Below are 71354 nucleotides of genomic sequence, written 5' to 3' on the forward strand. Positions count from 1 at the left end.
TGTTTCGAGGCTTCGAATCAATCCGACACCCGTCTCAACGGTGACACCTAGTGGTCACTTTGCAGGTGTTGATCTAAAACAACCTTGACAAGCCATTAAAAAATGTGTTGTTATTTTATTATTGTATTTTTCTAATATGTGAAGCTTGTAACCTATAGGCTCATCACTGTGCATAATGTTATTTTGGTCCTGCAAAATGAATATTAATAAAAGAAATCAAGCCACAATGTCTCACTTTTTTAGAGATTTTTATTCAAAAATATTCATTTCTCTGCTGTGGAAGGACTTAGCTTACTTCTTTTTTTACAGATAATTTCTCCAGCCTTTGAAAAAATCCTCTCACAAGGGACACTTGTTGCTGGCATGCAAAGATATTTTTAGCTAGGACATACAAATGAGGAAAGATTACTGCTCTCTCTTTCCAGTAAGTTAGTGGATCATGAGTCCTGGGCAAAAACGCATCGTTGATTTATTTTTTCACTTCCACTGTGGCATCAGCTGTAGCATTGTGTGTCTCATATGTAGACCTATAAAATGTATATTCACACAATATTATATTATATTATATTATATTGACAATGAAGCTATTTTTAACATGATTGGCAGTTGTGATTGGGACATTAGGTTGTAGGGCATAGGGCTATGGATTTTCTAAACAGTGTCCCAAAAGTTTGTAATTATATTTCAATTATAATTTCAAACAATGCATACCTTACTTAGATGGCCCAGCAGTGTCAGTAGCAGGCATAGGAACAGGGGGAATGCTACCATCCTCTGCACCCTGCAAAATGGCAGGATGAGTGCTCCTCAAATGGCACATCATGGATGATGTATTGTTGCAGTAGGCTAGCTGCCAATCACAATAAACACATCTCACTTTATTTGGGGTTTCTAAACGGAAATGCTCCCACACCACAGATCATATGTACGGAATCTATTCTGGGGAGCCTCCATTTTATCTATCTATCCAAATATATCTATCTATGTTCCTATAATCTATCTATGTATGATATGTATCTATCTATAATATATCTATGTATTTATATATGTATCTATAATCTATCTATGTATCTAGATATGTACCTAGATATGTATCTATCTATTAATCTAGCTGTCTATATATATTTATATCTATCTATTAATGTGTCACTATATGTATAGGCTACTCTGTCTGTCTCTAGTCTAGCCTATCAGTCAATGTGTTGTGTAAATGTAACGTTAAGCCTAAATAGCCTATAACTAATCAAATCGCACTATATGTCACTATATCATAAAAAATCCGCTATCTCAAAATCAAACTCCTCTCACAAAAACCCACGAGGTCAATATGCGTTGATTTCACTTTTATACGGATGTGCGATTGTGTGGTCTGTTTCTGACCGTGTCAATCAAACGCTGATTCGGCGGACCACACCTAGTGAAACACTTCGAGGCTTCGTTTGGCCATAGTTACATGACATGGCTGTTTTGAATCAGGCTTCGGATCAGTGTTTCGAAACATCTGCGCTTCGGGATCTCGCAAAACTTCGGAACGACTGTTACTTTCGCGTCAGCCATCCCTATCTAAAAGTGGACTGGAACGCAGCACAGATCAGATTACTTGATTTCAGACCGACACAGTAAACATCAGTGGACTTAGATAGCCTAATCAGAAGATTATAAATCATGGAAACGGGTGTCGTGACAAAGAGTTTTGCCCTGCTTTGCTTTTTCTTTCTTTGTGGGACTTTGTCTTCAGTTCAAACGGGTAACGTTAAATGATTACATTTCGCTGCGTTTGTTGGAGAAAGTGAAAGTAGCGCTAACATTTTTAGCATACGGTCTTGAAATTTGATTAGGCTACTAATTTATGTTACATAGTACATGGAATTTAAAAGTGTATCTATACTTAGCCTATATAATTAAATATATAGGCTACTTGTTTTGTCAAGTAAAAAAAGCTTACTTTCCATAATTTGACATCGATCAACATGACCTAGCGGCCTAGTTATAATATTACTGTTCATATGATCGATACCAGGATTAGCCGCCTCAGATTACTTTTTCAACAGAATACAATCTGGATATACCAAAAAGTAACCTGAAATAGTGAAACTATTTCAGATCCAAGTAGGCACACATTTTTATTAAATTTGGCCTTCAGCTAATTATAGGTCGTTTTTTTTTTTTAATTACAATAGATTTAGTCTGTTTAGTTTTTGCTGTAACTGAAATGTTTTGAGACTGTTCTGTGTGTGCCTAACTCACCTCATATTTGATCTGTTCTCTCCTTCACTAACCAATTTGATCACATACACTTGTTTCATACAGTCTGTTTTATTCATTTGGTTTACAGACAAACACTCCCTGTACTACATTTACACAGCCTTGTCCAAACCTGTCGATACGCCAGGCATCTATGAATTCACAGCTATGGGTCTTCTAGATGACAGACAGATTGACTATTACAATAGCAAGGAAAAGAGAAAGATTTCCAGACAGCACTGGATGAAAGAGAAAATGCAGGAGGATTACTGGGAAAAAGGCACCCAGTCAAGAAAGAGCAAAGAACAGTGGTTTAATGTGAATGTCAAAATTCTGATGGACCGTATGAACGACACTGCTTCAGGTGAGAAATACTGATACATATTTACCTCCATAATTATTACATTATATTGTTATTATTATCTGAAAAACATTGTTTTCTGTCCCTTTCAGATGTTCATGTTCTTCAGTGGAGACATGGCTGTGAAATTGATCAAGAGGGAAAGGAAATTAAGTTTTCCAAAGGTATCGATGAGTACAGTTATGATGGCGATAACTTCCTGTCTTTTGATGATAAGGAGTCTCAGTGGGTTGCCCCAGTTGTTGCAGCTCTTCCAACCAAGAGGAAATGGGATAATGTGCCCATCCTGAACCAGTACACCAAGGGCTACCTGGAGAAAGAGTGTGTGGACTGGCTCAACAAGTTCAGAGAATATGGAGACGAGGAGCTCAGAAAGGGCTGTGAGTAAATGTAGAGTATTTGTATTTGTTGATTATCTGCAGCTGTCATAGAGATAGAACTGATTGATGATCTGTGTCCGCAGCTCCTCCAGATGTTCATGTGTTTGCGAAAAAGTCTACCAGTGACAAAACTAAGCTGAAACTCACCTGTATGGCCACTGGTTTCTACCCCAAAGATGTGATGTTGACCATAAGAAAATATCGCACATCCCTGCCTGATGATGAGATTGAATCCACAGGAATCAGACCAAACAATAATGGAACCTTCCAGTTGAGGAAGAGTGTGGACATCAAGGAGGATGAAAAAGCAGAATATGACTGTTTTGTGTCCCACAAAACTTTCAAAGAACCAATTATTGTCAAATGGGGTAGGTAAAGTGAAAGTATTTAATCATTAGAGTAGGGCTCTTTCCTCCGAGGAAACACTGGTGGAAGTGCCTACTTGAAACAACTTGAAAGCATGATGTGTAAGTTTTTAGTTACCAATCAGCTAAGTGAAATTAGAGTTACATCTCCATGTTTGTAACCATCATGACACCTGCAGTGTTTACCGAGAATGGATGGAGACTCGAGGTCTATGAAAGAGAAATTATGCCACATAGAAAGTGAAAACAAACACTTGTGATCCATAATTGTGTCTCTCATATAGGATAAGTGTACAAATGTCTCATGAATAATTACCAGTCCACCATAATAAGAGAAAATATCACAACCACTATGAAGATTTTAAACCTGAAAGTCAAAAATAGTGCCTAGATAAGGATTCTATTACAATTAAAATTACAGACGAAAATGTTAACATCCATTAATGTGCTACACAAAAACCTTTTAAAATCTCAGAAAATGTAGTTTAGCGTTTTATGACACCTTAGTAACTTTGTCCATTTATTATTATTTTTATATATTTTTTTTGCAGATGGAAAATGCATTGACTGCAATGAAGGCACTGCCCTGGTTATTGGAATTGCGATTGGAGCTGTAGCTGTAGTTGCAGTAGCTTTTGTCGCAGCGCTCTGCTTTTACCTTTTCAAGACTAAAATAATTGGTGAGTATTACAACATAAATACAGATTCTGGGCACAATCTTTTTAATAATTTTCTCTGATGAACTTTCTTCAACTGACAGGACCAAAATCATGAAATAGTCCATGGAAATCTATATTAATTATTTGTGCTGACCAGACTTCACTTGTTTATCTCTGCCTCTGACAGCAATGCATGTAGATAGTAACTGTATTTATCAATCAGAGGACTTTAAATGGAGCAGCAAGAGAGGTGGTTTATGTTAATGGAACAGAGAACAATCTTCTCCCAGGTAAGCTGCTTCAGAGAGGACTGAAGTGGAGTAAATCAGTATTTCCCTTTGTATTATGGGGTGTTCACACATACAACAATTTTATCACTAGAGGTCCTGTAGTGGATGCTTCTACTGCTGGATTCCCCAATGTTTTTGATGGGCTGCGCATTGGCCAAAACATCTGACACATATTGAACAGATTACCATTTAAAATAGTGTTTTCTGGAACTCTGTTACATTGTGTTTTCTGTAACACTGTTAATTTAAGTAGCTAAAATATCTGTTGTCAGTAGAAGCATCTATACTGTAGGAAGATGCATAGCTTATTAATGAGCTTTCTGTGTTTATATCTTCTTTTGTATTCCTCTTTGGATTTCACAGGCTGGATGATCATGTTTTCTAAAGTAATGTGCTTTAAGTGTTGTGTAGCAACTCATAATGTAATAACAAAGCAACAATGATAATGGCACATAATGGAATAAGAGGTTTGTAAAGTAATAATTTTTAGTTTTGTAATGTAATAATTTTTAGTTATTGGAGCTCAAATTAATAATGATTTTTAAATTGTGGGAAATTTATTACATTATGAACTCACCAAATTGTATATTGTAATAGTTTCTATAACAAAACAATTGTATTCTTTTTAAGGCACAACAAACATGGATGCATTTTTATTTTAGTTTTTGAATATTAAATGCACTAGATTTAAATATTCCTGTATTTATTATTATTATTTAAGGGGTTTAACAAAAAATATTACATGACCCATTTAAGATGGGGTAGCCAACCCAGCTCCTAGAGAGGTATCAGGCAGAGTTTAGCTCCAACCCCAATCAATAATGCCCATGCCATAACACTGCATCCACCATGTTTCACGGATGATAGGATATTCTATAATGATTCTTCTCCATACACATCTTTTCCTATCATTCCTTTCATAAATCCTCTGTATTTACTGGGTATGTGCATTTTTCTAAAATATTGTATTTGAATATTTGGGCTCATAATTTCGTTTTTATGTTTGATTATTTGTTTATTTAAAGCAAAAAATGTAAATTCTGTCATCATTTACTCACCCCAATGTTGTTCCAAACCTATATGAGTTTCTTTTTTTCTGCTGAACTAATAAGATATTTTGAAGAATGTTGGTAACCAGACAGTTGAATGGTAGCCATTGACTTATATAGTATTTTTTATTTTTCCTACTATGGAAGTCAGTGGCTGCCGTCAACTGTCTGGTTACCAACATTCTTCAAAATATCTTTTTAGTTCAACAGAAGTAAGAATTTCATAAAGGCTTGGAACAACATGAGGGTGAGTAAATGGCAGAGTTTTCATTATATCATTATATATAATTTCATTATTTTATATCTTGAGGTTTGAGTTTGAAAATATTAAACAAAAAATATACAAATCCAAAGCATTTAAGCTCAAGCAGAGCGAGATACATCAAGATTTGCTTAAAATGTCACAAATTGCAAGCAAATTGTTCTCATGGCTAACACAACTTCTGTCTTATTGCAGGAAGCAAAGGAGCTGTCTAAAGGAAGGCATTGTCCAAAGCAGTAATAACCTGGCATATGTATGCAAGAATTATGCCCAAGGATTTAATCTGTCACATTTTTTTTATGATATTGATTATGGTTTCTTTTTGTGCCACAGGAAACAGGAAAATGAATAACTCGGGATCTCAATCTATGCTCACTCCCTTTTTTTCCTCTCACTTTGGTCATCAGATCAACTATATGCATTGGTTTCCTGAATTTTAGGGAAAAGCAAAAAGTTTTTCATGGCAAGAATTTCGATCTGTGATTCACGCTCACGACGGGATGCCAAAACGTTTGAAGGTTAAATCTCCTCATTCTGAACAACTTTGCCTCAAGAACCACTGCTGTCAATCAAACCTCGTAGGCTGTTTGTCCGATTTGCTCGAAAGTTAAAACTTGACATGCATCATCTTGGGACCCTCGTGGCAAAAAGTGATCAAATTAATTTTGATCGAATTAACTTTTTTTTTTTTTTTTTTTTTTTTTACAGTTATCTGGCATGGCCCGTTGTGAGTAATGTAACATCAAAACAACAATCGTCAAAGATTACGAGATACAAGAGAATTTGTGCATATTGTAAGTAGAAACTTCACAAAACTGTGTACATGTTACAGAATTGAAATATCTTGGATTGGTCATAGATCCTCAACTTAAATTTGCTAAACATAAGAAAATCTCAAAAACACTACAAAGCAATCTTAACTGTTTTAAACTCATCAGAAATGACATACCAAACCAGGCAGCCCTGCTGTACATGCATGCTGTGGTGTTTTTTCGCATATTTCATACTGCATGACAGTTTGGGCGCAAGCAGCTCCGTCTGCAACAAAACACATTGGTTCACTTTACAGTCGATCAATAAAAATGATGGATAAAAAGCCAATCCGTTACCATCATTGTTGCATCCTCGAGACATATAATATTAAGCTTTAAAAGCTTATGAAGCTAAATACATTTTTAAGTGTATTTGTAATTTGGCACCCGAGCCACTTAGTAAATTTATTTATAAACAGAACAGCGAAAAAGTTACCAGAAGCAGCACTAATCATAACTGTACAATACTGCAGGACAAGCTTCGCACAGACAGCCTTTTCTGTTAAGAGCGGTAGGCTCTGGAATTCGTTATCTGACCTGAAAAAGTTCACCTGCAGGATTAAGTTGTGGCTAAAGGCAAACTAAAACGGTAACCATTTCTAATTGTGTGAGTGTGAGTGTGAGTGTGTTTTATAATGTAGGCTACTTAGAAATGTACAACCAGGGACAGGAGTTGAAAATTACCATTAGCTATAAACTCTCAGGATGAGAGTCGAGGTCTAAGAGTATGGCAAGCCGTTTTAACTTTTATTAATTTCCAGGATATGAATCCTTGATATCAACAATTCATTTTTCACTAGTTAAACCGATAGTTATTGATATCAGGAATTACATTTCCACTAGTAACAATGCTACTTCTTGATATCCACAATTACATTTTCACTAGTTAAAATGATAATTCTAGATATCAACAATTGAATTTCAACTAGTAAAAACTATAATTCTTGATATCTGTAATTGTATTTTCACTATAGTGAATGGCTGCCATTCAAAATCAATTGTTGATATCAAGAATGTAATTTGATTCCATATCATGGAAATGAATAAAAGTTAAAACGACTTGCCATACTATGAGAGCAGCGCTGGCCTTCACTGGTGTGTGTTCATACAGGACTGTGTGTGTTTATACAGTGTAAGCTGATACTGTACTGACTGACTGATAAGGAGCAGAACCTGCCTGTAGTTTATAAAGCGATTGATCAGTGTGTGATGTTCTTATACTTGTAATTTGTCAGTATTGTAGTTGTTTCTTACAGTATAACCACATCTTGATCCACATGTTGAGTCTCAAATAAAAGCAACTAATGAAACTTTGTGCTGTTTAATCGATGTCCCACAGTGATTATATTCACTAGTTCTCATGAAACGTTATTAAAAGGCTTCAGATGCAGTCGACAGTTAACTTGCTCTCGACTGTATTTGACAGATCAATATGGCGATCGGCTGATACAGATCTCAGTCATATCACTGATCTAGAAGAGCACAACATGTCAAAGCTGTGCAGAGATCAGTCAGTCGGTCCGTCAGTTTCCACCATATTTTTATTCTCCCTAAAGGTATGAATATGAGGACATTCACAACAAAATACCACCGAGACTCTGGCACCCTTATGAAAAGAAAATATATTTCCCATATATGAATGATCAATATATTATATGGTTTAACAGAATATTTGAAAATATACAGAATAATATATTGAATAATACATAATGAAATGCTGCTTTTCATATATTGAAAACTACAGTATGTGACAATATATTTATTAATAGGCCCTATACCATAATGTATGTCATTTTATATTCAGTAATACTGAACTAGTAATCTGTTGTAACTCATTCCATGAATGTGTGTGTGTGTGTGTGTGTGTGTGTGTGTGTGTGTGTGTGTGAACATACGTTCACATTTATATGAGAACATGTATGTGCAATATATGTACACAATAATTAATCATATTTTATATTTAATAATATATAACCATGGTCAGTGCATATATTGCAGTATATTGAAAAATATAAGCACTAGTTTCCCATATATGGAAATGTATTTTTGCTCTGTAAGGGCAGGGACACTGGTGGACTTTGTCTAGTTGTTTCTCTCAACGTATACTTTTATTAGATAAATAAAGAGATTAATTTAGATGGTTTTATTCAGATGCAAGTGTGCCGATGTTATTTCAGATCCTCCTTTGAGCAGCTGCAGTTTCAGTTCAGTCACTGTGACTCTGACTGACGGAGGTTTTTGTACGACTCTTTATCACTGTGTGAACACATAGTCACTGTTGACTTCATGTACACTCATACAGTAATAATGTCCAGCATCTTCAGTCTGGACTCCACTGATGGTCAGACTGAAATCTGTTCCACCTCCTGCTCCATTCCCACTGAATCGACTGAAACTCTCATCATAGAGTTCATTTACCCCATAAATGATGAGTTTAGGAGCTCCTCCGTGTTTCTGCTGATACCAAGCTAAACTCCAGCTAAATATCCCAGCATCAGTTTTACAGTCTATAGTGGCGATTTGTCCTTCAGAAACATTCACAACTTCAGGCTGAGTCACAGTGATTCCTCTGGACGCTGTTGACAACAACATTATATGAGTTTCATCAAATGACATGAACATTAAAGACTCAGAAATGACAAGCTTTGACTTCTGTTACCTGGAATAAAAGCGGTCAGAATCCAGATGAAGCTGCTGAAGAGATTCATGGTGTGTGTTGGGTTTGTACCGTGGTAAACAGCAGTGTGTTATAAAGTGTGTGAGTCTGAAGGCTATAAACACTCGGAGAGCTGAAACACGTGCCGATGCAAAGTGACTCTCTGAGCAAAAACCAGCTGGAGGAAAACACACATGAAAATGAACACATGCAGAAGAAACTGATCCAGTTTTGTGGCCTTTAATGTGTTTTATTCTCATGATCCAGTGGAGTGTGTTTTCACTTCTGTAGAAGTTTAGAAATCATTTCTTCTTTATTCTGCACGAGTCTCTGGTTCAGAGTTCAGACTTTCTGATCAATCAAATGACAGTTTCATCACTAAAAGAAACAAGTATTTCACTGTGAACTCCATGAGAGGACAAAGGTCATTCCAGAGGTCACAGGTCATTAACACTTATTAAAATGCTTTGGGAAACACATGATCATTTAGAAACTCCCAGTTAAGATGTGTAAAGATCAGTAGAGTCTTTCTGATTATAATATTTATTTAGATTTAATAGTTTTCATGCATTAAGAGACATTTAGAGACGATGAGACGTTCAATAATCCTGATGTTGAGAAGATCTGCTGTTGAGTCTCATATCAGTGTGTGTGTGTGTGTGTGTGTGTGTGTGTGTGTGTGTGTGTGTGTGTGTGTGTGTGTGTGTGTGTGTGTGTGTCGTTCGTCTCTTTCTCTGCTGGAGTGTGTGCTATTTATCTAATGCTATTTAACAATAAACACATTGTAGACTATAATTTGTGTAATTCAATTGTTTAAAATTGAATGTTAAAAGTTCATACTGATGTTTTATGCTGTAACTATAATTTTAATATAAATCATACACTGTCAGAATAAAAAGGTTGCATTTTATTGGTGCAACAGCCTATCACTGGAAGTCCATTATGACAATTAACATTACAGTGACCATAGTTCAAACAGGTCTATGATATTTTATAGATTTTTGTAGAAGTAAACATTTTAACCATGTGTAAATAAAATTATAATCTAATACATTCCAATTAAGGCGTATTGAATGTTAAAATGTCTTTCAAATATAATGTTAAGTGGGTGTCATTACCCATTTTAATCTTAGTAATTCAATAATTTACGAAATTTTCAAATTTAAAAGTTCACTTTAGAGGTATCATATTGGTATCGGTATCGGCGATACTGGCCTTGAAAGTATCGGTATCGTTTCGAAAACAAAGTAAGTGGTATCACCAATCCCTACTGCAAATGTAGAAAACTGATCAGATATCAGCTAAAAACCCACATTGGTTCTCAGTGCCTCCTCATGATTCATGGGTTGACAGATTTCGAAGTGTTTTTTTATTTTTTTTATTATTATGCAACAGTAACAAAAACTTAAATAAAAATACAGAACAGTAATGTACAGTAATAGACAATAATGAGGGTTACAAGACAAATCAACAAAGAATATTACATTAGCTTAAGTGTTTTACACCATGATTCTTACATGCAGTCGAGGTTTTAGATTTCCTCAAGGACTTTAGATACATATCAAATTCTTTCTTAAAAATATTTATATATTTTTTTACATTTGTGTATATAAAATTAGGCAAGAAAAAGAAATGTCGAAGTGTTTCGAAACAGTTATGACCATGGTTATGACGTATTATCCTCGTTTACTGAAATCACGTGACTGGTAGTTTGCGCTCCGAACGAGAAGGACTTGGCTGCAGATCGGGGGCGGGGCTGCATCTGGTCATACCTTTTCTGATTGGCTCCATCGTTTGTTTGTTTTTTTTTTTTTATAGAAAACGTGTTCGTAGTTGGTGTAGAAAGGAGGAGGCTATGTTATTAAAAAAAAAAATGGAAAAGTTGTGCAGTTTCACAAAGCCTTCATTATAATGCACAGAAGGGAAAAAAATTAGTCTGTATCTCCCTGAAATGATTGTTTTGGTAAATTATGCTGGTCTTTAGGCTAACGTACGAACGACCCCACAATAAGAAGTTTTGAGCACATGTAGTTCCTGTGTTTGTCCTCTGTGTGTCAGTGTTTGGGAGCAGCTGCAGTTTCTGTCAGTGTATAGTCACTGTGACTCTGACTGACGGAGGTTTTTGTACGACTCTTTATCACTGTGTGAATGTTTCATCACCCACACAACCATTATTAGAATCTACTGTGCAATGGAAACTCTTGCAGTAATAATATCCAGCATCTTCAGTCTGGACTCCACTGATGGTCAGAATGAAATCACTGTTAGATCCACTGCCACTGAATCTAGATGGAGTTCCTGACTGGAGGAACTTTACACGATAAATCAGGAGTTTAGGAGCTTCTCCAGGTTTCTGTAAGTACCAGAATATACCTTCATCCCCATTATTCAATCTCCTCACATCTCTGCTGGTTTTACATTTGATATTCACAGTTCCTCCTGGTTGTTCTGCTGTTATTGAGGGACTCTGAGTGACGGTGATCTGTCCTCTACACTCTGAAACACATCAAGAAGAAAATACACTCAAAACTTTGACAATATACTTGAAGAAATGAATTAATATCAAAATTGTGCTCCACAAACCTTGAGCAAACGCTGTGAGAGTCCAGATGAAGATGATGATGAAGGTCATGTTGATGAAGATTGTTGTGTGTGTCAGTGATGAAGTGTTAAACTCACAGCACTATAAACACTCTCACACACTGAAGATCTGATCAATATGCAAACACACTCCACATCATTTACCTGAAGACAGTCACTCACATGATGTTTGTGCAACAGCTTTGTATAGATGTTTATTTACTTGTTGCATTATTTTGGGCTGAGCTAAAACACAATAATGAGTGATTTGATGAAGACACTAAATGTTCTTGATTGACTGTAATAGTGGAGAACAGCTGCGTTCAGCAGAGAGACGGAGGAGAGAAACACCTGTTGTTTAAGCATCGGTAACTCAGTGTTTGTTTGTTCTTTATCTCTCAAAATTTGAGACATGGTTTCCACATTTGTCTGCTAGAAATATAACTCACTTGGACATGTACAACACAATCACAGATTATGTGAGTTATTGTCAAACACAAAGAGGTCGTTGTTGAGACATAACCCTGTCCTGTTGTAACTCAGGCTGGGGATCGATGAAACAATGAGAGATAATTTGCTGAAATAAGATCCACACAATCTAAATGTGTGCAAGAATGTTTTTGAAGAACAAAGAATAATCAGTTTTTAATAAAGTCAAGAATTTTAAGTAACAAAAAATGTATTGTATTTTTTAAGGACTTCAAATTTAGCACAAAAACAACTGTGTGTGATCATGTGTGTGTGCTCAATTCCTGTCACACAACAGTTCAGTCTCTATGTTGCCATCCTCCTATTTTATGTGAATTTTGGGATTGACTATCACATAAAAAACATCGGATGGAAATGCCAAGATGAACATCAATTCTAAAAATGTGCAGAAAAATCGTATGTGCTCGACTGAGGTGATAATGTTTTTATCCGATAAGAAGACATGCACATAAACTATAATGGAGACATATTCATAAATCCCTCAATGCGCAACAGAAAACTCACATGACTTTGTCTTAACAGGGAATGTGATTGATAACTGGAATCATCTTCAGGGTTTGGTTGTAATATTTTTAATGAACTGTTAAAACTATCCTCACCGCAAACAGCCGTAACATAGCTAACTGTTTTAGCATGTGGGTTTGAAGTTAGCATGAGTGTAAAGCATCAAATTAAACTAGAGAAATATCTACTTTAGTTTATGCAAGTCAGATGTATCTACAATACAATGATTGTTCGGCAAAATATAATATTGATAACATTTTTTACTTTTCCTCCTGAAAATTCGTTTTTGGTCATAAAACGTAAAATGTTGATCACAGTCACATGATGCGGTGTGTGATATTGATGACATCACCATAGCTCTGAGTGTCAAACTGACCCAGTGTTACAACACCGGTCTCCCCTAAATGTGAAATGAAGCTCTTGGGGTTTGAACATGATCTGCTCTATTCTGAGACCATCACAATCACTAAACCTGACAATGCAAATGAGATTTTCACCTCAAACTCACAGTTTCACTCTTTTACTGGTTCAACGCTCTGAACTGGAGCAGTTTCACTCTTTTACTGGTTCAACGCTCTGAACTGGAGCAGTTTCACTTCTGCTGATGGAGGGATGAGACCGTTATGAAGTTTGAGTGGTAGTTTATATGACTTGTGTGACTTATATAACGTAATGAGACTCTTCACTGGTAGATCACGTGTGACTGGACTAGAGGAGGAAATGTAGATGTTGATCTGATTCAATTCACGATTCATAGGTTTTTATTATTTTCAAGAAAGATTTCTTTCTAATTCACAATGCATTTTGAATTGAAATTCACAGACTAATTCACAGAGTGCAATGCGCTTATAAAATACCTAGGAAAGATATTCCATATTTCATAATTTCAGTAAACTATCCACATATTAAAATAATAGCTGATACATTCAAAGTCTCATATTCAAATAAAATAAAATCATATATCCTAAAACCCCTTAAATGTCTCTGATCGCCCATAAACACTGATCTCAGTAAAACTGCAGTATTTTATCTTGTAAAAATAACAGTGAAGTTTCCACACAATGAAGCGCTTTATTTCAGTGTTGAGCAATAACATCTTTCTGAATGTTTAAGTGTGTTTGACTCGAGACTGAAGTGTTGCTGTGAGAGATCTGTCTTCTGCTCATGTGAGACTCAGACGCATCGCTGGATTCATAATTAATGCGTCCAGAAAACAGTGAATGGTCACAGACAGACTGATTGTGGGACGGTGGAGCGTCTGATCATGTTAAATACGGTTTCTCTCTTTCACTGAATCAGTTCATCTGTGACTCTTGGACATGATGATCTAAACAGCCGCTTTATGGAAGATGATTAATAAACTATTCAAGCAACAACATCTTTATGATTCACTTTACAGTATGAGTGTATGATTAGGAAGAAAAATATTAATGCTTTATAAAAATAGATGAACAACAAAATGAGAATAGATAAACCATAAATTATCTTTCTAATTATCTTCAGTAATATTAATGATTTATATTAATATTAAGTTTATATTAATTATATTATAATTATTAATTATATTAATTGATATTAAGTTCATATTTGTGTTTCTGAAAGTGTTTGAGCAGCTGCAGTTTCAGTTCAGTCACTGTGACTCTGACTGACGGAGGTTTTTGTACGACTCTTTATCACTGTGTGAACACATTTTACAACCATTAGAGTACATAAGAGATGTGCAATGGTAACTCTGACAGTAATAATGTCCAGCATCTTCAGTCTGGACTCCACTGATGGTCAGAGTGAAATCTCTGTTAGATCCACTGCCACTGAATCTAGATGGAGTTCCTGACTCAAGTTTTTTTACAAAACGAATCAGGAGTTTAGGAGCTTCTCCAGGTTTCAGTAAGTACCAGGCTAAACCCTCATCCCCATCACTCCATCTGTACACATCTCTGCTGGTTTTACATTTGATATTCACAGTTCCTCCTGGTTGTTCTGCTGTTATTGAGGGACTCTGAGTGACGGTGATCTGTCCTCTACACTCTGAAACACAACAAGAAGAAAATACACTCAAAACTTTGACAATATACTTGAAGAAATGAATTAATATCAAACTTGTGCTCCACAAACCTTGAGCAAACGCTGTGAGAGTCCAGATGAAGATGATGATGAAGGTCATGTTGATGAAGATTGTTGTGTGTGTCAGTGATGAAGTGTTAAACTCACAGCACTATAAACACTCTCACACACTGAAGATCTGATCAATATGCAAACACACTCCACATCATTTCCCTGAAGACAGAAGAAACACTGTTTTGTCTTTTAGTGTCTTTGCTAATAAACTTCTGTGTATCATTTTCAGAAACAGAAACTCATGATTTACTTCATGTTATTTTGGGTCGATCTTCTCGCTCTAAACACTGTTTTAATGATCAGTTTCATTCAGACTTTGATGCTGAGAGAATTTAATACCTGAGCTGCAGATTTATATCATCCATGATACTGTATAACAGGTCAAAGGTCATCCAATAGAGAATGGTCATCTAAATCTGGCTGAAGATTTCATTATAAAGCAGGTCAATAGAATTAGCAGAGTTTATATCACATGTGTTTGTAAATGTGATGAATGTATTTCGGGACTGATTATGAAACAAAGGATTTCAGCCTTCATTCAATATCAAGTATTTTTAAGATTAATTCTTTGGACTATTTTTTAGATGAAGATTTTGTGGCTCTTTTTTGATCAATCATGTTTGATGTTGAGAAGATCTGCAGTTGAGTCTCACATCTGTGTGTGTGTGTGTGTGTGTGTGTGTGTGTGTGTGTGTGTGTTCATTTGAGTGTGACGGAGGTTTTTGTACGACTCTTTCTCTAGAATGAAACACTGTGGTGGACTTTCGGCGCAGGAACTAAACTGACGATCAGTAAGTCTTTTCTATTCTCTATAAAAATGTTCTCTATAAGAAAATTTTAATTCATTCATTTTATTTTATCTTTAGATTATTTCAGCAAGATATTTCTTAGTGATGATCTTAAAATGCCATGAATGAACCTTAAAAAAACATCTATAAAATGATCTTATTTGTCAACAAGATAATTCATTTATTATAAAAAAATATGTTTTTGAAAAGCAATTTTTCATTTAACTATTTTATTATTTACTTAAGTTTTATATTTTATATTGTTTTTACATGTTATTTTAAATTTTACATTAATAATTTAATTATTATTGGTAACATGTGATTGTATTTTAATGTAGCCTATGGATTGCAGTATTTTATGATATATTCAATTATTTCTTGATATAAATAATTTTGTCTATAATTTAACAATTAAGGGTTTTTAAATGCATTCAAAGTTTAATAATAAAAAAATTTTGTAAGCGTCATCATCAGACAAAGAGATATTTAGTTAATGACCATTTTAAAAATCAACAATTTAAACTATTATATTTGCTGATGATTATGATTGTAAGTGTCTTAACAGTAGAATTTAAAATATATGAAACTTTGCTGAAAATTACGAATGATTTTTTGTATCAAAATTTATTAATATCTTTACAAATCAATATTGAAATTATTATTTAAAATTGATTTGAAAATCTTATAAAGAAATCACAATATAAATTTTCATGTGGACAATGTTTTTAAAAATTAGATTGAGATTAAAATGTTCTGTAACTTCTGAAAAAAAAACAAATGAGTATTTTTTTATTTCATTTTTTATTAAATTGTATAATTTGTATAGCCATTTTAAATGTCATATTTCATTTTACATGAATATTTAAAATCTTATTATTGCTAACATTTAGTTTTCATAACGTTTAGTTTTATATTTCATGTATTGACTAAAGATACTTTAAAATCTATTCAATAATTTCTTCATATATAATTTTGTCTATAATTCTTGGTAATTGTAACTATTAAGGGCTTTTTTAAACGTATGAAACAAAAGTTGTATAATGTGGACAACATAAATATATATTTTTATAATTTTCCTCAGACAAAAAGAAACTCAGTTGAAGAGCATTTTGAAAATTAATAATTTAAACAATTTAAACTATCAAATTTGCCGATGTTTATGATTGTGAGTTTCTTAATAGCAACGACATCACAATATAACCATCAATTTACTTGGACAATGTTTTTCAAACTCATTCTGTGGATAATTTAAAATTTAACTTGTATATTTAAAATCAAATGATCATTCATGAATGTGTGTGTGTGTGTGTGTGTGTGTGTGTGTGTGTCCAGCGGGTCCCTCCGTGTCTCCCTCCGTGTCTCTGCTGTCTCCCTCTTCTCTGCTGATCTCTGGAGACCCCCCCGCTCTGCTCTGCCTGCTCAGCTCTTACTCTCCACAGGGGGCGACGGTGAGCTGGACGCTGGACGGGTCAGAGGTCACCGAGGGGGTTCAAACCAGCGCAGAGAGCGAGCGGGACGGTCTCTACAGTCGCAGCAGCGTCCTGAGCCTCAGCAAAGCACGCTGGGAAGCCGCAGAGCGCTTCGTCTGCAGAGGAACACATGCCGGAGCTGCTCACGAGGCCTCGTTCCTCAAGAGCTCCGAGTGCTGATGTTTCTCCAGTGAAGACCAGCGTATCTGAGCGTCACGTGATTTACAGCTCAATACTGAAGCAGTCTGTCAATGTGCTGCCATTGCTGTTCATTCAATAAAGCTTCATCTGAACGCAAGCGCACATTTGTGTTGGACTGCATCATTGATCAGTGTGTCGTTCCTTCAAAGTCCTGCACTAAAGTTTCAGCCGCTTTTGATTGATTGTAATAGTTGAGAACAGCTGCATTCAGCAGTAAATGTGAAATGAAGCTCTTGGGGTTTGAACATGGTCACTGGAGACGAGCTGCTCTATTCTGAGACCAACACAATCACTAAACCTGACAATGCAAATGAGATTTTCCTCAAACTCACAGTTTCACTCTTTTACTGGTTCATCGCTCTGAACTGGAACAGTTTCACTTCTGCTAAAATGAGTTATGAGTAATAAATTCATTGTAAGCTTGAGATGAAAGAGCTACTTAAAAAAAGGCTCAAGAACATCTTTGTTGGTGATACACAATTACTTTACTGTGTAGTTTAATGTACAAAAACAAAACATATGGCGCAATTATGGTTTGTTTGATTTATATTAGTTTACACACTCAGTTTTCCCTGATTCTGAGCATAGAGTCAAACTCGTCTGTCACAGATCAGATCATAACTGATAAGTCAGTTTTGAACATATGTGTAGTTTCTGTGTTTGTCCTCTGTGTGTCAGTAGTGTGTGTGTGTGAAAGTATTTGAGCAGCTGCAGAAGCATCTCGTTCTCGTTGTAAACCAAATGAACGACAGGTGTTAGTGAACGAATCTGACCAAATTGTAACAGGTTAAAAAGAATCGAGTCACTGAGTGGGAATCAAACCTCCCCTAATCATAGAGTTGAGTTTGTCAATATCTGTTTAGTACCAAAAGTGCACATCACTTGGAGATTTAGGGCGAGATTTCACGATTAAATGGCTTCAGAAGACTGAATATACCGCACGAGTCGTGTTGACTGTTATGATGATGATATTTTTATGATACTTTATTAAGTTTTGAAGAATGACAGCTGTCACTAATCACGTTGCATGGAAAAGGTGCAGCTTGGCGAATAAAGAACAAATGTCGTATTCCACAGAAGAGTGTGAGTAGATCTGCTGTCTCTCTGTTATATTGACATCAGTCTTAGAATATATAAACTCAGTGGCTGTCTGGTTTACTGTTGTTAAATTAAATTAAATAAAACCATAAGTAAAAATAAATAAAACGTGGTAGGAAGCAGCAACATTGGAGTCAAACTTCAAATATGAGTTGGGTTTAATTTGAGAATAACAAAAATAGCATCACAAAACACTGCAATAAATATACAAAGTTTTTTTATTTTATTAAAATCAATAAACTTCTAATATGTTCATTAGGCACGATAACTATATGACTTTTGCCAAGCAGAACATGTTCCTGGATCAACATCTTTTATTTGCTTCTGTACCAAAAGTCGAAATTGAAGTTGTAATTTTGACATTCAATGACACACTAAGTCGAAATTATAACAAAAAGTCAAAATTATGACGTCACGTATATTAAGATTTATTTTTATGTATTTATTTTTTGTGGCAGAAATGGGCTTTCAATAAGAAGCCACACAAATGTTTTTTTGTCATAACCCTAACCCTAAAATCTAACTGTTTATCACAAAGATCTAATATAACAAGGATGTTGATCCAGAAACAGGTCCTTGCTAAAACCACAGAAAGCTACTGAATTAATAAGCCACAGATGTGTTGTGTTTACTAGGCTATATTAGACTATAATTGGTCTCACAAATCACAAAGTTGATAACTGATTAATACTCATGTAGAAATGTAAGTAATGTTTCCAGGTCAGTTAAAATCCTCAAGAGTTTGTATGCATTCAGAGGTATGACAGTATAATCAGGAGATTTAATGTGCATGTATAAAAAGAACAAATTCAAAGTTGCTAAATGACACACAAATGACCTCAGTGTTTAATCTGCACGGTGACCCATTCTCAAATAAAACTACAGTTCATGGGTTTCACGTGCAATCTAGTGTTCTGCATCCCTAATCAGACAGGACGCTTTCCTTGGTGCAATGACACACAGATCAGCATGATATGATTATATATTTCATGAAGGATTGAAGCTGTTCTGAAGGCAAAGGGAATTTAATTTCCCATCCAATACTTTTATCGTATATCATTCACTATCTATCCACTTCTGACATTCCTGCTCTTTTGTGTCTGACTGCCTCTTTCCCTCACTTTCTTCAGCCTCACTAAAACACTCATATCTACAGGCTTGTGCTGACCACGGTTATCCGCGGCCTGCAGTCCTGGACGAGATGATTTATCACTGAGCTCTTCATGACAGAGCCGTAGACTTTCTGCTCTTTCCCTCTCTTGCACATGACATCACTTCCTGTTCGACTTGTTCTTGCACTGTACTCCCCATTGACCTGAGTGTGAGACGGTCCAGACTCATTTACGGTGAGATTTGATGGTCGTGATTCATCTCCACTGGTTTGATCCCTCTGATTCTCATCAGCATCTCCTGATCTGGGCGAGTTAAACTGGATTTCCTCATAAATGCACAGCTCTGGTTTGGATTGGTCAGAGTTGGACGTAAATTGATTGTCAGATGTTGTGATTGGTTGAGCGTCTGGTGGATGATCGGGCATTTCTTTGAGGTCACTGCAGCTTTTCCCATTTGTTTGGCCATTATGTGCCTTTTCGAATGTTGTTTTGGGACTCTGGCTCCGCCCACAGTCTCCTCCCACTGGTTTATCAGGCGTTTGATTGGTTCCCTGGTTTGGTTGTTGATGTTCCTCTGTAGAAAGGGATGCTTGAGGTTTTGCTTCGTGAACATAGACCGGGACTAACTCGCACCGTCGGTTATTTGACAGAAAGCACTCAGATTTCACATTAGCAGAGACTGACAACTTTTGTCGGTCAGAATTTCTGTTCTTTTTATGAGGTTTGTGTGTTTGATTGTTTCCCTGATGTCCCTTAAACACTGTAAGAGTTGAAATATGATTGATGGAGTGGCTTTCTATGACGATGATATCATTGCAAGATGATTGTTGTGCTGTTTTGTCCTTTATTTTACTGTGCACATTTGCGTCATCACATTGTGGCGTTATAGGGTTGGCCGACTCACTGTTGTGGCTTTTATATTTGCGTCTATCACTGCTGTAGCCGTTGCTCAAGTGTACAACAGCAGAATCTGGAAGAGAAGAGAAACATGCATTAAAATGAAATTCTTTGATCATTTACAAATTGTGATTGTGCTACTGCATGAGGCTAATATGCATGTGTATTATTTAGAGTTTTGTGCATTAATTAACCTTCTTAAATTCTATCAAAATAATTTATACCACACAATGCATATGAGCATGCATGTGCGTGACTAGAGTGAATGCAAAACAAATGCTTCATGTAACCTGGTGTGTATTTCTGGACATCTGTCTCTTTTTCACTGGCTGTAATAAGTTTCAAGGGATGAATGTCGTCTATGAAGTGCTCTCTGCCTGCACTAAAAGTAAAAGAAAAAGAGAAATATTTTTCAGAAGAATATAGTGTCAACAAGGATGAGACTGAATGTTTATGAGTGAAAGACAGCAGTAGAATAGAAAAGCTGTTCAGCTAATTTAAAACAAAACTCAGACTGAATTAAACATGTTGTAAAGCTAGAGATTTAAAAACATGTGCAACCTAATACATGCACAACATACAGTGCTCATAGAAATTAAAGATTAAGTGCAATTTTGAAACCATGCATAGTGGAAGCAAAGCATGTATTTGTATCCATGCAAATATATCTTTAAATACTGTCAATATATATATTTTTTCATACTGTAACTGACAGAATTGTTCACGGGTGTAAATATCCGTACCTCTTGCTTCTGTCTCTATCCGTTCGTCTGAGTTTAGTGTGGTGTTTCTGAGAGCTCATGGCAGCGTCGCAGTCAGACTGAGAGTTTGTAAGGCACAAGGCTTCAGGCTCGAGCTGGAACATGCATTCATGCACACATGCATATAATCATCCACATGTATTATGATTGCACTCAGTCATTAGTTTCCCAGCAGGCTGTGGCTTATTTCGACCATCTGACCCTAACCATGTCAATGGCTCTTTCAACATGGTGATCAATCCAGCAACAGTTGAACGACTTTTGGATGTTGTATGGTATGGTGCAGAATTACAATGTAAAATAACTGTTTTCTATTGTAACATTTTAAAATGTAATTTACATCCTGAGATCAAAGCTGAATTTTCAGCATCATCACTCCAGTCTTCAGTGTCACATGATCCTTCAGAAATCACTCTAATATGATGATTTGCCGCTCAAGAAACATTTTTTTATTATTATCAGTGTTGAAAACAGTTCTGCTGCTTATTTTTGGAAATCATAATACGTTATTTAGGATTATTTGATGAATATAAAGTTCAAAAGAACAGCATTTATTTGAAATGGAAACATTTTGTACCATTATAAAAGTCTTTACTGTGACTTTTGATCAGTTTAATGTGTGTATGCTAAATAAAAGTGTTAAATTCTAAACTTTTGAACAGTAGTGTATAATATTACTTGCGAAGAAAAACATTATCATGATTAAAAATGACTTTCATAAATGCTTTAAATAAGATTATGAATGTCTGAACCATTAATTCAATATCATAAGGGGTATACGCAACAGGGACAATTTGTATTTAAATGTGAAATGAAATAGATAATGTCACCTCTGTCTGATGGTGTGTCCAGACCTTTCTGTCAGCCAGTGCCTTCTCTCTGGGAGTTTGAGGCGGTTTCTCTTGCGGTCCGTCGGCCCAGTGTAAGTGTCTGTTCTTGTCGGCTGTCTCATGCATCGTTCTGCTGGGTTTCCTCTGGCTGTTCCTCAGTCCTGACTGCAGGGGGATCTGCTCAGGATAGGGGTCGTCTACAAAAATGCGCTCTGCGATTAGCGACGATGGAAGGGTAGACGTCACGACGCGGGTCAGACGCAGCGGTTCGTGTGGGACGTCGTGTTCAGCGCTCGGCCTGCTGTCATTGGCAGGGCTCTCTTGGGTCCAACTCTTATAACTCTGGTGAATCTTCATGTAGTCCTGCTGCTCTGCTTCAGTCACACACTCCTATTACATCAGATATAAAATATCATGTTTAAACTGACACCGCAGAATGTCAAGCCAACTACACATCTTTTAAATCAAACTTTTTAATGCCAAGAACCCATAAATATGATGATCCCACTGTGAGAGACCCTTTCTTTCTTTCTTTCTTTCTTTCTTTCTTTATGTATATATATGTATGTATGTATCAAAGTTTATATTGTGTGAAAAAAGAGTGGTTTGAAGAGTTTTTTTCAAAATTAGATATTTTTATATCATCATTTGCATGAAATCAAATGAGTAAAATATTATTTAGAAACTATTTGCGATGATATCCACTATTAGAATAATTTAGATGTAAAAACCTATACAGAAACATTTTCAATGCAATACAGTGCAAATGTATTTGTATAGCACTTTAGCACATTACTTCTCAGTCGCTTCTCACACACATGATTTGGCACAGGTTTTACGTCGGATGCCCTCCCTGACACAACCCAGCACTGAGAGTGTTATGCTGCCCTTTTATTTTCTAAAGTTGACATTCATTTTAAGTATTTTGCTCCGATTTTTCATGGACCCCAAGCTCCCCCTTGTGGCCATATAGGGTTCTTTGCAAGTTTTAAAACTTCTGACTTAAATGTTCTTCTCCTGCTTTTAGTAAAAATGTTCTTAGTTTTTTGCTGTTTTTTTTTTTCAAAATATGAGCTTATGTACATTTATGCTCAGAGCATTAATGTAAAATGGCTAAAAGTCTCATTACCATGTTGAGGCCTCCTAACTCGCCCTCAAAATAGGGAACTGGTTTTGGCTGAGGAACTGAAGGATGGAAAGAGAAAACGATTTACATAAACGTGCTTAAATGAATGAACATTGACACAGACCGACGCATTTACTCACCCCCCTGCATCTGTAGACCCAGTAAGGCCATAAAGCGGTTCTTGTTCACCCTCAAACCACACAAGATGTCCTCCATCATCCAGAGCTGCCTCTGCGCCTGAATCTGCTCCTGGGGTTATTTGGATTTAAACTTTTGTGTTTAACCATTTAGAAATCTGTAAGTAGTCATTTAGCAGTCTAAAGTCGCTTACAATATCTTTAAACATGGTTAAACTGTTACAGTATAGGTGTTTCTGTATGTTAATGGTGACACCCAACGAAACGTTAATGGGAACAGAGCATCAGGTGATCTGCTCAAACGTGGCATTACCTGCGGCATCCCGAAGTGGAGGATGTGTTGGAGATGAGAATGGAAAACCGACAGCTCGCTCTCCATCCGTTCATAATCACTCCACAAACTGTCCATCTCCTGATGAAGAGAGGTGTCGCTCGATTATTAATGCATTAATCGGATCTACTAATGTGAGAAACACAGCAAGAAAACAGATGAAAGGCTGCACAATTTGCGGAAAAATCTAATTACGATTATTTTTTTTTTTTCTGATAAAAATTGCAATTGTGAAAAATCAATACTATACCGATGACAAATCACATATTCTGGCTCTGAGTGTAACCAGCTCCTCCTGAAGCAAAGCCTTCTGGGATACTTCCTGCTCTCCAGGTAGTCCATCTTCCCTCACCAGCCATTTGATTTCTAGAGCATGCTCAATGCTTTTCTAAAGAAAGGGACAGAGCAGGCAGGGATATTTGTGTCGTGTTTTTATGCATGCATTATTTGAGTGTGTGTTATCTGTTTGTGTGATAGACCTTATCTGCCTGTAACTGAGCCAGCTGCATAGAGACGGACTGCAGCAGTTTATCACATCCACACAGACGAGTGAGAACCACCTGAAGGACAGGAGGAGGACGACAATGGCTGACAGAAGCTCAACGGGTCAGATCCACAGTTAAGAGGTTTTGTAAGATTCTTCCTAAATGCATTTCTTAAGAAGTTCTCAAATATTTTCTTAATGTTGGAAACATGACAGTGATCCGATTGCAGTAGTATTCGAGTCAACTGTATACTGATACCAATAGCAGTTTTCAAGTCAATAATTACAACAAAAAAATTGTCACCAAGAGTGCATTTCAGAACATTAGCTACATTAAAAAAACAAATGTAATATAATGTATAATGCAAACAATGATCCGTCATGATTATGCTTGCTGTAACATTTTGTTGAATTCGAATTCAGTAACAACTCAACAAAAACTACTTAAATTTTTGTTTTTTTTCAATTACATTATTACGTCATTTTATAATTATGCTTATAGTTTTCTTCCTAAAATATCAAAATCTCTCACTCTCACACGTTCACACACTACAGTGCACTCACATCTGTATCGGTTTCCAGATCTCTGATTGGCTGAATTTCTCTCTCCATGAGGATGTCTGGTTTACCTGTCTGGATCAAAATACAATTAAATCTGATTAGTCATAATTACATCATCAATATGCAATTATATATTTTTCTCTCCAGTGACAGCCATTCAAAAGTAAATGACCTTCTTTTCTTTTTCTTTTTTTTGCAAGCTTCATACATTTTTATAATGAAGATGCTTAACATCTACCAGCTTGAAATAGATTTTTAGATTTGAAATAGACAAGAACAGATTTTTTTTTAAATATCTCAATTTCATTATTACATTAATATAATATTTTAGAGCATGTAATATGCCACACAGAGACCATGTGATAATGTTAAAGAATTGTTCTTTTGAACTGGTTCATTGAAATTTAATGTATTGAATTGTTGAAAAGAACCGATCTGTACAGTATGTGCTGTATTGCATGGAAAATTCACTTTGAAAGGTTCGTAACATCACAGATCACAGATTTGTCTTACCTTGCACATTGCCATGTGTTCAGCCGTGTGGTAGTTGGAAGAGTAGCACACAGAACATGGAAACTCCGGCTGAAAAGGCTGAAACCCAGACAGACAGTTAAAGAAAGTGTGGATTTTGAATATGACCGTATTGGCACATAAGTGTATATTCTTTATTTTCACCTGATCGGGCACATGTCCTCTCTCTGTGTAGATGTATGGTGACAGGGGGGCGCTCGAGCAGTTATCAAAGGGCCAAACGTCCGCTCTGCCCATGGTACTGTGACACGGGGACCCATACTGATCTCTGGGAAATGGAGGCTGCTTGAAGGATGCTTTCGGATGGTGGAAGGAAAGATGTTCCTCATCTGCATTTACCAAACTTGGAGATTGCTCATTCGCTTCAGCCGTGCTGATAGAGAGAAAAAGAGAGCTGATCTTAACGATTTAAGTGGCATTTCTGCACGGATTGTTCTGAAAATCTGTCACGATGTATTGCTTGGATTGCAAAGAGGCTGTTATTGAAGGATGGGACTGACCAAATGGAAGATATTAAAGCATGTTCACTCATCCCACATCTTTACAGATTTAGATTAGTGGTTCTCAACTGGTTTTGCTTAATGGCCTAGATTTTACATTGGATATCAAGTGGTGTCCCAACACAATACCAACCAACCAACCCCCCCCCCCCCCCCCCCCCCCAAAAAATCATTAAAATGAATTACCATGAAGTGCATAGACCCAATAATATGCAATAAGCCTGGTTGCATTTTATGAATTGTATTTTGCATTGTTTTCCTCTAGCCCATCAGACCAGACTTATTTTTAGGTTGCGACCCACCAGTTGAGAAACACCGATCTATGTACATTAATTCTTATGAATACATTAGCAAAAACAGCCTGTTTGATTCAGAAAGAGGTAGAACAAGTCATTTAAAACAAAATTACAATTGTTATGTCACAAGAAACCTTGATGGACCTTAACTAACTTAAAAAATGCTAGAAAAGTTTAAGTTATGGTCCCTTTTATAGCAAGTTAAAGACAATTTACTGAAGGAGAAGCATCTCAGATAATTTACCTGGGTCTGCTCCCATGTCTTCCTCTCAGTTCTGGTGTCTTCATTTTAATTCCCGTCATCTCATGATCCAGTAGAGTCGGTTCTGTCTGCACCCTGGTCAGTTTTGTTGCGGTCTGGCCGTTTCTTTCTGGAAACGGGGTCATGTGCTGGAGCTCCATTGTTTCCGCATTATCTCCCATCTGAGTGAAGTCCTGAAAACTGGCACAGCGTCTAAAGAAGAAAAACAGTACGGTGTATTATAGAATCCATAAAAATGGACCGAGATGGAAAAGAAATTTGAGGTTCACCTGTTGATCATGTCATCAGCCTCCATGCTTGCTGATTGGCTGAGAGCCCTGACCCAGCCCAACATGTCCTCCTGGGTCTCAGCGCTCATGATGTACGGCCGCATCCCCTGATGAACCACCTAAAAGCACATGTTTACAGTGAGAATACAAGATATGTACTGTACTGTTAGGTTTAAGGGGACGTTCACTCTCACCTTGAATGCATATTTGCGGTTCCTGCACTCTCTAGGTGAGCAGTACAGAATCCTGTAGCTGGGAAGAGGAATACTGCCCAGAACAGACTCCTCACGGCTGTCTGGAGGAAGTCATTTCAGGGAATGAGTCTTTTTGAAATGGAAAATGAATGCACTTAGATAATTTATATATTAAACAATAACATGGTTTTACCTTTATAATAATACAGGCAGAAATTAGAGAGGACAAACCATCTTCTTTTCCATAATTTCAGTCCACTGCTATCCTATAGAAAGAGATATTTATGATCACACACACATCTCTGATAAATATAATCTTGATGTATTTAAAATGCAGTTACACTTCTAAGATGACCATGTTTTTAATTTCTGAATCTGTATTTTATGTATTTTTGTGGGCCTTAAAGTAAAAAATGTGTTGGTGGTATAACAAAAAAAGGGAAATGACATCACAAAGACCCCTGCAGACTGTCAAGGTCAGAAAATCTGTAAAAATATCAGATCATTTGATCTTTTAAATGCTTTAAAAATAAATTGTTATTTTAGTATTACTTTTTCTATATAGCTTTAGTCTTTATAGTCTTAGTTAAGGTAATTTTAACTTATTTCTAGTTTTGAGTTTCAAGTTTTTCATCTGATATTTAATTGTATTTTATTTCTGCTTTATTTTAAATTCCCCAAATCACCAAATGTTTTAGTTTACAATAACAACACTGGCTACAATATGTTTTAGTTAAATATATGAAAACAATGTTACATTTACACTCAAATGTATTCAAGGTGCAAGAAAGATATATCAGAGATATCATTATATCAAAGATTTTGTTGAAAAATTGTATACTTTTTTTTTCATACTGTACGAAATCAATTTGAATACAAATTATTTATGTAACGAACTTGGTATTTAAAGCTTACATTTTTGTGGTCAAAATTTACAATATTTATATAATGAACAAGTGCATCATGAATCCATTTTCCAAACCGCGTTTTTGTCTTATCCCGAATCACTACGGTACAACTATAATAAGTGTTTATATTCGGACTATTTTATATTGGTTCGTGTCATACCACAGCGGAGTAGCCCAGTACCTGCGCGACTCATCATAGAGAATTAGGTCCGGCAACAATATTCTTCCGCAAGACGCATGCATGCAGTTTTGTTTATTAACAGGTTAGAGCGCCAAAAGTTACTGACAGCATCTTTAAAGTAAAACCTAAAACATGTTTTAAGATATTTGTTAAGTATTTCTCCGAGATCTTACACCAATGGTTAGTATTGTGCACTAAACGTTACCCTCTTGTACAGCCATCCTCTGATCACCACAGGGCAGTTGGGGTCTCTTTTTGCCGCTTGACATCTCTTTCCAAACGTCTGCACTTTGTCGTGACACTGCACATATATAATCATACAAACTGTGTCATTGGGTTTGAAACATTCTACATGTGTTTGTGTAAAAATGTGATTCACCTTGTCTCTGATTGGCAGAAAGGAGACTGTGGCGCTGCTGGAGGCCTGACTGACTCTGTCCTGATCCTCCATCCTAGAGACAATAGCGATGGACACCGAATGAATCATAAATAAAGATTTGTCAAGCATAAGTCAAGCTGTTCAGGTTAGCCAACTTTGCTGTTAAACCACAATTTTGGATTTAAATGTCACATAGGCCTGGTTCCTGGTTATGGTTTTACGAATATGGGTATATGGTTTTTCGTGTGTAGCTGTTTGTGAATGTAAACGTTCTGCAAAGTTGTAAAGTCGAAAGTCTACGATAAATAAAGTTAGTGTCTCCCAAAAGACAGAATCGACTCTGAACTGCAAACGAGTCGTCTGTAGACCTGCATTACGGTTCTACGTCACTAGATAATACATTTGCATAATGCCCGTCTAGGCTGTATGTTGTCCGCCCACAAACAACTTGACCCATCCTTCATCGCAGGATTTGACTGTCGACTGCATCTCAAATCTCGTGGGAGTTCAACGCGGGATTCACAAAACGCTTGCTCTTGAAAGATGGGTTAGTACTTTATTTGGATCAACTTATTCCTCAGAATCACAACTTGTAATTTTGAGTAATTATTGATGTATACATTTCGAAATGCGTAGTTTTGTGTTTTACATTGTGTAAGTTTCCGGCTAACTCGCATTATTACTGTCTCACTGAAATACTTATGCTAAGCAGCTGTGGGTCAATATTGGTCCAGCGTTCGCTCGCTGGTGTGAGATAAAGGAGGAGGAGGGGTGCCCGACCGAACTTCTAAAGTTTCAGTTACTTTAGGAAAGAGGACAGTCTTTTTTTATTTTTATTTTTTTATTAGAACAAAACTGTGTGGTCCAATAAATGCAGTGCCACATTTAATACCATCTATGTTAGGGCACTGGGCATTGCAAAGATTTTTGAAATCGTGCTTAATATTTTCTAAACAAGTATTTATTTCCAGTTGAATTTTCTGATTTACCTTGCCCCCACCCTCATTGGTTATTTGTCCCCCCTGTGCCCCCCCCCCATTTATAAAATCCTGGAATTGCTCCTGGCTGGTAGGTCACATGATGATAATGACAAAATGGCGGATGTAGCAACTATGGCTCAAGTTAAAGCAACACCATGTAGTTTTTCAACCTTCATAATATATTTCCAAGACCCTTGTGATGGTACATCGACTTACAATAGGTTGAACGACACGTCTGCCATAGCCTGATGGGGTCTGTATCGCTTTTACTGGCACGACGGAACTTCGGGGTTCGGGTAGTAACCCGAGCACAAAAAGAACTACAAAATTCGACTGCTTAACGGCATACCTCATTCCCCCACCCCCCCCCCACCCCCCCCCACCCCCACCCCCATTTCCTCAAATTCGGACGAGAGAGCCCAACTAGTGTTTGTTTGCTGGCTGGTATAGCGTGTGTATGTTGTTGTCATGGCCGAAGCAGCAACGAAACCGAAGAAGGCAAAGGTTTTGTCGGAGAAGACTAGGAAGAGAAAAAGGGAGAGTGACAAAATCAAAGGCCGGACGAGGATCAATATTGGTCCAGCGTTCGCTCGCTGGTGTGAGCTAAAGGAGGAGGAGGGGTGCCCGACCGATGCTGACTTGGCCGTCATGCTGTTGGACTAGTAAGTATATTGCTTGCATACTATCTCTAGTTTTTTTTATTTGTTGTCTGTCTGGCTATGTTACGGAAGCTATCTGGTCCTCCATTTATCTTCATGAATCAAGAAATACTAGTAGAGGAGCGAATTATCAATCTGGTAGCTAGTAAACGCTAACATGCTCGTTTTCGATGGAAAAATAAAACCCATGAAATTATATTCATATGACATGCTGAAATATGCCACTGTACCTGGGATGAAGACATTTCACACGCAACGCAGGCAGTCTGCCCAAGACATGAGAACTCCTTCTGCAGAGTTCGGGGGTATTGGCTTGTCAACAAATGCATGTGTATCCCCTGGTGTAACCATGACAGATTTTACGACAGTAGTAGAAGACAATACTGTTTCCCAACTGTAGGGGGACCCCGAGAGCAAAACTTACATGGTGTTGCTTTAAGGCATGACTGGTGTGTAGTGTGGTGTGAAACATGGTTAATTGTTCAGAGATGCAGCTTCTATTAATCATTTGCCTTGTTTTATCACACTCTAATAGTTGCTGAGTTAATATCTGGCCACAATGAGCCAGTTGCTCAATAAGTTTTGTGAAACATATCTTATCACAATCTTGCACTCATTTATTCTCTTGCTGTTATTGTGTACATAGACCTCATCCATCTGTCCTCTAGTAACTCTGAAAACTACTGCTGTCATCACTGTATAGTGTTGGGAAAGTCCAGTCCATTTTTTTTCTTCTTCATGTCATTCCTTTATGCCCACTGACATTCTTTACTCATTTATCAGAATAACAGAACTATTGTACTGATGGAAACTAGATTTTTACATTTAAAGAAATTTTGAGTTGTGCTTTGCTGTGCAGTACTCAATGCTAGGGTCTTCCTAATGTTTTAAGTGTGTTGCTATGCAGTTGCTGGGTTGTTCTGAGTTTTGCTATGTGGTTACTAGAATGTTCTACGTGACGAGTGTTGCTATGCAGTTGCAGAGGTGTTCTGGGAGGTTTTGAGTGATTTTTCAACGTGGTTGCTGGGATGTTTTGAATGGTTGTTAATGTGTTGCTAAGCAGTTGCTATAGTTGTTTTGAGTGATTGCTAGTGTGTTGCTAAGCAGTTTCTAAGGGTGTTCTGAGTGGTTGTTAGTGTGTTGCTAAGCAGTTGCTAGGGGTGTTCTGAGTGGTTGTTAGTGTGTTGTTATGCAGTTGCTGGGGTCTTGTGAGTGATTGTTAGTGTGTTGTTAAGCAGTTTCTATGGGTCTTTTGAGTGGTTGTAACTTGTTAATGTGTTGCTAAGCAGTTGCTATAGTTGTTTTGAGTGATTGCAAGTGTGTTGCTAAGCAGTTGCTATGGGTGTCCTGAGTGGTTGTTAGTGTGTTGCTATGCAGTTGCTGGGGTGTTGTGAGTGGTTGTTAGTGTGTTGCTAATCAGTTGCTATGGGTGTTTTGAGTGGTTGTAACTTGTTAGTGTGTTGTTATCCAGTTGCTGGGGTGTTTTTTGAGAGGTTGTGAGTGTGTTGGTATGGTAATTCAAAAGACTCTACCCCTAAGTCTCTGATTAATCTTTCTTGCAAGTGAAATCGTAAGCCACACACAGCTTTCCTCAACAAGACACAAGATTTGAGGAATTATTCATATATGAAGCACAAACGCTGCAGGACAACGCACATACTGTTCAGTGCTTAGGGTTAGTGACTTCAATAAGACCCTAACTATAAGCATAAGAAATAGTAATAGTGTTGTTTGACTTGGCAAACAGCAATAATAGAAAAGTACATTCTCGTTCAAAGAACAAAGTAATCACAAGTAAGTCACAACATGTGGTGTTAGTTCAGAAGCTCAATACATGCACAAGTTTCAACTGCACAGATGAAGTACTAACCCAGCTCAAGGATCTCAGCTAGTAAAGTGCTCCAGATATGACCGATATCCTTACAAACTTTATAGAACAGCTCAAGAAGTCTTGCACGTGTCTGTCTTCATGCTATTCTGGGTGCTGCTGACCCTTAACTTAGAGTGACACATAACAGCTGTTTTGCCCTGACTGACCACTGGACGGGTTCACAGAGTACGTGAAAGAGAGAGAGTAGAATTAGAAGAATGAATGATCACAGTTGTTGCTGCTCAGTGCAGCTGATCTACAGGAACTCTGGCAGCAACAGTCAATATAACAGTTGTTGGGGTGTTTTGAGTGGTTGTGAGTGTGTTGCTTGCTATAAACGGTTGCTGGGGTGTTCTGAGTGGTTGTGAGTGTGTCGCTATAAGCGGTTGATGGGGTGTTTTCTAAGATATCGGCCATTAAAAAAACCAATATCGGTCGACCACTAGTTGTGAGTGTGTCGCTATGAGCCAAGTGGTTGCTGGGTTGTTCTGAGTGGTTGTGAGTGTGTTGCTGTAAGTGGTTGTTCTGAGTGGTTGTGAGTGTGTTGCTATATGCGGTTGCTGGGTTGTTCTGAGTGGTTGTGAGTGTGTTGCTATATGCGGTTGCTGGGTTGTTCTGAGTGGTTGTGAGTGTGTTGCTGTAAGTGGTTGCTGGGTTGTTCTGAGTGGTTGTGAGTGTGTTGCTATAATCGGTTGCTGGGTTGTTCTGAGTGGTTGTGAGTGTGTTGCTGTAAGTGGTTGCTGGGTTGTTCTGAGTGGTTGTTGTGAGTGTGTTGCTATATGCGGTTGCTGGGTTGTTCTGAGTGGTTGTGAGTGTCGCTATAAGCGGTTGTTGGGGTGTTCTGAGTGGTTATGAGTGTGTTGCTATATGCGGTTGCTGGGTTGTTCTGAGTGGTTGTGAGTGTGTTGCTATATGCGGTTGCTGGGTTGTTTTGAGTGGTTGTAAGTTTGTTGCTATATGCGGTTGCTGGGGTGTTCTGAGTGGTTGTTGTGAGTGTGTTGCTGTAAGTGGTTGCTGGGTTGTTCTGAGTGGTTGTGAGTGTGTTGCTATATGCGGTTGCTGGGTTGTTCTGAGTGGTTGTGAGTGTGTTGCTAATATGCGGTTGCTGGGGTGTTCTGAGTGGTTGTGAGTGTGTTGCTATATGCGGTTGCTGGGGTGTTCTGAGTGGTTGTGAGTGTGTCGCTATAAACGGTTGCTGGGGTGTTTTGAGTGGTTGTAAGTTTGTTGCTATATGCGGTTGCTGGGGTGTTCTGAGTGGTTGTGAGTGTGTTGCTGTAAGTGGTTGCTGGGGTGTTCTGAGTGGTTGTGAGTGTGTTGCTATATGCGGTTGCTGGGGTTTTCTGAGTGGTTGTGAGTGTGTCGCTATAAGCGGTTGCTGGGGTTTTCTGAGTGGTTGCTTTGTAGTTGCTGGCAACATGTACTTTAACAATGAACAAATTTTTACTGTAGCATTTTTCTTTTTTAATAAATATTTGTACAGTCAAGTAATAATGCAAGAATGTGGATGTGGATGCTGAGTATTCAAGGTGTAGGAGTGTGTGTGAGTGTCTGTAAAATTGTTGCATAATGTCTGTTGTGCAGCACACATACAAATAGAGTCTGTGCAAAACAAAGCATGAACTGTTAGAGGCCTCATGAACGAAACAACAGTCGCTTATTGAGCAATACTCACTGCTGGTCTAGTCATGATGATCACAACATTGTAGCTTGTGTGAACTGTAAAGATAGAGTTCTTTAGAAAGTTTTGTGATAAGGATTATTATTGCACATTAGGCATATAATTTCATAACCAGGGGTTGACAAAACTTTCTTGAAAAAAATGGCAGTTAGGATGAAATTTTTTCTTTTCTTATTTTCTAACTTAAGAATAAAGATAACAATATTTTGTATTAAAATGTTTATCTTTTTTTTAACATTGTTCTAAAGACCGATTTACATTCCCGAAAGAGAATGTTCTTAAAAATCATTGTTAATAACCTCTTAAAGTTTGGATAACCCCCGACTTGTCCTGATGATGTTTAATGAATTTATTGGCATGAATGGCATAAAAACAGTCAACCAGAGTTTATTTGTTGTTTAACATAGTTAATGTTTGTGGAAAGGGTGCGATACCACTGTCAACGTTATTGTAGGTGGTAAAGCTGAAAAGATCTCTCATAGAACGCCTGCAGAAATTAGTTTTCACGATTCTACATTTGCTACCAAATAATTTTTTACTGTCATTTTGTAAGTAAAGAAATCTGATGTTTGTGTTCAGACGGTGTAATTATATGCACGAGTTGCTCGCTATCGTACAGATATAAGCATCAGCTCGGCAGCAAGAGACCAACAACAGTAGCAGTCTTTATAGAAACAGACAGAGGACAGCAAAATGAAAATTGTAAGGCTAATCAGACAAAATATGCATCAAAGTCATTACTGTACACCTGCATTACGTGTGTCTGCACTCACTCGCACATTTGAGTGAATTCAGACAGACACTACTTTTTGTGTCATGGTCAAGTCATGTTGTGAATATGATTAAGAAACTTTTTTTTTTATATTATCAATGTTTAAAACTCAATGTTGTACTGCTTCATATTTTTGTGGAAACAGTGTTGCATGTACTTTCAGGATTCTTTGAGGAATAAAAAGTTCAAAATAACAGCATTTACTTGAAAAATACATCTTTTGTAACATTATAAATGTTTTATGGTCACTTAAGATCATTTTAATGTGTCCCTGCTGAATAAAAATTACGCTGACCTAAAACCTTAACCCACAAAACCTTCATTTATTTATTTAAAATGTTGGGTCACATACGCCAAAAAAAATCTGATTTCTGTTGCCTGTCAGTATAAAGCCATAAAGATTGCCGTACTGTGATAAATAATATTTTCATTAACAGTGTTTAGTACATTGGTTAAAGAAGAAGAAGAACACAAGCACAACAAAACAACTACAAACAAAGGAACCCAGTATCTAGTGTAGTAGATGAAAGAAAATAATAAAGTGATATCTTGTACCTGGTCTGTTTTCGGTACCCGACAGCAACTTCCAGCGTCATGGTGTTTCCAGCATCTCTCCCTCTGAGAAACAAACGCTCAACACAGACCCTGCGGAGGCTCAATCCCTCTTTCATCCCTTTAACACTGAATCCTCTGTTTCTTTTCCCCGCTTCACTCTCAGCTCACACACTCTTTTTCTCTTCTGATGTCTGTAAAGTGACATTTAGCTTCATCTCTGCCAGTAAAGGACTGAAAAATCACAAATCAAATCTATCTAATATCTCAGATTCTTCTCCTGGACAGCAATGAGAAGTACATGGAAACAGAGCAAATGGAGACTTTTTCTAAAGTCTGCTTTTTTTCTAAGAAAAAGATGCTGGTAGATACTTTTTTTTTTTGTTTGCTGGGAGACATTTGTCGTCTCTAGTTTCAGAGGAGATCTCAAAAATGTCTTAAACTAAGTGAATATGATATCTCTATATGCTATGAAATGTATTTGTCATAAAACATGATTGTATTGATCTGGTAAGTCATTATAGGGAAATGCTAGCATTACATAAAAAAATTTAAGATTTTTGGATTAAAATGTATGTGAATATGCAATTTCTGAAATGCTATTTGTCTGTTTTTCATCATTAAAATCAACTTTTAGCTTTTCTGCAGTCCTGTGGTGTTATTCTATAGTGTAAATACAAGTGTACATGCTTCATGTAGTCTCTCATTAAATGAATCCATAACAGTATTCTGCAAATGGAAAACTACATTCAGTAACTGCAAAACTGCATGCATAATAATAATAAAAGATGACTGGGAGGCTCATACGTGAATCTGGGCTGAACCCAATCTGCAAATAAATACTCAAGACACTTCTAGTCACGACCATCTGTGAGACAAACATCTGACCTGACCTGACCTGATCTTCTCTCTGATAACACCTGCTGAACATCGTAAGTACTTGTAGCTTGAACCTTTTGTGTCTCTTTTATGTGATTGAACACTTAGTAGTGATAAACTCTGAAAGCAGTGGCAACTGAAGGTACTGCATTTTACACTAAGTTTCACAGATTGGTATGAGCAGGATTTTGTGTGTCTAGTGAAAGAGTTTATTTTGTGTTTTGTCTTGCAGTGGGTCTTGGTGGTAAAGTGCTTCTGTTTCCAACCGAGACGGATTCAAGCTTTGTTAAACTCACTCCTGAAAAGCCACTGAGTCTCTCAGCGTTTACTCTCTGCATGCGTGTGGCGACGGAGCTCCAGGGTGCGAGGGAGATCATTCTCTTCGCCTACCGCACACCCAACAACGACGAGCTCAACATGTGGAGGGAGAAAGATGGCCGATTGTCCTTCTACCTCAGCGGTGATGGAGCGCTTTTCCGCTTGCCTCCTCTCTCCATCTTCCAGACTCACCTGTGCATCACCTGGGACTCTGCGACTGGGCTTGCTGCTTTTTGGGTGGATGGTCGGCGCAGTGTGCACCAGCTCTATAGGAAAGGTCACTTGGTTCGTCCTGGCGGCACCGTTCTGCTCGGCCAGGACCCTGATTCAGATGTGGGTGCCTTTGATGCAAAGCAGAGCTTTGTAGGTGAAATTACAGATGTGCACATGTGGGATCATGTTCTCCTAAGCAGTCAGATTAAGGCGTTGCATTTAAACCAGGAATGGTATGCGTCGAAGGGAAACGTGTTTGACTGGAACACCATCAACTATGAGACCAGAGGAAATGTTATAGTGGTTGAAAATAAGTGATACAGATCTGATTCCTCCACACAGTTGTGTCAGTCTTTATGATCTGTTTTAATGAGTTACTAAGCTGTAAAGGCTAACAAATAATTTCTCAGCATCAACATCAACAACTACAGTGTCTGTGCATCATTTGGAAGCTGAATGTTGAAAAAGGGGTTTTAGTGGTCTGTGTTCAATTTGCATTTTACAGTACCAGTCAAAAGTTTGGACACTATTTTTAATGTTTTTGAAAGAAGTCTCTTACGCTCATCAAGGCTGCATTTATTTGATAAAAAAAAAACAGAAAAAAAAACTAATGGTATTATCTTACTACTTTAAAATATAATTTATTCCTGTGATCAAAGCTGAATTTTCAGCATCATTACTCCAGTCTTCAGTGTCACATGATCCTTCAGAAATCATTCTAACAGGAGAAAATTAATAAAAAGAGATTTATTTATATATATATATATATATATATATATATATATATATACATTACTGGTCAAAAGTTTTAGATCGGTAAGATTTTAATGTTTTTAAAAGAAGTCTCTTCTGCTCACCAAGGCTGCATTTATTTGATAAAAAACAATAAATAAAAAAACAGTAATATTGTGAAATATTATGACAATTTTAAATTACTGTTTTCTATTTTAATATATTTTAAAATGTAATTTATTCCTCAGATGAAAGCTGAATTTTCAGCATCATTACTCCAGTCTTCAGTGTCACATGTTTTTTTGTCAAAATTCTTTGAATAGATCAGCATTTATTTAAAATAGAATATTTTCTAACATTATAAATGTCTTTACTGTAACTTTTGATCAATTTAACTCATCCTTGATGAATAAAAGTATTCATTTATTTTATTTATTTCTCCCCAAAATAAAATTTAAATTCTTACTGACCCCAAACTTTTGAAGGGTAGTGTTTAATGTAAGCTTTACATTTCAGATAAATGCTGTTCTTTTGAATTTTCTATTCATCTTAGCATCATGAAATAAAAATGTAAAAAACTGTTTTCATCATTGATAATAATCATAAATGTTTCTTGATCATCAAATCATCATATTAGAATGATTTCTGCAGGATCATGTGACACTGAAGACTGGAGTAATGATGCTGAAAATTCAGCTTTGATCACAGGAATAAATTACACTTAACTATAAATTCACATAGAAAACAGCTGTTTTAAATTGTAATATTTCACAATATGACTTTTTTTTTATCAAATAAATGCAGCCTTTGTGAGCAGAAGAGACTTCTTTTAAAAACATTAAAAATCTTACCGATCTAAAACTTTTGACCGGTAGTGTATAGAATTACGACTTATTTTCCCGTAATAATGACTTGGTTTCTCATTATGATGACTTATTGTAATAATAACTTCTAGTAATAATAAGAAACTTTCTCGTATAATGAATGTGGCGATTAGAAACGTGTTTGACTGGAACACCATCAAATATGAGACCAGTGGAAATGTGCTAGTCGTGCAAGATAACTGAGTAGTAACAGCATATTCACAGTGTTCAAAGCTTTTAATGTTAAACAATTTGTTTTTTTCCGGAAAAATATTTTTAATTTGAGAAAAAAAGTGAATTTTTACTGAAGTACACCTACACACGACCTCTAAAGGATTCAGTTATGTTGATAATTTGATTAATATTTTGTCCTGGAAACAAAAGAAAGACCATGAACAAAACGCTGTTACATGATTATCTTTTTGATCCTCGGATATTATTATATTATATATTATATTATTATAAGTACACTACAGCTTTTTCAGAACAACAGCACAGACCTAATAAAGGAACATATCGCCCATTTGAGAAGAGCTTCATTGGTAAATATCTCAGATTGCAGGTGTTTTTGGCTCTAAATTACTTAATTTCAGTCTATTGACTGTTTTCTTGCAAAAAGGTACCATTAATTATTTTATTTTTCTTTCGGTAATGTGTTTGACAACATGATATATTCACTCATCTCTCATAAACACCTGCACTGGATTATCTAGTTTATGTCCTTTACTCGACTCTCCAACCTCAGAAAACCTTCACTTCTACTGCTGTATATGATCGTTCAGATAATTCATAAGGGAAATTCATCTGATCCACTGCTGCTGTCTGGTGTTCACATGCAGGCGGTGCATCGTGAGAAACACAGACTCATGGCTTGAGGAATGGAAGTCTGCATTCATATAAAGTTCCAACATCACATTATTAAACCACAAACCTATGCAAACAAAACTATATGAAAACAATCAAATAAATTCCAAAAACCTTCACGAAATATTCTGATATTTGATCTATATACTATATATTGAAAAGGAAAAGACTTAAGTAAAAAAAAAAAAAAAAAAAAATCATGCATTTTGCTTTCTCAAATCGCATTAAAGAGAGTATTGTTGTATTGTGGAAAAGGTTTTGTATTGTCTTTAGAAATTTTGAATATGACCGTATTGGCACATAAGTGTATAATCCTTATTTTCACATGATCGGGCACATGTCCTCTCTCTGTGTAGATGTATGGTGACAGGGGGGCGCTCGAGCAGTTATCAAAGGGCCAAACGTCCGCTCTGCCCATGGTACCGTGACACGGGGACCCATACTGATCTCTGGGAAATGGAGGCTGCTTGAAGGATGCTTTCGGATGTCGGTTGGAAAGATGTTCCTCATCTGCATTTGCCAAACTTGGAGATTGCTCATTCGCTTCAGCCGTGCTGATAGAGAGAAAAAGAGAGCTGATCTTAACGATTTAAGTGGCATTTCTGCACGGATTGTTCTGAAAATCTGTCACAATGTATTGCTTGGATTGCAAAGAGGCTGTTATTGAAGGATGGGACTGACCAAATGGAAGATATTAAAGCATGTTCACTCGTCCCACATCTTTACAGATTTAGATTAGTGGTTCTCAGCTGGTTTTGCTTAATGGCCTAGATTTTACATTGGATATCAAGTGGTGTCCCAACACAATATCAACCAACCAAAAAAAAAAGAAAAAAAAAAAGTGCATAGACCCAATAATATGCAATAAGCCTGGTTGCGTTTTATGAATTGTATTTTGCATTGTTTTCCTCTTCTGTTCACAGCCCATCAGACCAGACTCATATTTTTAGGTTGCGACCCACCAGTTGAGAAACAGATCTATGTACATGATTTCTTATGAATACATTAGCTAAAACAGCCTGTTTAATTCAGAAAGAGGTAGAACAAGTCATTTAAAACTAAATTACAATTGTTATGTCACAAAAAACCTTGATGGACCTTAACTAACTTAAAAAATGCTATAAAAGTGTAAGTTATGGTCCCTTTATAGCAAGTTAAAGACAATTTACTGAAGGAGAAGCATCTCAGCTAATTTACCTTGGACTGCTCCCATGTCTTCCTCTCAGTTCTGGTGTCTTCATTTTAATTCCCGTCATCTCGTGATCCAGTAGAGTCGGTTCTGTCGATTCCGTTTCTTTCAGGAAATAAGTATTTTTGAAATGGAAAATGAATGCACTCAGATCATTTATATATTAAACAATAACATGGTTTTACCTTTATAATAATACAGGCAGAAATTAGAGAGGACAAACCATCATCTTTTCCATAATTTCAGTCCACTGCTATCCTATAGAAAGAGATATTTATGATCACACACAAATTTCTGATAAATATAATCTTGATGTATTTAAAATGCAGTTACACTTCTAAGATGACCGTGTTTTTAATTTCTGAATCTGTATTTTAAATGTTTTTGTGGGCCTTATAGTAAAAAATGTGTTGGTGGAATAACAAGAAAAAAAAAGGGAAATGACATCACAAAGACCCCTGCAGACTGTCAAGGTAAAAAAAAAAAAAAAAAAAAAATTCAGATCATTTGATCTTTTAATGCTTTAAAAATAAATTATGTTTTTTATTTTAGTATTACTTTTTATATATATCTTTAGTCTTAGTTAAGTTAATTTTAACTTATTTCTTGTTTTTTTGAGTTTCAAGTTTTTCATCTGATATTTAATTGTATTTTATTTCAGCTTTATTTTAAATTCCTCAAATCTATCAACCAAAAGTTTTAGTTTACAATAACAACACTGGCTACAGTATTTTTTGTTAAATATATGAAAACAAACTTACATTTACACTCAAATGTATTCAAGGTGCAAGAAAGATATATCAGGGTCAATATATCAAAGATTTTGTTGAAAAATTGTATACTTTTTTTTTTCATACTGTACGAAATCAATGTGTATACAAATATTTATGTAACAAACTTGGTATTTAAAGCTAACATTTTTGTGGTCAAAATTTACAATATTTATATAATGAACAAGTGCATCATGAATCCATTTTCCAAACCGGGTTTTTGTCTTATCCCGAATCACTACGGTACACCTATATTAAGTGTTTATATTCGGACTATTTTATATTGGTTCGGGTCATACCACAGCGGAGTAGCCCAGTACCTGCGCGACTAGTCAGACATTAACAGAGAGAAGTAGGTCCGGCAACAATGTTCTTCCGCAATACGCGTGCATGCAGTTTTGTTTATTAACAGGCTAGAGCGCCAAAAGCTACTGACAGCAGCTTTAAAGTAAAACCTAAAACATGTTTTAAGATATTTGTTAAGTATTTCTCCGAGATCTTACACCAATGGTCAGTATTGTGCAATAAACCCTCTTGTACAGCCATCCTCTGATCACCACAGGGCAGTTGGGGTCTCTTTTTGCCGCTTGACATCTCTTTCCAAACGTCTGCACTTTGTCGTGACACTGCACATATATAATCACACAAACTGTGTCATTGGGTTTGAAACATTCTACCTGTGTTTCTTTGTGGTAAAAATGTGATTCACCTTGTCTCTGATTGGCAGAAAGGAGACTGTGGCGCTGCTGGAGGCCTGACTGACTCGGTCCTGATCCTCCATCCTAGACACAATAGAGATGGACACCGAATGAATCATCAATAAACGTCAAGCTGTTCAGGTTAGTCAACTTTGCTGTTAAACCACAATTTTGGATTTAAATGTCACATAGGCCTGGTTCCTGGTTATGGTTTTTCGAATATGTATATGGTACGGCTCTCCCAAAAGAGAGAATCGACTCTGAACTGCAAACGAGTCGTCTGTAGACCTGCATTACGGTTCTACGTCACTAGATAATACATTTACATAATGCCCGTCTAGGCTGTATGTTGTCCGCCCACAAACAACTTGACCCATCCTTCATCGCAGGATTTGAGTTCAACGTGGGATTCACAAAACGCTTGCTCTTGAAAGATGGGTTAGTACTTTATTTGGATCAACTTATTCCTCAGAATCACAACCTGTAAGTTTGAGTAATTATTGATGTATACATTTCGAAATACGTAGTTTTGTGTTTTACATTGTGTAAGTTTCCGGCTAGCTCGCGTTATTACTGTCTTACTGAAATACTTATGCTAAGCAGCTGTGGGCCACTATTACCCAAAACTGTCTATTAATTGCAGATTGTCTGTCATTCTTAATACTTTGAGGAAAGATAAAGGATGGAGCAAGATTTGTTTTACAAACTTTAACGTTAAATTAGAAATATACACATCGGTTTGTTGATGAACATACACTTGTTAATGCTGCTGGTGAGGAATGACCGCTGCAACATCTCATAATGTACCTCAAACTGAGGGGGGGGGGGGGGGACAGAAAAAACACAGGACAGAACGTTTTAGTACATTGTGTTTCAAAGTGTTATCATGTTAGGCCTGAAAAGAGAAGTAAGGTTAGATGTTAAATAAGGTTAGATGTTAGAAACATGGTTAGTTTAATATACAGTTTAAAATTTCTACGACAGTTGCTACACTCCAAAAAATGCTGGGTTGTTTTAACCCAATTTTGGGTCAAATATGGACTAACCCAAACGGTGGGTTAAAAATGCTATTTAAAAATGTAACCCAATGGCTGGGTTTGTCCATTTTTAAATTGCATTTTTAACCCAACGTTGGGTTAGTCCATATTTGACCCAAAATTGGGTTAAAACAACCCAGAATTTGTTAGAGTGTATAAGTGGTTGCAGGGTTGTTCTGTGTGGTTGTGAGTGTGTTGCTATATGCGGTTGCTGGGTTGTTCTGAGTGGTTGTGAGTGTGTTGCTATAAGCGGTTGCTGGGGTGTTTTGAGTGGTTGCAAGTTTGTTGCTATAAGCGGTTGCTGGGTTGTTCTGAGTGGTTGTGAGTGTTGCTATAAGTGGTTGCTGGGGTGTTCAGAGTGGTTGTGAGTGTGTTGCTATAAGCGGTTGCTGGGTTGTTCTGAGTGGTTGTGAGTGTGTAGCTATAAGCGGTTGTTGGGTTGTTCGGAGTGGTTGTGAGTGTGTTGCTATATGTGGTTGCTGGGTTGTTTGGAGTGGTTGTGAGTAGGGCTGGGTACCGAGTTTCGATACTTTTTAGGTACCGATCGAATTGCCTCGATACTATCGAGTATCGAAAAATGACATGTTGTTCGGTACCAGATTTCTATACCTAAGGGGTTAACTCGTCAACTCAGTGCTCAAACAAATACACATGAAATGCACATTGATGAGCTCTCCGCGCACATACTCATACTTGTTCTGAGTGGTTGTGAGTGTGTCGCTATAAGTGGTTGCTGGGTTGTTCTATGTGGTTGTGAGTGTCGCTATAAGCGGTTGCTGGGGTGTTCTGAGTGGTTGTGAGTGTGTTGCTATATGTGGTTGCTGGGGTTCTCTTACGAGAGATTCTCTCGTACTGCGTAGAATACGCTAGGGGAAAATCCTTTTCCACGAGAATACTGAAGCCAAAAAATTATCCTTAATTTTGTATTAATGTAAAACGCGTTGCGGCAGCATACAGACATAGGCGAGGCAGCTCGCGCGCCTATTGGCTGGTCTGCTGGCAACTGCTTAAGCCTATCGAGCGAGACCTAGAGTGACGTCAGACGTCAGCTTCGCGCCCTCTGCGTCACGTCCCGCCGAAACGGGCGTGGCTTAGGTCTATAAATACCGCTCGCAGGCTTTATATCTCTGATTTTTCATCCTTCAGCGAAGCAACTCACATCGCTGGATCCGAGAAGAAGCCGCGCTGTTGAAGAAGCACTTCAGCGGGACGAGTCGAGAAGCTGCTGGCCGCGTCGCCTTCATCGCCTTCCTGCTGCGCTATCCGGCGTTGTATCCTTTCTCTTCTACTGTGCCTTGTGTGTGCTCGCCGCCGCGACACACACTCTCATTGCACTAAAAGAGCCGGGCGTCTTTTTCAAGACGCCCCTTCCTGAGGATCACGCAGTTCTCGCGCTCGCTGACGGCGACTGCCCTCACTGCGAGCTAGGTACTGCCTATGGTGACTCTGAGGACTCACCTGGCATCCTTCTCCGAGACTGCTCCTCCGCCCTTCCAAGCCGCAAAGCTCACCGGTTCGCCCGCTTGCCTTGCCTGCTTGGGGGACGATACCCGCTCTCCCTCTGTTCGAGCTGCGCAACCGCGCCGTTCACAGGGGATGTCTGGAGCGGACCGTCACAGGGCTGGCTTTCTCTCTCCCTCTGTTCGAGCCGCGCAAACTGCGCTGCTCACAAGGGAGGCTGGAAGCGGATGGTCGGGGTTAGTTTTTCTTTACGTTACAAGAAAGCTACCCTACCCCTGCGCCCCATTCACGCGTCACTCACCGGCGAAAGGAGAAAAGTGTTTACAGTCCCGTCGAGACCGGACTGACCTCATTTCTCACACATGTCTCAGTTCCCTGATCAGGCGAATGGAAATGTCTATACTGCAGCAAACGTGCCTGTTTTTTAATACACGCACGCCTGCAAGCAAACGCCGAAGAAAACATGTTGACGCTCTTTATATGCTCGTGCATCTGAAAGCCTTTGTGTTTCCCCCCTGTGGCTCAGTGGCGGAATCCTAGGTTTTTTCACACGGGAGACCGGTGTTCGGATCCCGGTCTAACGGCAGATAAATTATGCCGCCAATGCTTCGTTCTGTCAGTTCCCTGGAAGGCGACTGCAGACGTGCATTTTGCAGCCGACGAGCGCGTTGTACAACCCGCTCGCCTGCACCCAGACACCGTTTCTATGGTTCCCGTGCGTCACTGGCGAAAGGAGAAAAGAGTGTTTTAGTCCCGCTGCGGCCGGGCCGATCTCAATTTCTCACACATTTCTCATTCCCCTCTGAAATTCAGGCGACTGGAAATGTCTTTATTGCAGTGAGCGAGCCTGTTGTTACACGCACGCCTGCAAACAAACGCCAGCATGTTGACGCTCTCTGATAATACTCGCGCTGACTGAAATCCCATGTGTCTTCCCCTGTGGGCCAGTGGCAGATTCACAGATTTCCGCACGAGAGACCCGTGTTCGATCCCGGGTCTACCGGCAAATAAAATTATGCCGTCAATGCTCGCTCTGTCAGTTCCCTGAAGAGGCGACTGCAGATGTGTATTTTGCAGCCAACGAGTGCGTTGTACAACCCCCTCGCCTGCACCCAAACCTTGCCGCTCGTCCAGTTCCAAGAAATGTGACTGGTCCAGCGTATTTAGCAGCCAACAAGCCGGTTCCATTGCCCGCTTGCCTGCACAAAAAAGCCATTTTACGGCCACGGCCGACGGTGTTTTCATGTGTAGAAAAAATGCCCACTACTCAGTGCCCATTCCTACACACAAGCACAGCCCTTCACACAGGGCTCGCGCACATAAAATCGACTCAGATCGATTGCGCTTTAAACGTAGCAAACGTGCCCACTACCCAGTGCCCACAAACGCTACTTCCCACATGTCTCACGGTCTCTGTAAATACAGGACCAGTATGCATACGCTCTGCTCACGCGAGCAATGCTGTAAAAGTGGTGTATGTGCCCGCTGCTCTGCGCCCACACCCACACACAGACATGAAACTAGCCCAGCCCTCCCCCTCTCAGTTAGACACTGCAGAGGAGTCGAGCGCGGGCATTCTGCCCGCTGTTATCAGCGCGCCCCCTGCCTCAGATGTCATGAGCGCGACGCTTATGTCACAGCACACAAAAGCCGCTGTATCGCGAGCCGATCAGAGCGTGCTTCGCATCCAGCCCCTAGCTACTCGCGCACTTGCGTGGGAAAAGCTTCCCGGGGTTTCGAGATGGGTGCTGAACATCATAAAAGAAGGCTATTCGCTGCAGTTTCGCCGGCGCCCTCGCCGCTTCATGGCGCGCTTCGAGACCTCGGTAGAATCGAAAGTAGCTCATCTACTTCGAGCCGAGATTCTGAAACTGTTGAGCAAAGGGGCTATAGAACCCCTATCTCAATCTCAAAGCGAAGGGGGGCTTTACAGCAGATACTTCCTGGTGCCCAAGAAAGACGGGGGTCTCAGACCCATACTAGATCTGCGGCAGCTGAACAGAGCGCTTCTGAAGCGCCAGTTCAGGATGCTCACGACCAGAAAAATCCTCGCGCACGTCCGCCGAGGGGACTGGTTTGTGTCAATAGATCTAAAGGACGCGTATTTTCAAATACAGATAGCGTCACGTCACAGGCAATTTTTGAGATTCGCCTTTGAGGGCCAGGCATATCAGTACACAGTCCTGCCTTTCGGCTTGTCCCTGGCACCCCGTACATTTACGAAGTGCATGGACGCAGCGCTCGCACCCCTCAGACTACGGGGTATACGAGTGCTGAACTATCTGGACGACTGGCTGATTCTAGCCCAATCTCACTCGGAGCTCGTAGAGCACAGGACCATTTTACTCGATCACCTCGAGAATCTCGGTCTCGCAGTGAACTGGGAAAAGAGCTCGCTATTCCCCAGTCAGATTATATATTTTCTGGGAATAGAGCTGAACTCGCTGCTAATGACAGCACGCCTGTCATCTCAGCGCACACTGGACATTCGGCGCGCAGCCGGCTCGTTCCGTTGCGGCGCGATAGTCCCTCTCAAAACATTTCAAAGGATGCTAGGTCTGATGGCCTCAGCATCTTCAGTTCTCCAGTTCTCCAGTTGCGCCCACTGCAGTTCTGGCTCAGAAAGAGAGTACCACGCACAGCGTGGGCCTCCGGTCGGCTTCGCTTCAAGGTCAATCAAGCGTGCATTGCAGCTTTGAAACCTTGGGAGGCAAAAGACTGGTACCAATCACGCCAGGGCGGCCTCAGGTCCCTGACTCTGTACAGGCTAACCAAGCGCCTCCTGATATGGGCCCGCAGCAACCTGCTCTCGCTGAGAGCAGCGCACGTGCCAGGGCTCCTAAATATAGGACCAGACAGACTGTCCAGGAACCAGGTTCCGACAGGGGAATGGTCTTTGCACCCACAGACAGTCCAGCTGCTGTGGAAGAAATTCGGCAGAGCGGAAGTAGACCTGTTCGCGTCTCAAGAAAACGCTCACTGTCCAGAATTTTTCTCGAAGAGCAAGGACGCGCTGACCCACGAGTGGCCTCGCCGTCCTCTCTACGCTTTTCCCCCCGTCTCCCTCCTGACTCAGGTGGTAGAACGGGTCAGAGAAGAAGGATGCTCAGTGCTGCTTGTAGCCCCACTTTGGATGAGCCAACCTTGGTTCCCAATTGTGATGCAGTTAGCGAGCACCGCCCCGTGGCCAGTGCCTCTGAGGAGGGATCTCCTCTCTCAAGCCAACGGCTCGATCTGGCATCCTCACCCAAGAGCTGTGGTCCCTCCATGTGTGGGCCATCAACGGGTACCCGCTGACCTCCCACAGGGAGTGTTAAACACTATCACACAGGCCAGAGCTCCGTCTACGCGACGTCTCTATGCCTCAAAATGGTCAGTGTCCTCTAGCTGGTGCACAGCTCGTGGTGTGTCACCCCTGCATTGCGGTGTGACGGAGGTTCTCTCCTTCCTACAGGAGCTGTTGGATAAGGGCAGGTCCCCTTCCACGCTCAAAGTCTATGTAGCGGCCATAGCAGTGTTCTCTTCGACCACGCTTGGCCAGTCTATTGGAAGGAACGATTTAGTCATTCGCTTCCTTAGAGGAGCTAAGAGACTGAATCCTCCCAGACCTCCCACAGTCCCTATATGGGACCTTTCTACGGTACTGGAAGCCATGAAAGGTCATCCATTCGAGCCCTTGCAGAAGATTGATCTTAAACACCTGTCTTTCAAGACGGCGTTTCTTCTGGCTCTCGCTTCAGTGAAGCGCATAGGGGACTTACACGCGCTCTCAGTAAGCGCGACGTGCATGGAATTTGGGCCGAATGGCTCTAGAGTTATACTCAAACCTAAGCACGGTTATGTTCCTAAATCCCTCAATACACCGTTCAGAGCACAGGTCATCTCCCTGTCTGCTCTGCCGGTCACTGAAGGAAATATGGACGAAAGCTCCCTTTGCCCAGTCAGGGCGTTAAGAGCTTATGTGTCTTGCTCGTCTGTTTTCTGACAGACGGAGCAGCTCTTTGTTTCATTCAGCGGGCGTTCTAAGGGACTAGCCGCTTCGAAACAGACCCTATCCAGATGGGTAGTGGACGCAATAGCGCTAGCTTACACAACCAAGGGCATGCAGTGCCCGCTGGGTGTCAAAGCGCACTCCACGAGAAGCATGGCTTCATCGTGGGCCTGGTCAAGTGGGATTGCCTTGCAAGATATTTGTATGGCGGCAGGCTGGGCCTCTCCGTCTACATTTATAAGGTTTTTACAACCTAGAGGTTCCCGCACTACAGGCCAGACTACTGTCGGTCTAGTATGGCCAAATCTCATAAACTGACGCTGTCAGTTATGCAGCTATTTGAGTATTGCAGTCCTTGCTCTATGCTGCCATAAAGGAAGATAGTGGCTAAACCCCTCCTCTTCCAGGATTCCCTGTGAGTCCCCTGGGTGATTGTGTACTGTATGAACTCCGGGCTGTCGCCCTTGAGTCTATAGTATCAGATCCCAGCACGCACGGCGTTTTACAGTAGGTTCCCCTAGCGTATTCTACGCAGTACGAGAGAATCTCTCGTAAGAGAACGTACTCGGTTACTAACGTAACCTCGGTTCTCTCTAGAGAGAGGAACGAGTACTGCGTATCCTGCCGTGCATGCACGCGCTCTGGTTGCTTCGACTATGAAAAACCAGAGATATAAAGCCTGCGAGCGGTATTTATAGACCTAAGCCACGCCCGTTTCGGCGGGACGTGACGCAGAGGGCGCGAAGCGCCCTCATTGGGTCTGACGTCACTCTAGGTCTCGCTCGATAGGCTTAAGCAGTTGCCAGCAGACCAGCCAATAGGCGCGCGAGCTGCCTCGCCTATGTCTGTATGCTGCCGCAACGCGTTTTACATTAATACAAAATTAAGGATAATTTTTTGGCTTCAGTATTCTCGTGGAAAAGGATTTTCCCCTAGCGTATTCTACGCAGTACTCGTTCCTCTCTCTAGAGAGAACCGAGGTTACGTTAGTAACCGAGTACGTTTTCTGGGTGGTTGTGTGTGTGTCGCTATAAGCGGTTGCTGGGGTTTTCTGGGTGGTTGTGTATGTGTCACTATAAGCGGTTGCTGGGTTGCAGAATCATGCAGCTCTAGTTGTCAGTGTTGCTATGCAGTTTCTGTGGTGTTTTAAGTGGTTGTGAGTGTGTTGCTTTGTAGTTGCTGGCATCATGTACTTTAACAATGAACAAATTTTTACTGTAGCATTTTTCTTTTTAAAATATTTGTACAGCCAAGTAATAATGCAAGAATGTGGATGTGGACGCTGAGTATTCAAGGTGTAGGAGTGTGTGTGAGTGTCTGAGAATGGTTGTATAATGTCTGTTGTGCAGCACACATACAAATAGAGTCTGTGCAAAACAAAGCATGAACTGTTAGAGGCCTCATGAACGAAACAACAGTCGCTTATTGAGCAATACTCACTGCTGGGCTAGACAGGATGATCACAACATTTTAGCTTGTGTGAACTGTAAAGATAGAGTTCTTTAGAAAGTTTTGTGATAAGGATTATTATTGCACATTAGGCATATAATTTCATAACCAGGGGTTGACAAAACATTCTTGAAAAAAATGGCAGTTAGGATGAAATTTTATTCTTTTCTTATTTTCTAACTTAAGAATAAAGATAAAAATAAGTTGTATTACAACATTCATTAAAATGTTTATCTTTTTCTTAACATTGTTCCAAAGAACAATTTACATTCCCGAAAGAGAATGTCCTTAAAAATCATGATATAAAGAAATCTGATATTTGTGTTCAGACGGTGTCAGTAATTACAACACGAGTTGTTCGCTATCGTACAGATATAAGCATCAGCTCGGCAGCAAGAGACCAACAACAGTAGCAGTCTTTATAGAAACAGACAGAGGACAGCAAAATGAAAATTGTAAGGCTAATCAGACAAAATATGCATCAAAGTCATTACTGTACACCTGCATTACGTGTGTCTGCACTCACTCGCACTGAATTCCACATTTGAGTGAATTCAGACAGCCAGAGACACTACTTTTTTGTGTGTCATGTTACAGTCATGTTGTGAATATGATTACGAATTTTTTTTTTTTTTACACTATCAATGTTGAAAACTCCATGTTGTGCTGCTTCATATTTTTGTGGAAACAGTGTTGCATGTATTTCAGGATTCTTTGATGAATAAAAAGTTCAAAATAACAGCATTTATTTGAAAAATACATCTTTTGTAACATTATAAATGTTTTATGGTCACTTAAGATCATTTTAATGTGTCCCTGCTGAATAAAAATTATGCTGACCTAAAACCTTAACCCATAAAACCTTTTTATTTTTTTTTGTTTTTTTTATTGATTATTAATATCATTTATTTAATTTTTGGGGTGTTCAGATTTAAAAAAACTATCACATACGGCAAAAAAAAATCTGATTTCTGTTGCCAAGCCATAAAGATTGCCGTACTATGATAAATAATATTTTCATTAACAGTGTTTAGTACATTGATTAAATAAGAAGAACACAAGCACAACAAAACAACTACAAAGAAACCCAATAGCAAGTGTAGTAGATGAAAGAAAAGAATAAAGTGATATCTTGTACCTGGTCTGTTTTCGGTACCTGACAGCAACTTCCAGCGTCATGGTGTTTCCAGCATCTCTCCCTCTGAGAAACAAACGCTCAACAAAGACCCTGCGGAGGCTTATGAATTAAAATTTATGTGAATATGCTATTTCTGAAATCTGTTTTTCAGCATTTAAATAAACTTCTAGCTTTTCTGCAGTCCTGTGGTGTTATTCTATAGTGCAAATACAAGTGTACAGGCTTCATGTAGTCTCTCATTAAATGAATCCATAACAGTATTCTGCAAATGGAAAACTACATTCAGTAACTGCAAAACTGCATGCATAATAAAAAGATGACTGGGAGGCTCATACGTGAATCTGGGCTGAACCCAATCTGCAAATAAATACTCAAGACACTTCTAGTCACGACCATCTGTGAGACAAACATCTGATCTGACCTGATCTTCTCTCTGAAGACTTCTGCTGAACATCGTAAGTACTTGTAGCTTGAACCTTTTGTGTCTCTTTTATGTGATTGAACACTTAGTAGTGATAAACTTTAATATTTAATATTAAAAACAATGAAACCGTGAAGAATTTGTCTGCTAAAAGGAGTAATGAATTTTCCTTTGCACTTTTTTTCCTTCAGACCTGCAAGATGTTGCTTTTATTTTTCTGTCTGCTTTCTCTGAAAGCAGTGGCAACTGAAGGTACTGCATTTTACACTAAGTTTCACAGATTGGTATGAGCAGGATTTTGTGTGTCTAGTGAAAGAGTTTATTTTGTGTTTTGTCTTGCAGTGGGTCTTGGTGGTAAAGTGCTTCTGTTTCCAACTGAGACGGATTCAAGCTTTGTTACACTCACTCCTGAAAAGCCACTGAGTCTCTCAGCGTTTACTCTCTGCATGCGTGTGGCGACGGAGCTCCAGGGCGAGAGGGAGATCATTCTGTTCGCCTACCGAACACCTGGCTATGATGCGCTCAACGTGTGGAGGGAGAAAGATGGCCGCTTGTCCTTCTACTTCAGCGGCGGCGGAGCGCTTTTCCGCCTGCCTCCTCTCTCCATCTTCCAGACTCACCTGTGCATCACCTGGGACTCTGCGACTGGGCTTGCTGCTTTTTGGGTGGACGGACGGCGCAGTGTGTACCAGCTCTATAGGAAAGGTCACTTGATTCGTCCTGGCGGCACCGTTCTGCTCGGCCAGGACCCTGATTCAGATGTGGGTGCCTTTGAAGCAGACCAGAGCTTTGTAGGTGAAATTTCAGATGTGTGCATGTGGGATCATGTTCTCCCTAGCAGTCAGATTAAGGCGTTGCATTTAAACCAGGAATGGTTTCCGACGAAGGGAAACGTGTTTGACTGGAACACCATCAAATATGAGACCAGAGGAAATGTTATAGTGGCTGAAAATAAGTGATGCAGATCTGATTCCTCCACACAGTTGTGTCAGTCTTTATGATCTGTTTTAATGAGTTACTAAGCTGTAAAGGCTAACAAATAAATTCTCAGCATCAACATCAACAACTACAGTGTCTGTGCATCATTTGGAAGAAAGAGCTGAATGTTGAAAAAGGGGTTTTAGTTGTCTATGTATTAAATTAGAATTTTACATTACCAGTCAAAAGTTTGGACACTATTTTTAATGTTTTTGAAAGAAGTCTCTTACGCTCATCAAGGCTGCATTTATTTGATCAAAAATACAGAAAAAAACCTAATGGTATTATCTTAATTTACTTTAAAATATAATTTATTCCTGTGATCAAAGCTGATTTTCAGCATCATTACTCCAGTCTTCAGTGTCACATGATCCTTCAGAAATCATTCTAAAAGGAGAAAATGAATAAAAAGATGATTTTTTATATATATATATATATATAATATATATATATATATATATATATATATACACATTATTGGTCAAAAGTTTTAGATCGGTAAGATTTTAATGTTTTTAAAAGAAGTCTCTCCTGCTCACCAAGGCTGCATTTATCTGATAAAAAACAATAAATAAAAAAACAGTAATATTGTGAAATATTATGACAATTTAAAATGACTGTTTTCTATTTTAATATATTTTAAAATGTAATTTATTCCTCAGATGAAAGCTGAATTTTCAGTATCAGTCTTCAGTGTCACATGATCTTTCAGAAATCATTTTACTATCAAATTTTATACTCAAAAAACATTCATTATTATTTTCAATGCTGAAAACAGTTGTGTACAGTTTTTTTGTCAAAATTCTTTGAATAGATCAGCATTTATTTAAAATAGAATATTTTCTAACATTATAAATGACTTTACTGTAACTTTTGATCAATTTAACTCATCCTTGATGAATAAAAGTATTGATTTATTTTATTTCTTTCCCCCCAAAATAAAATTAAAATTCTTACTGACCCCAAACTTTTGAAGGGTAGTGTTTAATGTAAGCTTTACATTTCAGATAAATGCTGTTCTTTTGAACTTTCTATTCATCATAGCATCATGAAATAAAAATGTAAAAAACTGTTTTCATCATTGATAATAATCATAAATGTTTCTTGATCATCAAATCATCATCTTAGAATGATTTCTGCAGGATCATGTGACACTGAAGACTGGAGTAATGATGCTGAAAATTCAGCTTTGATCACAGGAATAAATTACACTCAACTATAAATTCACATAGAAAACAGCTGTTTTAAATTGTAATATTTCACAATATTACTTTTTTTTATCAAATAAATGCAGCCTTTGTGAGCAGAAGAGACTTCTTTTAAAAACATTAAAAATCTTAACGATCTAAAACTTTTGACCGGTAGTGTATAGAATTCCGACTTATTTTCCCATAATGATGACTTGGTTTCTCATTATAATTACTTATTTTCTTGTAATAATAACTTCTAATAATAATAAGAAACTTTCTCGTATAATGAATGTGGAGATTAGAAACGTGTTTGACTGGAACATCATCAAATATGAGACCAGTGGAAATGTGCTAGTCGTGCAAGATAACTATGAGTAACAGCATATTCACAGTGTACAAAGCTTTTAATGTTAAACAATATTTTGTTAAACAACAATATAAATGTTAAACAAATTTCTTTCTTTTTTTTTAATTTGGGGAAAAAAAGTGATTTTTTACTGAAGTACTTTTTTCTTGCAAAAAAAGAAGAAATGAAAACTTTTTTTTTCTTTTGGTAATGTGTTTATGACAACATTACATATTAACTCATCTCTCATAAACACCTGCACTGAATTATCTAGTTTATGTCCTTTACTCGACTCTCCAACCTCAGAAAACCTTCACTTCTACTGCTGTATATGATTGTTCAGATAATTCATAATCTGATCCACTGCTGCTGTCTGGTGTTCACATGCAGGCGGTGCATCGTGAGAAACACCGACTCATGGCTTGAGGAATGGAAGTCTGCATTCATATAAAGTTTCAACATCACATTATTAAACCACAAACCTATGCAAACAAAACTATATGAAAACCATCTAATAAATTCAAAAAACCTTCACAGAAATATTCTGATATTTATTCGCAATTTCATGAAATCATGACATTAACAGTTCTTGTGAGATTGAAAAGGAAAAGACTTAAGTAAAAAAAAAAAAATCATGCATTTTGCTTTCTCAAATCGCATTAAAGAGAGTATTGTTGTATTGTGGAAAAGGTTTTGTATTGTCTTTAGAAATTTTGACTATGACCGTATTGGCACATAAGTGTATATTCCTTATTTTCACATGATCGGGCACATGTCCTCTCTCTGTGTAGATGTATGGTGACAGGGGGGCGCTCGAGCAGTTATCAAAGGGCCAAACGTCCGCTCTGCCCATGGTACCGTGACACGGGGACCCATACTGATCTCTGGGAAATGGAGGCTGCTTGAAGGCTGCTTTCGGATGGTGGAAGGAAAGATGTTCCTCATCTGCATTTACCAAACTTGGAGATTCCTCATTCGCTTCAGCCGTGCTGATAGAGAGAAAAAGAGAGCTGATCTTAATGATTTAAGTGGCATTTCTGCACGGATTGTTCTGAAAATCTGTCACAATGTATTGCTTGGATTGCAAAGAGGCTGTTATTGAAGGATGGGACTGACCAAATGGAAGATATTAAAGCATGTTCACTCATCCCACATCTTTACAGATTTAGATTAGTGGTTCTCAACTGGTTTTGCTTAATGGCCTAGATTTTGGTGTCCCAGACACAATACCAACCAACCAAAAAAATGTATAATAATAATTAAAATGAATCGCCATGAAGTGCATAGACCCAATAATATGCAATAAGCCTGTTTGCATTTTATGAATTGTATTTTGCATTGTTTTCCTCTAGCCCATCAGACCAGACTTATTTTTAGGTTGCGACCCACCAGTTGAGAAACAGATCTATGTACATGATTTCTTATGAATACATTAGCAAAAACAGCCTGTTTAATTCAGAAAGAGGTAGAACAAGTCATTTAAAACAAAATTACGACTGTTATGTCACAAGAAACCTTGATGGACCTTAACTAACTTAAAAAATGCTAGAAAAGTCTAAGTTATGGTCCCTTTATAGTAAGTTAAAGACAATTTACTGAAGGAGAAAAAGTCATCAAGACCCTTTAAAGGTCATTCATATAGTTTAATTGTGAAGCATCTCCGATAATTGACCTTGGTCTGCTCCCATGTCTTCCTCTCAGTTCTGGTGTCTTCATTTTAATTCCCGTCATCTCGTGATCCAGTAGAGTCGGTTCTGTCTGCACCCTGGTCAGTTTTGTTGCGGTCTGGCCGTTTCTTTCAGGAAATAAGTATTTTTGAAATGGAAAATTAATGCACTTAGATAATTTATATATTAAACAATAACATGGCTTTACCTTTATAATAATACAGGCAGAAATTAGAGAGGACAAACCATCTTCTTTTCCATCATTTCAGTCCACTGTTATCCTATAGAAAGAGAAATTTATGATTACACACACATCTCTGATAAATATAACCTGATAATATTCAACCTGTATATGCTCCCAATGAGCCAAATAATGAGATAGAACCAAATCTCTTACCACAGCTATGCAGACGACACACAGATCTACTTAGCCCTATCGCCTAACGATTACAGCCCCATTGACTCCCTGTGCCGATGCATCGATGAAGTCAACAGTTGGATGTGTCAAAACTTTCTTCAGTTAAACAAAGACAAAACTGAAGTCATTGCGTTTGGAAACAAAGATGAAGTTCTCAAGGTGAACGCATACCTTCACTCTAGGGGTCAAACAACTAAACATCAAGTCAGGAATCTTGGTGTGACACTAGAGTCAGACCTTAGTTTCAGTATTCATGTCAAAGCAATAACTAAATCAGCATACTATCATCTGAAAAATATTGCAAGAATTAGATGCTTTGTTTCCAGACAAGACTTAGAGAAACTTGTGCATGCTTTCATCACCAGCAGGGTGGATTACTGTAATGGACTCCTCACTGGCCTTCCCAAAAAGACCATAAGACAGTTGCAGCTCATACAGAACGCTGCCGCCAGGATTCTGAGCAGAACCAGAAAATATGAACATATCACACCAGTCCTCAGGTCTTTACACTGGCTCCCAGTTAGATTTAGGATTGATTTTAAAGTATTATTACTGGTATATAAATCATTCAATGGCCTAGGACCTCAATACATTGCAGATATGCTCACTGAATATAAACCCAACAGATCACTCAGATCATTAGGATCATATCAGCTAGAAATACCAAGGGTTCACTCTAAGCATGGCGAATCTGCTTTTAGCTATTATGCCAGCCACAGCTGGGACCAGCTTCCAGAGGAGATCAGATGTGCTCCTACTGTAGTCACTTTCAAATCCAGACTCAAAACACATCTGTTTAGCTATGCATTTACTGAATGAGCACTGTGCCGCTGTTCGTCCGACTGTTTGTACTGTACTGTATTTTATTTTTTGTTTTTCTAAACTGTTTTAATTATTCTTGTTTCTTTTTATTATTTTAATTTCTTCTATGTAAAGCACTTTGAATTGCCATTGTGTATGAAATGTGCTATATAAATAAACTTGCCTTGCCTTGATGTATTTAAAATGCAGTTGCACTTCTAAGATGACCGTGTTTTTAATTTCTGAATCTGTATTTTAAAAAATTTTGTGGGCCTTAAAGTAAAAAATGTGATGGTGGTATAACAAAAAAAAAAAAAAAAAGGCAAATGACAAAGACCCCTGCAGACTGTCAAGGTCAGAAAAAATAAAAAAATAAAATAAATCATTTGATCTTTTTATGTACTTTTTTTTCATACTGTACGAAATCAATGTGAATACAAATATTTATGTAACAAACTTGGTATTTAAAGCTAACATTTTTGTGGTCAAAATTTACAATATTTATATAATGAACAAATGCATCATGAATCCATTTTCCAAACCGGGTTTTTGTCTTATTCCGAATCACTACGGTACACCTATATTAAGTGTTTACATTGGGACTATTTTATATTGTCTCGGGTCATACCGCAGCGGAGTAGCCCAGTACCTGCGCGACTCATCATAGACATTAACAGAGAGAAGTAGGTCCGGCAACAATGTTCTTCCGCAAGACGCATGCGTGCAGTTTTGTTTACAGGCTAGAGCGCCAAAAGTTACTGATAGCAGCTTTAAAGTAAAACCTAAAACATGTTTTAAGGTATTTGTTAAGTATTTCTCCGAGATCTTACACCGATGGTCAGTATTATGCAATAAACGTTACCCTCTTGTACAGCCATCCTCTGATCACCACAGGGCAGTTGGGGTCTCTTTTTGCCGCTTGACATGACATCTCTTTCCAAACGTCTGCACTTTGTCGTGAGTCGTGACACTGCACATATATAATCACACAAACATGGGGTCATTGGGTTTGAAACATTCTACCTGTGTTTGTGTAAAAATGTGATTCACCTTGTCTCTGATTGGCAGAAAGGAGACTGGCGCTGCTGGAGGCCTGACTGACTCGGTCCTGATCCTCCATCCTAGACACAATTAGAGATGGACACCGAATGAATCATCAATAAACGTCAAGCTGTTCAGGTTAGTCAACTTTGCTGTTAAACCACAATTTTGGATTTAAATGTCACATAGGCCTGGTTCCTGGTTATGGTTTTTAGAAATATGTACGGTTATATATGGTTTTTCGGGTGTAATATAGCTGTTTGTGAATGTAAACGTTCTGCAAAGTTGTAAAGTCGAAAGTCTACGATAAATAAAGTTAGTGTCTCCCAAAACGAGAATCGACTCTGAACTGCAAACGAGTCGTCTGTAGACCTGCTTTACGGTTCCACATCACTAGATAGGCTAAGACATTTGCATAATGCCCGTCTAGGCTGTATCAGAGCCGTTGAAAAACATTATTATCATATATTATTAAATATAACATATTTAACGGCTCTGGGCTGTATGTTGTCTGCCCAGAAACAACTTGACCCATCCTTCATGGCAGGATTTGACTGTCGACTGCATCCCAAATCTTGTGGGAGTTCAACGCGGGATTCACAAAACACTTGCTCTTGAAAGATGGGTTAGTACTTTATTTGGATCAACTTATTCTTCTTAATCACAACCTGTAAGTTTGAGTAATTATTGATGTTTACATTTCAAAATACATAGTTTTGTGTTTTACATTGTGTAAGTTTCCGGCTAACTCGCGTTATTGTCTTACTGAAATACCTATGCTAAGCAGCTGTGGGCCACTATTACCCAAAACTGTGTCTATTAATGCAGATTGTCTGTCATTCTTACTACTTTGAGGAAAGATAAAGGATGGAGCAAGATTTGTTTTACAAACTTTAACGTTAAATTAGAAATATGTGTATACACATCGGTTTGTTGATGAACATACACTTGTTAATGCTGATGGTGAGGAATGAAAGCTGCAACATCTCATAATGTACCTCAAACTGAGTAGTGTATCACTGAGAAACGTCCTGTTCGAATTGTCCTTGCGTTTGAGGTTTGGGTTGATTAACCAGTTCTTCCAATGTTTCATCATCGAACTCGCGCTTGAATTGATATGGTAAAATCGACGCCATCATTACTGTCTTTACAGTTTTCATTTCATTTAATTTATTATACAGGAAAATTTAAAAGCAACAATTAAGTTACAATAAACGGGCCTGACTCAGTTTAAAAACTGACCTAGTGAAGCGTAGTGGTCTCACATAGTGTGTCGGAAGAAGAACTGTAAGTGCTGGTGAAGAGCTATTTTGGATCTGAAAATAAAATGCAATAGCATGACTATTTACGTAGTTCTGGAAAGTCAAAGCATTTGTGCGTGTGAGCGCACTGCAGTGATGAGACCACTTTGGTAGATTACTGTGGATCTTAAGTGCTCGGTAATATAGTCGTGCTATTGGTTCAGTAATGTCCTTAGTGGTTAACGACCAGATTGGAATACAGTAGGACATTGTTGAGAACACAATGGCATGTAAGTAGGTTTCAGAAACTGAAAAGGAAAGATATGATCTAATCTTATTATACACATAGAGTTTCTGATTCAACTTTTTTGTTAATTTAGAAATGTGCTCCCGATATGTAAGGTGTGAATCAAGTAGCACACCAAGGTAGTTGTACGTTTTTGTGACGACAAGATCTTGATTTGCAATAGTAATAAAATCAGTAAAAGAAATACTTTTTCTTGGTGAATGAAAATACATACATTCAGTTTTCTTTACATTGATGGTCAGATGGTTCTTTTTCAACCAATCATGTATGAGGTGAAGATCAGATGATAGTTTGGAATTTATGACATTAGGATTTGCATCAGAGAGAAAAATCACAGTATCATCAGCGTACAGTAGACATTTTGAGTGTTTACACACTCGAGGGAAATCATTGATATATAAGAGAAAAAGTACGGGTCCAAGAATGCTGCCTTGTGGAACATGTCACAAACTAAAGGTTGGGATATGACATGATTAATTTTGACAATCTGCGACCTGTTCGTCAAATAAGAAGAGAGCATTTCTATCACAGATGGAGACAGTTCAAATGAGTGAAGTTTGTTTAGCAAGATCTGGTGGTTCACTGTGTCGAAGGCTTTACGGAAATCAATAAAAATAGCTCCAGTAATGTGACCTTTGTTAAGAGCGTTATGTATTTGTTCAGTGAAGAGTAGTAACGTCGACATGGTTGATCTCTTTGCACGAAAACCGTGTTGACAGTCACTGAGCCAGTTATTAGTTTCAAGGTAAGAACTTAGCTGGTTATGCAAGAATTTTCCAGCAACTTAGACATTGCTGGAAGTATTGCAATAGGTCTGTAATTTGAAACAAGGGTGTGATCATCAGATTTAAAAATTGGAGTAATTTGTGCTGTTTTCCAGTTTGTAGGAAAGATAGAAAGCCTGATACAAAGATTGGTTAAATGCATAAAGAGAGGTATGAGGCTATCAGCATGAGTCTTTAAAAATAAGGTATTTAAACCATAAATATCACGGCCATGAGAATTTTTTAGCAGGTGTAATATTTGTATCACCTCGTTCTGTGAGATCTCAGAAAATGATAACTGATCAGATGTTGACGAGAGAACAGGTGAGGACAAAGAGGGAATGGCAAAATGCATAGCCAATTCTTTAACAGATGATACAAAGTAATCATTAAAAGCACTTGCAATCTTTTCTGAGTCTGAGATAAGACTACCACATAGAGAAATTTGAATATTAACATTATTTTTCTTCTCATTTTCATTTTCACCAGTGATGACCTTAACGCCTGGTTCACACCAGACGCCGAAGCAATGCGGAACGGAAAATCACGCGCGGTCCGGCGCCTCCCTGTTCACACCAGACGCGTATTCTCCGCGGCGGTCGACAAGCGCTTCTGCTCAGTTGTTGTTTATTCAGAGCTATTTTTTACTTCATGGGTAAGTAAATAACCTCATAAAATGAATACACCATGTTTCTGTAACCAAGAAGTTTGTACACTTCTTTTATTAACCCGTTGTCGAGACACACACGTGTTTAGTTAATACTCGCGGTATTTTAATTTGAAAATTGCTTATATTTTGACAATTGACCGGATGTCTCGTGTTTCTTGGTGTGACTTCCTGCCGGAATGGACGCGGATCACTCGCGGCTCGCGCAAAAAATAGACCAGACACCGAAACTGGCGCTTCACGGCGCGGGCCGGCCGCGGCGCTCCGCGTCTGGTGTGAACGACACCATAGGTTAACATGGGCGCCGAAAGGAAGCGGCCTGCGTTCCGCGTCGCTTCGGCGTCCGGTGTGAATGAGGCCTAAGGGTCTGCCATTATGTCTTTGGGTTATTAGCAGATTAGCAGATGCCTTGCCTTGCCTTGCCTAATTTGTATAAAATCATTTTTACTCTCAGATGTTCGATTTAACCTATACAATTTAAGAAAAGAGGCCTTCAATTTAAGAAGTTGAAGTGTTTCAGAATTTATCCAGGGTAATTTACTTTTTCTTGGTCGAATCTTACTGGCAGTATGTTTATTCTGTATTTTATGTAGTTTAGTAAGAAATTGTGTTAGAATTTGTTCTGGATCTTCTAATGATAGCTCATCACTCCAATTAATAACACTAAAATCAGCATTGAATTGTGGCAGTTTTGAAATTGGTATTTTTGGTACAGAGTTGGAGGCATGAGTTTTTTTTGGATTTTAAGATTGTTCTAACTGCATAGATGAGTGAATGATCTGAAATAGCCACATCTATGACACCAGAAATTGCATATTTTGAAGGCTGATTTGTGAGAAAAAGATCCAAAATGGAGCTGCGTGTTTTGCCAATTCTTGTTGGATCCTTAATTAATTGATACAGTCCGAGTTTCATTGCAATAGCTTTTAAAGATTTTGATGAGCTATCATTCCAGTCGAGGTTAATATCGCCCAGAATTACAAGCTCCTTTGATGTAACAGATTTAATTATGTCAGAAAGCTGAGATAGATAAGAACTTTCACTGACATTAGGGGGCTTGTAGGTGACAATAATGGTAATTGCATGTTGAGGTGTAAAATGTACGATCAGTTTTAATGTTTCAGTTTCGGTTTCAAATTTTGATATTAAGTGTGCATATTTCCGACTCACATACAAGGCCACTCCGCCGCCGGTCTTGCTAATGCGGTCTTTACGGTACAATTCATAATTTTCAATTGAAAGAAAAGAATCCGGAATATTAGGAGTTAACCATGACTCAGAGATTGCCATTACATGTGCTTTCAACTGCGCAAGCAAGATTTTAAATTCGTCTAGTTTGGGAACAAGGCTTCGGGTGTTTAAATGGCAAATTTTAAAGCCTGTGATGCTACCGAGTTTACTTAAATTAGTTGGACTTTTTCTTAGATGGGGTCTTCTTCTTTGTACTTTATCTGTTTTGACTGAAGCACTAGAAGAAGGTACTTCAGAGGGTACAGTGTGTACAATCACTGAGGACTGAGGAAGCCTCCGGAGCAGAAGTTCAGTTATGGTAATAGGAGTTTAGCTTCGACAAGCATTGTAAGCGGTAGGCCAATTTGCAAAGCAGAATCACTGGTCTGTGTTTTTCAAACAGGAGAGACGTCACCTTGACACGTCACTGTTTATGGTATATATACACACTCAATTACAGTATATATTTTGAAATATCGCACCGTATGTTAGTCTGATTACTTTCATGTGTGACTGATCAAGCTATTGTATGTCGCCAGTAACGTTAGATTAGCTAACGTAACTTCGTCAGACTAACGTTACTGAATAGAGAGGACTTGTCAGTGTTATTCAGCGGCGGCGCACTCCACCACATACATATAAAATACATATTACTTTATCTGTTGTTTTAAAGACTAAAGGCACAATAATAAGTCTCTTTTTTTTGTATAAAAATATCCTGGAATGACCCCTGGCTGGTAGGTCACATGAAATGGCAGATGTAGCAACTGTGGCTCAAGTTAAGGCATGACTAGTATGTAGTGTGGTGTGAAACATGGTTAATTGTTCAGAGATGCAGCTTCTGTTAATCATTTGCCTTGTTTTATCCAGGGTTCTCACGGGTCCTTGAAATCCTTGAAAGTTTGTGAATCTTAAAAAAAATATTCAAGGCCCTGGAAAGTTTTTGAAAATAAACATACATAGATACAGGTCCTTGAAAGTGCTTGAATTTATTTTGTGCAAGAAGTTTTCTGGAAAAAATTCCATATTATTCCCTCCAGTCCGCTAATTTTATTTCGCCAACACTTCGTGGCCTATGCATACTAAGCTTGCTTGATTTACGTTAGTTACGCACATTTACTCATTACGTTAAGTGTTTCCCACGTGAGGTACTTTGTGTTGTACATTGCCATGACATTCACGCGCACACATAACTACTACGATGGTACCTCAACGTTTCACAGACACCATGAAACATTGCAAAAATAGGAAAATGCAAGTTTCAAGATATTTGGCTCACCAAAGAAGAATACAAAGAATGGCTTGCCACCCGTCCTGTAAAATACGGAATTGGTTTTAAATTTAAAGGTAGGCTACATTTAAATTTAAAGGTACGCATCATTCAATACGGGACGCGACTTGTCCCGTATTTTACATAAACCCACAAATAGTTGAATAAACAAATAAGGATTTTGCAGTGTGGATAATTGTAATTATAATGATATATATTTCACAAGAAGTTTTGTGATGTCACTTTGCATTTGCAGGTGATTGCATGTTAGCGTCTTTGTTTCCATACCGACGGAGACTAGAGAACATGCGCTATAAGCGGGCGTAATGCGCGTTTTTTTTAAAACCATGTCGAGCTCACGTCCTCTCCAGGTATCCAGGTATCAATGGGTCTGTCCAGTAACTACTAATGATGAACGTAAGGCGAACTGCAGAGTTTCATTTGCTCACGCTGTGTGGTGGACTTCTGACTTAAAGCAGTATGCAGTGACAGACAAATCCGTTCTTTTAAAGGTATAGGTCTATTGTTTTTTTGTTTTTCTTTTAAATTGGGATAATCTCTTAATATAATATTCCATAATTTTTTTGAGCTTGGTAGACAGGTAACTATTATATGTGTAGATGTTATTAGACAGATCATTTAAGTTTATAGGGGGTCGTGTATGGGTTTCCCTTATTTTGCCTCACTGAAGGTGGCAACCCTACTTGCCAGAGATCCAAAGGACCATCACTTGGCCAGTGCAGAGTCTGTTGTCAATCTATCTAAGTGGATAGCTTGGGAGAAGCGGCTCTTTTAAGTCATGCAGCTGGATCTACACACAATATATTCATACATCTTAACTTCTGGTTACATGAGCCTAAGCTCTTTTCAGTCAAATCCATGCATAAGTTAATATCAGATCATTTTAGAATACAGTATGGGTGTAGCGAATATTCTTCAGTTTTATGCAAAACAGAAATACGACAAATAGAATATGTCCAAGAATGGCCAAAAATAAACGCAAAATAAATAGCTTTTTTGCATAGTTTTGTTTGACACATGAAACATTGTTAAAGTTATCTTACACGGTACACAATGTAACCTTGCTCTCACTCGAAATCTGTCCCCACATTAAGTCCTTGAATTTGAGGCTATTGGACCTGGAAAGTCCTTGAAAAGTCCTTGAATTTGAAGTTAACCAAGGTGTGGGAACTCTGGTTATCACACTCTAATAGTTGCTGGGTTAATATCTGGCCACAATGAGCCAGTTGCTCAATAAGTTTTGTGAAACTTATCTTATCACAATCTTGCACTCATTTATTCTCCTGTTGTTATTGTGTACATACTGTAGACCTCATCGATCTGTCCTCTCTAGTAACTCTGAAAACTACTGCTATCATCACTGTATAGTGTTGGGAAAGTCCAGTCCATTTTTTTCTTCTTCATGTCATTCCTTTATGCCCACTGACATTCTTTACTCATACTGTACTGATGCAAACTAGATTTTTACATTTGAAGAAATTTTGAGTGGTGCTTTGCTGTGCAGTACTCAATGCTAGGGTCTTCCTAATGTTTTAAGTGGGTTGCTATGCAGTTGCAGAGGTGTTCTGGGAGGGTTTGAGTGATTTTTCAACGTGGTTGCTGGGAAGTTTTGAGTGGTTGTTAATGTGTTGTTAAGCAGTTGCTAGGGGTGTTCTGAGTGGTTGTTAGTGTGTTGCTAAGCAGTTGCTGTGGGTCTTTTGAGTGGTTGTAACTTGTTCATGTGTTGCTAAGCAGTTGCTATGGGTGTTTTGAGTGGTTGTTAGTGTGTTGCTAAGCAGTTGCTAGGGGTGTTCTGAGTGGTTGTTAGTGTGTTGCTATGCAGTTGTTGGGGTGTTGTGAGTGGTTGGTAGTGTGTTGCTAAGCAGTTGCCAGGGGTTTTCTGAGTGGTTGTTAGTGTGTTGCTATACAGTTGCTGGGGTGTTGTGAGTGGTTGTTAGTGTGTTGCTAAGCAGTTGCTTGGGGTGTTCTGAGTGGTTGTTAATGTGTTGCTAATCAGTTGCTATGGGTGTTTTGAGTGGATGTAACTTGTTACTGTGTTGTTATCCAGTTGCTGGGCTGTTTTTTGAGAGGTTGTGAGTGTGTTGGTATGGTAATTCAAAAGACTCTACCCCTAACTGTGCGTTCACACCAAACGCGAATAGCGTGTCAAATTCGCGTCTACTGCGTCTAGTTGGACGCTTGAACATTTTGAATCCATTCGCGCGTCCAGAGCGAAACTGACGCGCGTAAAAAGCAAAAGTTAGCGAAATTGACGTGTGTCTGAGGCGAAATCTTGTCTGTTTGCAAGATGGCTGATGTTGATCGAGCATTCATCGAGAGAGTTACCGCATAGGAGCGAGGATCACCCTTCAGGACACCAACTACAGGCGCTCTATCCCAGCTGCAGAGCGCCTGTCCATCTGTCTTCGGTTAGAAAATGTATATGAAATTTTAAATACAGTATATTAAATATTGCACACCTGCAAACTTGTCGCTTTTCGGCGACAGTCGCCGTTTTCTTGGTCAATTGGGTCATTTACGTGAATCGCGTAGAACCGGAGAGTTTTTTGGGGGGTGGGGGTGGGTACGCAGCAGGCAGCCCTTCATCTGCATGCCATGCAGGCTAGAATTGTGAAACATTATTGGATCATTCTTATAATTGACATTTCTCTGGGGCAATCAGAATCTTAACACTTTTTCTCTTGGCCAATCGGAATCTTAGCACTTGCGTCAGAATCTTGAAGCACACAGCGTCAACTACTGAGCTCGACATTGGATGAGATGCCTGGGTACCACGCTAGTCTAATGGAAACTCACGCATTAATTTTCCTGCATTGAACTTGTTTTAGCGCCCGCCAAAGTCTTATTTGATCGGTGAGTAATGTAGATGAACTGCTGCGCTTGTGACAGGGCGCATGTTTAACTGAAAGAACGAGCAGAGAGAGAGAGAGAGAGACCCGGTCGCTCGCGCACGCACTCTCTCTCTCTTCGGAGCCAGGCAAAAACAAGATTTCACCGTCTCCAAACTAAGCGCTGTCTTGCTCTCTCTCCCTTGCACATATTAATCAAAATAAATCGACACGGTGGTAAAAGGTCGGAAGACCAAAGTTTCATGTTGTAAGTTAGAGCATTCGGAGATTTTTTTTCCTGAATTACCGCTGGTGTGAATTGTGCTAAATAAATTGCCTTATCTTCTCTGAAAAGCGTTCCGGACATTCAGCTGACATAAAACAACACTTTAATTAAACGAAAAAAACTATCCAGTGATGAAATGTTTTCTGTGTTGACACAAATCTTGGATGTCCATGTCCTAACTGCTGGGATAATCACACAACGCACATGACACGTCCAATTCGCGAACTAATGACTCATTTGAACCGATTCATTTTAATGAATGGTTATGGTTAAAACATCTTTTCAACAGTGAACTCAGGAGATGTCTGAATCGGTGTATAATCAGTAACACTTTACAATAAGGTTCTATTTATTACATAAAAAGTACAGTTTGCTTACTCAAGCTTAAGCTTTAAAATAAATAAAACCACTTTTTTTTCTTTTTTTTTTAAAGCATATGACTATTTTTTTCCACACAGTGCTATCAAGAATCGATAAGAGAATCGTTAAAGAATCGGATCGATAATCAGAATCGTCAGTGGCATTATTATTGATAAAATCTTATCAATTCCCATCCCTATGTGAAGACAGTAAAATTATAATCAAACATTAAAGAACATACATGTTTTTTTAATAGTTTTTTTGAGAGTTAAAAGATTAAAACATTTTGCTAACATGAGGTCTTACTGTGTCACTGTCAGTCTTTTTACATCAGTGCAAAACTAGGGTATGCAGATTAAGACCACTATTCATCAGCATGCATTAATCCCATGGCATGTAGCAAAAAAAAAAAGAAAAAAAAAAAGGTGCGACCAAATCATATGCTGGTGCGACCAACTGAGAAAGTTGGTAGCACCAGTGCAACCAGTGGAAAAGTTAGTCTGGAGCCCTGGTGTTAATCTCTTGTTGCATGGGATGCGCCGCATACCTGGTAAACAGTAATTTCTAACAACATAGGGCTATTAAGATAAACAATCAGGCGAGCGTGTTGTTTTAGGCTAATACACCAACAGCAAATTACTGTATAATAAAGCACTCAGAAATGTGTCATTTGCATATTAAAATCACAAAAAAATCGAGCTGGGGGCACGCCAACCCCCCCGCGACACTGTCACCTTTTTTACTCTGAGGAGTTTGCAGGTCTGATATTGAAAAACGATCAATGTTTTTCAAACTGTGGTACGGATACAACTGTTGGTGCTCTTTCTAGTGATACTCACTAGTATATACTCACTTTCTAGTGATACTCAGTTAACTGTTATATTGAATATTATATTCTGCTATATTTCTATACTCCATTTTGAATGAGTGACTCCGGGCGGGAGTTTATCCCATCACTTCACCACGTGACAGCACTCGGGCGAGACGCGAATTTGCGTCAAACCAAGGGGGTAATCTTTCAGAAAAAACCGAAGCTTCCCCGGGCGCCGCCATTGATTAGCAGACCATCACCTGCTGTTAGCATTCCATTGACTGCCATTCATTTTGGCGTCACTTTGACAGTGAATAACTTTACATCTGAAGCGTTTAAAGACTCCATTTGTCCATTATTTCTAAAGAAACACGAAAATGTATAAAAGGCTTGTATCTTACGTTATGGCCCCGTAGAAGCAAGTTTTTGTAAAAATAGGCTAACGATTGCGTCATAACCACGCGACTCTCTGTTGCACAGTAGAGAGATTACCGTATGGACAAGTGGAGAAGCTCGCGGGCAATCGGGGGGACGTGGAGGCAAAATGACAAAATAATTAATCAGAATACTTAGCAAAAGTTTCTCCTGCTCCTATGGACAGCTCCTACTCACACTCTCCGTCTCTGCAAGTTTCGGAAGGGAATGATTCAGATTTCTCTTGGCACAGCTACTAGAAGACAGACGGGTTGCTCACGTCACATCTACGGCATCAAGCTCAGTTTGAGTCTGCGCAGTACGCTCAGCCATCAGGAAGTGAGTGCTTCTAATTGACTTTTCTCCGTTGAATCCAATGGGGTCGCTGTGTCCATTTCTTTTACTGTCTATGCGTCAAACGCGTGAATGCACAAAAAGCACCAAATAAAATCATCAAAGAGGCGAATTCGCGTCCACTGCGCCGCGCTAAACGCCTCATTCGCGCAGCAGGACCTCCAGACGCACGTAAACGCGTCTTTGCGTTGAATTAACATTGAAATCACTCGCGCCAGACGCTCTATTCACGTTTGGTGTGAACGCAGCATTAAGGCCTATATAATTTTATAACCAGGGGTTGACAAAACATTCTTGAAAAAAATGGCAGTTAGGATGAATTTTCTTATTTTCTTATTTTCTAACTTAAGAATAAAGATAAGAATATTTTGTATTAAAATGTTTATCTTTTTCTTAACATTGTTCTAAAGAACGATTTACATTCCCGAAAGAGAATGTTCTTAAAAATCATCATTAATAACCTGTTAAAGTTTGGATAACCCCCAACTTGTCTTGATGATGTTTAACTAATTTATTGGCATAAATGTCATAAAAACAGTCAACCAGAGTTCTGTCAGGACCACTACCGTCAAATACGATTGACAATTAGCATACAGTTTGGATTGGCGTTATGGTTCCTTTTTGGACGAGAACTCCCTGCGCATCCATGCAGCCTAGCGTGGATAAGAGCAGGGAGAGCAGCAATAACCCCTTTGGGGTCAACAGAACAGGGATGTGGATGTGTTCTGATGTGGATCAGCTGAGGGTCAGCTGATGCGAGCTTGACTAACGTGACCTGCCAGAACTAACGCTACGCTTGATTTTATTTGTTGTTTAATATAGTTAATGTTTGTGGAAAGGGTGCGATGCCACTGTTATTGTGCCGTGTCTGGATAAAACTTTATCGTAGGTGGTAAAGTTGAAAAGATCTCTCATAGAACACCTGGGGTTTACTGCAGAAATTAGTTTTCACGATTCTACGTTTGCTGGCAAATAATTTTTCAGATCCAGACTGTCTGTACTGTCATTTTGTAAGTAAAGAAATCTGATGTTTGTGTTCAGACAGTGTAATTATATGCACAAGTTGCTCGCTATTGTACTGATATAAGCATCAGCTCGGCAGCAAGAGACCAACAACAGTAGCAGTCTTTATAGAAACAGACAGAGGACAGCAAAATGAGAATTGTAAGGCTAATCAGACAAAATATGCATCAAAGTCATTACTGTACACCTGCATTACGTGTGTCTGAAACCACTCACTCGCACTGAATTCCACATTTGAGTGAATTCAGACAGCCAGAGACACTACTTTTTGTGTTGCAGTCATGTTGTGAATATGATTAAGAAACTTTTATTTCTTTTTTTTTTTTTATTATCAATGTTGAAAACTCAATGTTGTACTGCTTCATATTTTTGTGGAAACAGTTTTGCATGTATTTTCAGGATTCTTTGATAAATAGAAAGTTCAAAATAACAGCATTTACTTGAAAAATACATCTTTTGTAACATTATAAATGTTTTATGGTCACTTAAAATCATTTTAATGTGTCCCTGCTGAATAAAAATTATGCTGACCTAAAACCTTAACCCATAAAACCTTTTTTTATTTTTTAAATTGATTATTAATATCATTTATTTAATTTTTTGGGTGTTCAGATTTGAAAAAAACTATCACATATGGCAAAAAAAAAAAAATCAGATTTCTGTTGCCAAGCCATAAAGATTGCTGTACTATGATAAATAATATTTTCATTAATAGTGTTTAGTACATTGGTTAAATAATAAGAAGAACACAAGCACAACAAAACAACTACAAACTACACAAAAAGAAACCCAATATCAATTGTAGTAGATGAAAGAAAAGAATAAAGTGATATCTTGTACCTGGTCTGTTTTCGGTACCCGACAGCAACTTCCAGCGTCATGGTGTTTCCAGCATCTCTCCCTCTGAGAAACAAACGCTCAACACAGACCCTGTGGAGGCTCAATCCCTCTTTCATCCCTTTAACACTGAATCCTCTGTTTCTTTTCCCCGCTTCACTCTCAGCTCACACACTCTTTTTCTCGTCTGATGTCTGTAAAGTGACATTTAGCTTCATCTCTGCCAGTAAAGGACTGAAAAATCACAAATCAAATCTAATATCTCAGATTCTTCTCCTGGACAGCAATGAGAAGTACATGGAAACAGAGCAAATGGAGACTTTTTCTAAAGTCTGCCTTTTTTCTGATAAAAAGAAAATGCTGGTTGATGATTTATTTATTTATTTTGCTGGGAGACATTTGTCGTCTCTAGTTTCAGAAGAGATCTCAAAAATGACTAAGTGAATATGATATCTCTATATGCTATGAAATGTATTTGTCATAAAACATGATTGTATTGATCTGGTAAGTCATTATAGGGAAATGCTAGTATTACATAAAAAAAAAAAAAAAAAGGCTAATATTTTTGGATTAAAATGTATGTGAATATGCAATTTCTGAAATGCTATTTGTCTGTTTTTCATCATTTAAATAAACTTTTAGCTTTTCTGCAGTCCTGTGGTGTTATTCTATAGTGTAAATACAAGTGTACAGGCTTCATGTAGTCTCTCATTAAATGAATCCATAACAGTATTCTGCAAATGGAAAACTACATTCAGTAACTGCAAAACTGCATGCATAATAAAAAGATGACTGGGAGGCTCATACGTGAATCTGGGCTGAACCCAATCTGCAAATAAATACTCGACACACTTCTAGTCACGACCATCTGTGAGACAAACATCTGACCTGACCTGACCTGATCTTCTCTCTGAAAACACCTGCTGAACATCGTAAGTATTTGTAGCTTGAACCTTTTGTGTCTTTGTCTCTTTTATGTGTTAGAACACTTAGTAGTAATAAACTGTTGTAATTTAATGTTAAAAACAATGAAACCGTGAAGAATTTGTCTGTTTAAAGGAGTAATAGATTTTCTTTTGCCCTTTTTTTTTCTTTTTTTCTTTTTCCTGCAGACCTGCAAGATGTTGCTTTTATTTTTCTGTCTGCTTTCTCTGAAAGCAGTGGCAACTGAAGGTACATAATTTTACATTAAGAATCACAAATTGGCATGAGCAGGATTTTGTGTGTCTAGTGAAAGAGTTTATTTTGTATTTTGTGTTTTGTCTTGCAGTGGGTCTTGGTAGTAAAGTGCTTCTGTTTCCAACCGAGACGGATTCAAGCTTTGTTAAACTCACTCCTGAAAAGCCACTGAGTCTCTCAGCATTTACTCTCTGCATGCGTGTGGCGACGGCGCTCCAGGGCGAGAGGGAGATCATTCTCTTCGCCTACCGCACACCCGACTACGACGAGCTTAACGTGTGGAGGGAGAAAGATGGCCGCTTGTCCTTCTACCTCAGCGGTGATGGAGCGCTTTTCCGCCTGCCTCCTCTCTCCATCTTCCAGACTCACCTGTGCATCACCTGGGACTCTGCGACTGGTCTTGCTGCTTTTTGGGTGGATGGTCGGCGCAGTGTGTACCAGCTCTATAGGAAAGGTCACTCAGTTCGTCCTGGCGGCACCGTTCTGCTCGGCCAGGACCCTGATAAATATGTGGGTGCCTTTGACGCAGCGCAGAGCTTTGTAGGTGAAATTACAGATTTGTGCATGTGGGATCATGTTCTCCCTAGCAGTCAGATCAAGGCGTTGCATTTAAACCAGGAACCGTATGTGACGAAGGGAAACGTGTTTGACTGGAACACCATCAAATATGAGACCAGTGGAAATGTGCTAGTGGTTAAGTGAT

The 71354-nt window shown here is 38.4% G+C and overlaps 5 protein-coding genes, 1 long non-coding RNA gene and 2 gene segments (V, D, J or C); 6 read left to right on the top strand and 2 right to left on the bottom strand.

Moving 5' to 3' along the window:
* Positions 1–1382: 1382 nt before the first annotated feature.
* Positions 1383–7732, top strand: LOC311284457 (H-2 class I histocompatibility antigen, Q10 alpha chain-like). Of its 6 annotated transcripts, XR_014626223.1 has the most exons (9): positions 1383–1747; positions 2336–2608; positions 2698–2985; positions 3069–3353; positions 3902–4030; positions 4197–4299; positions 4663–4766; positions 5806–5863; positions 5944–7732. XR_014626223.1 is itself a non-coding variant. In XM_084399504.1 (7 exons), exons 1-7 carry the CDS (start codon positions 1666–1668, stop codon positions 5960–5962), a joined length of 1158 nt encoding a protein of 385 aa, XP_084255630.1. In that variant the 5' UTR covers positions 1383–1665; the 3' UTR covers positions 5963–7732. The 6 variants fall into 6 exon arrangements, 3 of the variants coding, with proteins under 3 accessions (XP_084255630.1, XP_084255631.1, XP_084255632.1); XR_014626222.1 differs by having other exon boundaries at positions 4197–4766; XR_014626224.1 differs by lacking the exon at positions 4663–4766.
* A 2740-nt stretch (positions 7733–10472) lies between these two features.
* On the bottom strand, positions 10473–11752 carry LOC311284469 (Ig kappa chain V region 4135-like). The segment is given in 2 exons: positions 11662–11752; positions 10473–11574 (listed from the first exon to the last, which is right to left on the bottom strand).
* Positions 11753–15385: 3633 nt separating this feature from the next.
* Positions 15386–17206, top strand: LOC311284004 (Ig lambda-3 chain C region-like). The segment is given in 2 exons: positions 15386–15410; positions 16890–17206.
* Positions 16890–34714, bottom strand: plekha4 (pleckstrin homology domain containing A4; the record flags this gene model as incomplete). 2 transcript variants are annotated; one of them, XM_084399489.1, is made up of 19 exons in its annotated part: positions 16890–20407; positions 20625–20716; positions 21078–21190; positions 21926–22315; positions 23055–23110; positions 23192–23300; positions 23502–23600; positions 23770–23907; positions 23999–24079; positions 24568–24636; positions 25078–25155; positions 25240–25468; positions 26136–26345; positions 26423–26541; positions 26617–26717; positions 26810–26882; positions 27911–28006; positions 28085–28157; positions 34599–34714. In XM_084399489.1, the coding sequence occupies 19 exons, from the start codon at positions 34712–34714 to the stop codon at positions 19476–19478; spliced, it is 3174 nt and encodes a 1057-aa protein (XP_084255615.1). In that variant the 3' UTR covers positions 16890–19475. The 2 variants fall into 2 exon arrangements, with proteins under 2 accessions (XP_084255615.1, XP_084255614.1); XM_084399488.1 differs by having other exon boundaries at positions 27911–28157.
* A 738-nt stretch (positions 34715–35452) lies between these two features.
* Positions 35453–51674, top strand: LOC311284465 (C-reactive protein-like). 2 transcript variants are annotated; one of them, XM_084399514.1, is made up of 3 exons: positions 35453–35527; positions 50810–50870; positions 50961–51674. In XM_084399514.1, exons 2-3 carry the CDS (start codon positions 50819–50821, stop codon positions 51575–51577), a joined length of 669 nt encoding a protein of 222 aa, XP_084255640.1. In that variant the 5' UTR covers positions 35453–35527; positions 50810–50818; the 3' UTR covers positions 51578–51674. The 2 variants fall into 2 exon arrangements, with proteins under 2 accessions (XP_084255640.1, XP_084255641.1); XM_084399515.1 differs by lacking the exon at positions 35453–35527 and adding an exon at positions 50593–50652.
* LOC311284467 (C-reactive protein-like) lies at positions 35599–36421 on the top strand. Its single transcript, XM_084399517.1, has 2 exons — positions 35599–35616; positions 35707–36421. Exon 2 carries the CDS (start codon positions 35811–35813, stop codon positions 36321–36323), a length of 513 nt encoding a protein of 170 aa, XP_084255643.1. The 5' UTR covers positions 35599–35616; positions 35707–35810; the 3' UTR covers positions 36324–36421.
* LOC311284498 lies at positions 41048–54931 on the top strand. Its single transcript, XR_014626241.1, has 2 exons — positions 41048–41262; positions 53924–54931. It is a non-coding gene; the product is annotated as an uncharacterized lncRNA (long non-coding RNA).
* Positions 54932–70311: 15380 nt separating this feature from the next.
* LOC311284466 (C-reactive protein-like) overlaps positions 70312–71354 on the top strand; it is a 1166-nt gene continuing 123 nt past the window's right edge. The window contains exons 1-3 of the mRNA XM_084399516.1: positions 70312–70404; positions 70585–70645; positions 70743–71354. The exon at positions 70743–71354 is cut by the window's right edge and continues 123 nt beyond it. Of these exons, the coding sequence (XP_084255642.1) occupies positions 70594–70645; positions 70743–71353 (663 nt within the window). The 5' untranslated portion in view covers positions 70312–70404; positions 70585–70593 and the 3' untranslated portion in view covers position 71354. The remainder of the gene's footprint in view (positions 70405–70584; positions 70646–70742) is intronic.

Source organism: Rutilus rutilus, assembly GCF_951802725.1.
Source record: "Rutilus rutilus genome assembly, chromosome: 24".
In the NCBI taxonomy this organism is placed as follows: domain Eukaryota; kingdom Metazoa; phylum Chordata; class Actinopteri; order Cypriniformes; family Leuciscidae; genus Rutilus; species Rutilus rutilus.

Excerpts from the sequence above, each read along its gene's own strand:
- LOC311284457 (XM_084399504.1), top strand. The coding sequence starts at position 1,666 with ATGGAAACGGGTGTCGTGACAAAGAGTTTTGCCCTGCTTTGCTTTTTC. Across the intron at positions 1,748-2,335 it reads TTTGTCTTCAGTTCAAACGG|ACAAACACTCCCTGTACTAC; the intron begins GTAACGTTAAAT and ends TTTGGTTTACAG. Across the intron at positions 2,609-2,697 it reads TATGAACGACACTGCTTCAG|ATGTTCATGTTCTTCAGTGG; the intron begins GTGAGAAATACT and ends TGTCCCTTTCAG.
- LOC311284467 (XM_084399517.1), top strand. The coding sequence starts at position 35,811 with ATGCGTGTGGCGACGGAGCTCCAGGGTGCGAGGGAGATCATTCTCTTC.
- LOC311284465 (XM_084399514.1), top strand. The coding sequence starts at position 50,819 with ATGTTGCTTTTATTTTTCTGTCTGCTTTCTCTGAAAGCAGTGGCAACT. Across the intron at positions 50,871-50,960 it reads GAAAGCAGTGGCAACTGAAG|TGGGTCTTGGTGGTAAAGTG; the intron begins GTACTGCATTTT and ends TTTGTCTTGCAG.